At 42.3% G+C, this 71,680-nt stretch overlaps 2 protein-coding genes across 5 annotated transcripts; both read left to right on the plus strand.

Moving 5' to 3' along the window:
- The first annotated feature begins 10,649 nt into the window (after window positions 1–10,649).
- LOC138201818 (glycylpeptide N-tetradecanoyltransferase 1-like) lies at window positions 10,650–15,674 on the plus strand. The gene is made up of 11 exons (XM_069155322.1): window positions 10,650–10,848; window positions 11,106–11,250; window positions 11,613–11,731; window positions 11,898–11,989; window positions 12,563–12,679; window positions 12,799–12,969; window positions 14,025–14,133; window positions 14,339–14,509; window positions 14,641–14,808; window positions 15,148–15,285; window positions 15,475–15,674. The coding sequence occupies exons 1-11, from the start codon at window positions 10,729–10,731 to the stop codon at window positions 15,496–15,498; spliced, it is 1,374 nt and encodes a 457-aa protein (XP_069011423.1). The 5' UTR covers window positions 10,650–10,728; the 3' UTR covers window positions 15,499–15,674.
- A 3,500-nt stretch (window positions 15,675–19,174) lies between these two features.
- Window positions 19,175–60,161, plus strand: svild (supervillin d). 4 transcript variants are annotated; one of them, XM_069155580.1, is made up of 29 exons: window positions 19,175–19,248; window positions 31,211–31,721; window positions 35,760–35,794; window positions 39,042–39,103; window positions 41,326–41,423; window positions 42,700–42,799; window positions 44,061–44,635; window positions 45,145–45,280; window positions 50,442–50,589; window positions 50,924–51,007; window positions 51,229–51,315; window positions 51,726–51,909; window positions 52,118–52,290; window positions 52,856–53,011; window positions 53,244–53,380; window positions 53,563–53,710; window positions 53,809–53,954; window positions 54,140–54,315; window positions 54,563–54,698; window positions 54,845–55,145; window positions 55,475–55,629; window positions 55,848–55,950; window positions 56,085–56,292; window positions 56,384–56,523; window positions 56,692–56,847; window positions 57,660–57,803; window positions 58,087–58,199; window positions 58,464–58,619; window positions 58,943–60,161. In XM_069155580.1, exons 2-29 carry the CDS (start codon window positions 31,333–31,335, stop codon window positions 59,027–59,029), a joined length of 4,533 nt encoding a protein of 1,510 aa, XP_069011681.1. In that variant the 5' UTR covers window positions 19,175–19,248; window positions 31,211–31,332; the 3' UTR covers window positions 59,030–60,161. The 4 variants fall into 4 exon arrangements, with proteins under 4 accessions (XP_069011681.1, XP_069011682.1, XP_069011683.1 ...); XM_069155581.1 differs by lacking the exon at window positions 19,175–19,248 and adding an exon at window positions 19,530–19,560; XM_069155582.1 differs by lacking the exon at window positions 19,175–19,248 and adding an exon at window positions 26,077–26,577.
- Window positions 60,162–71,680: the final 11,519 nt, after the last annotated feature.

A 71,680-nucleotide genomic window follows, 5' to 3' on the forward strand; every position in this document is an offset into this window, starting at 1 on the left:
ACACACACACAAATACGGAGTTCACTTCAGGTCATAATAGCAGTGAAACATGTGGAGTGAAAAAAATTAGAACAGTACTAATGGAAATCTTTTCCTCTATTGGAAACATTATACATCTCTTTCACATAAAATCACAACCAGTTATTCAATTTAAAATAAAATGTGTGAAAACAGGTACAGTATGGGCACAAGATCATCCATGCATGACACAAAAAACAAAACCAAGACGATCGGGTGAATTGTTTTAATTACTTTCCAAGATCAGTGATCCGTGAGGCTCCCGGTATGAGTCACCCCCAATAACACAACTCCTGTTTTATTAATTCTCCCCTCTCTCTACCTTCCGTTCTTCTAATCACTGCTCCTTTTAGTAATCCAGCTCATCTGTCTAATCTGCTCTCTGTCACTATAATTTGTGGTGAAACTCGGATGGAAAACAATGCAATCTAAACTAAATCAAACCCAAATCGTCACCTAAAACCGACTTCTGAACTTGAGGTTTTCCAGAGGACTTTTTTTTTCATCATGCTTGGTTTTTTAAATTAACTTGAAAGTTGATGTAATAACAGATTTTGCTTCAGTAATGCATTGATATGATTACTGTAAACATCTGAAAGAAGAGGGTAAATTGTGGCGACATGGTGATCTTTTTTAAACCAAAAAGCAGAGAACATGGTAATAATAAGGCATAAGAGGTATGTTGCAAGACGTGTAGCAGCTTCTGTCAAGATGATTTGTGATGAAATGGGGATGAAATAGTGTCCCAAACTGAGCCAAACTGTTTCCTCAACTTATGTTAGAGGTATCTGTCTGACCTTAAAGCAGCTGTTTTTCCTTCAAGGCTTAACTTTGTAGCGTTGGCACGCCTCAAAAAAACGGTGCTGCATCCAAAGTTAGGTGACTAGCTGATTTAAATGGGTTACTAAATTATTCTGGAGATATTGGTGTCAGACAAGTGTATTTATAAAGTCCTTTTCATAAACAGGCTTGTCACAAAGTTCTTTGCAAAGAACAAAGGATTATAAATGCAGGTAAGAGGAGGAGACACAACAAGATAGAAGAACAAAACACACAAAAAGAGATAACAGGGTCTTGTTGGCAGGTTTTAGTTTACATAGTGATGCTGTGTCTGTTTTCATATTCGTTCTAGTTCTATTTCACATGAGGTGCATTGCAAACAATCAGTTTGGGAAAAGTAGGAGCCAACACTGAGTACATTTTGACTGCTGTTGTTAAACTGGGTGTACTTCGCCACTGTGGCAGGTATCCAAACCAGCATATGGAGGTTCACCAAATTAGTTTGGCTGCTAGAATAATAGAAGTGACTGATGAATTCTGGAATGAACGAACCACTGTGGCCAAAAGCCAAAAGAAGATTTGTTTTCTGCTCCGAATATAATCGAGTAGGATATGAAGTTTATATAGTTGCTTGAGTAGACAAAGCACAAACATACTGGGAGATGAGTCCCCATTGTTACACATGACCAGTGTGTTCACAGTGAAAGAGGAAGAAAGTTGTTCCTCTGGGGGGAAAAGGTCAACTAGAGTTTGTCACCATGAAAGCAGAATAATAAAGTGCAAAAGTTATTCACTTCTCATATACATCAATGAACAAACGAAAGGAACAATGTTGACTATCTCCAGGTCGAGGATATATATGAGAGATTAAGTGAATAGTCAGTTCTTGTAGTAAGCGTGTTGGATACAGGAGAAATAGACAGGTATCAAAACCTGAGTGACTTTGACAAATCCTGACATCTCTGAGATGGCGATGACAGCTGATGACTCAAACCTGCCGAGAATCACAGGATTCAACCCCGGTATCACAGTACAGGGTGTAATACATATCAGTGACATGTGCTTTTGAAAACAAACCTCGGTTTAGGTTAGGGAAATCCACATGCTGATGCATTGGGAAAAACAAAAACTCCCAAAGAAAACTTTTGTCATGTCCCGGGTGTAAGTTTGAGATTTACGGCACCAAGGCCCCCTTCCTGCCTCCTTGCACGGACTTCCTTTGCTTTTCATCTAATTACCTCCGGGGCAGGACGTTTGTCATGTGACCTTCTTCTCAGTGGGAGACGATTTATTTAGTGAGGTACCAGCACATAGTGCGATAGATTAGATTAGTTTGCTAACTTTGAGGTATTTATGACTTTGGCTCGTTCGTCTTGCTTTGGTCTTTTTTTTACTTCAGCCAAAATATTGTTATACTATAAATCCTTGCTAATTATATTGTACTATTAGCTAGCTAGCAAGCAAAACTCTTGTTGCATAGATTTTGTAAACTTTATTCCAAACGGAGGGTGCCCCAACCCTCTCGCTTGTTAGCAAGCAGCAATCAACCATGACCAATTTATTTATTTATGTTTTATATCATGTCAAATTGTTTAATCTGGGATTTACTTGATGCACAAGAGATTTCCTATGTTGTATATCATGTCAGACTACAAATATTGAAACTGCTGCTTTGAATACAAGCCAAATACACGTATACTTACATAATTCCCTGGAGACTTAAAGTACTACTTAAAGTACAACCTAAAGTGCATCGGAGTACTTACACCTTTTGTCCGAGGGACATTGTGCATCAAAAAAAAAAAAGTATTTAAACTCCCAGATGTTGGGCATGAATGAAATCCACCCTGCAAACACACTATAGGTTCTACAGATGCTGTGGTGCAAAAACAAGGCAGAAGTCTGCACATAAACACACAACCTCAAGGAGAAAAAACTGCTATATGTTCATCCCTGTCTGTTACTGAGTCTCCAAATTCCTGCAAACATTTAAAGAGCAGTAAAGGATTCTTTCTAGTCTAGAAAGAAAGGAAAATTTTTACCGACCCAGAGAGGTGACATATATCTCTATCCCATCTTTTTTCTCATTCCTTTGCAGGAGTTGCCATTGGTTGCAGATGTAACAGTCATTACTGTGAAGTCATTGTTTTGAACTCCCACAAGAACCATTTTCTTTCAGTGTTAACCACCAACTGGTCACTTTTATTCACTTTTAACCACAATGGCAGCTACATGCCTTAAATATAAGATGGGCAACAGTGTACAGAAATGATAAGTTGCCAATAGCTCTGCCTGCCAGTTTTTATACTGAAAGCTGAGCCTCTTCAACAAAAAAGGAAGCCAGCAGTATTCAGCTCAGAGCACAAGGTGAATGCAAATACTGTTGTCCAGTCCACTCATCAAGGCCGGCAACGTGGACAAATAATATTAACAAACAAGGCGCTGTGATTGCATGACTTACAAGGGAGGATCAGAACCAATCAGAACATAACCGAGCTTTGTGTTGGTGGCAACATCAAAGCAGTGTCCTGGACCTTTTGATGAAAAGATGTTGATTGGGACCCAAAAGCCAGGCATGCATTGACTCCATTGACAGAGAGGTGACAGGTGCTGCCTGCTCCAGTTCAAGAGAATATGACCAAGAGGTGGGTAATTTTGGAAAAGTTTCCACTTTTCAGGATTTGATCATTAGCCCACAGGTCGAGTTTTTCTGTTGTCAAAACAACAAAAAGCACACAGGATATGTTATTTATCCATTTAAATCCGTGTGTTTATGTAAAAATGCCCTGTTTTTTGTTTGTTTCATCATCATCCTCGTGGGGAAGCAGTTAGCTCAGCCTTAGGCTAAACACCATTACAAGCAAGACAGTGCATCAAGATGAGTGATGCATGTGTGGGAGGAAGTGTGGAATAAAAAGTACACTTCCTGCCATAAGGCAATATTGTTTTCCTGCTTCTGCAACCCACTTAACAAACATGAGTGTTGATATTGGACAAATCTGCAGAACTATGAATTGTATTATGTGAAGATATTTTTTGAAAGTTTTAAAAAGCTGGGAAACTTGCGTAATTTGGTTAAAGCCACTTTGACAAGAATTTGAAAAAATGGTGTTTGTATGAAAGTAGTCAAGCAGTCAACAGCAAAACACAAAAGTTTTATTGGGTGGTATGTGTAAAATAATGATACCTGTAAAGCTACATCAAATGACGTTTTCGTAAAATTTTAAAAGTGGAAATTGAACATTGTTACTATTACAAAAACAACATGTAATTTACAGGCAACAAAGTCCCCATTTACTCTGTTCAGTGCACTTATTGCTCTTCTTGTCTAACTTGGTCCGGCGTGACCATTAGCTTAAGATTACTAATGTTAGCAAACGTTGGGTAAACAAAGCTGTATAACAGACATAAACTAAAATGCGCATTTCCTGAATAAAATGCAGTGTGAATTCTGCAAGAACTTTCTGGAATCTGCCCCAGCTCGCCTGAGGTTGCCGAATGTGCTGCTGCCACTGCTTTACAGAACTTGCGTCTTGCTTGAGAAAGAAAAGAGGGGTATAGCATCCAACTGGGATCTGACTGGCCCAGGATCAATATTGGAATATACAGCTAAGGGGCTGATGAAACATGCGGCATGCACCCTAACCACTTGACTGTCAGGTCACACCAGGACTGAAAGAGACAGGGAACGACATAGATAATTCCTGCATGTTTAATACAGAAGCAACGTTTATTATCACATATCACTTTCAGCAACATTGTTGATTTGGGGATTTTAACTCTGGTAGAAAGGAGACTTATTGACTATGCCACGGGGTAGATATATTATCTAATAAGGGAAATTGGCAGGTTGCAGTTGTTGATTTATCTGCACCATTTTAAAGAATGCTTGAAGATAATGTGAGGGCATCTGTCCGAGCGTTGAAGTTCAATCAGGACTGGACCTTTCAACAGGATAGTGATCCAAAGCACACTGGCAAATATGCCAAAGATTGCTCAGAAAGAAGAAGTAGTGGGTTATGGAAGGGCCTGGTGTCACAAATCGCATGAATTAAGATCCAAATCCATGACGTAAAACACAAGGGTGGAGCAAACTAAACAACTTCACAAAACTGGGAAAAAGCACAAAGTCAAGGCAGTAGGGAAACACACAAGGGGAATGCAGAGTTCAAAACACGAGGAACCAGGCACAGGTACAAGTGCAGGTTGCCATGGAGGTTCTTAACTTAACAATCCAGCAATACGTTATTTCTTGGAGGGAGTAGGTACACTGGCTTGGTGACTGACTGCAGCTCGGGCTGATTAGGAAACTGAAAGCAGGTGACGTGGGCGTGGCAGGAAAGAGACCGAACATTCAAACTTCAACAAGCCGATGTCAGAAATTGGTGCAAAATGCCTACAAGAAGTTATTTCTGGTAATACTAGCTTCTGAAACCAAGGGTGTACTTACTTTTCCAAAGAAAAATATAACATCTATTGATTTTTTTTTTTTTTTTTAATATCTTATTGAAAAATCTAATTTTCCTTGGGGTGTTGTTCAAGTATACCACCTTTGTCTGTTGGCTGGGGATCAAATGTTTGACCGTCAAAATATACCAAGGAAAAGCAAACAGTTTCCATTGGATGTACTTATGTTTTTACATGACTATCTTTATGTTGTTACAGTGAAATGAAGGAAATAAATACAGGAGCCTGTTTCACAAAAGCAGAATGAAGATATCCAGGATAACGGAGAAATGCCAGGCTCGACCTAGCCCAATCAGTTCATCCTGGCTTCATCTGTTTCATGATTGCCAAACCTGGCTGATCATGTGCGGCTAGTTCAAGCCAGGCGTAATTAATCCGGATAAATGCACATTCCAGGCTGTCTTCAAAAGATCACGAGGTAGGTCACAGATTCACTGATGTGAAATGGAAATGAGACGGGCCACATGCTTAAATCCCAGTGAAAAACAGCTCTTAATAGAAGCGTGTGGGGAGGAAAAGGACAAAATGTGAAAAAGAACACCGCTGCTTTAATTAAGGAGCTCAATAGGTGTGGCAGACAGTAGTAGACTGACTGAATGTGTTGTTTCCTTAAAATAAACATTAACTGACCAGAGATCTAAACTAAAACTGTCATAACTATAAATAAGGAGTTAATGGCTCAAATTATCAGTTGTACACATTAATGGCTTAAAAGTGAGCAGAGGAAGTTAATGTTACTCATATTATTCACCATGAAGATTACCCCCCGCCACCCACCTCTCTCTATCTGTCTCTTTTTCTTTCTGTGCGCACACACATAATCTGTAATTCATTGTACCTGCGATTTGGTAGAATTCCTCCTTAATGTAGCGCATACTTCTGAGGGAAGATAATAAAGATGAGAGTATTTTTTTCGAAGCCAAATACACCTAACGGAGAGACAAAAATTTTCAACATCTCCTGCTGCATAAATAGAAACATGTCACTTGAAAAAAAAAAATTTGGCCCAGTACAGATCATCTATAGGCTGTTCGGGGCTCTGTGCTCTGCGGGGCTGAATCTTGGGAACGCTCATGCAGGCAGTCATGAAGAGAAGCCGAGGGGTCCGACTTGTCCCGAAACACTTTTTTTCCATCAGAAAGCCCATATGTGTTTTTATCATCGATGACGTCATCAAAGACACGTGATTGTAAAGAGAGAAACATTAAGTATTAATGAAGTTTTAATACTTTATTGCCTTCATGAATTAATTAAAAACACCTGTGCAACTGTCCGTTTCTAATCATCTCAGTAACTGCAATAAAATATTGATCAAACCTCAAGTAATAATATAAACATTAGTCTTCATTAAGGTAAACTTTTTTTTATTATTTATTTTATTGCAATACTTCCCTTCGACAGGGAATAACTGTAAGAAACTGGTTTGTGATCAGAATAAACACTGACTGAAAGCCTGTCTGTTGGCCTGGTCTGGACCAGGCTAGTTTCACAGAATAAATCTCCATGGTAACTTATGTGCTCCTGCTTTTGTGAAACCGAACCAAGGCATAATTAAACCAGGATATCAGGAAAATCCTGGCTTAATCCCTTATCTAGGTTTTTTTTTAAACAGGCCCCAGGAAGAAAGCAACAAACAGAAACAAAAAAAGCAAAGAAACAGCCCACAGCTCTTTGCATTCATCACCCAGTCTAGTGATTATTTACGATGAACACAACACAATAGACCAATGTTAAATGGCATAATCAGTCCTGTGCACATTTTTGAAATATATTGCAATGTTTGGAGATCATGATGACTTATTTGACAGTTGCAGCTGCCAAGACGAATTGAGTTGAGATAAATACATGCGTAAGTAAGAGAGAGAATGAGACAAGGGCAGAACAACATGCTGAAAAAGAAATCTGAGACAGTGAGTCAGAGAAACTGAAAGATAAGAGTCAGCAGAGAGAAAGAGAGATGCAGAGATTGTTGCTCATTCATCCGGTGTCGCAAACAACAGAGTTACAGACACTGAGACAGACAAGGGAGATGGGGAAGACGAAGAGAAAACGAGGCAAAGCGAGGAGGATCTTGTTCGGCAGAAAGATCACAGCAATACAGATCTATTTACAGATTAGTAATGGTTCTGACTGTGTTTGTATGTGTGTGTGTGTGTGTGTGTGTGTGTGTGTGTGTGTGTGTGTAGGCATGAGTGCGCAAGCATGTGTGCGTACATGTACTTGTTTGTGTCTGTGTGCAATATTGTTAGTACCTGCAGTACATACACGCACACGCACACACACACACACACACACACACACACACACACACACAAACACACACACACACACACACACAGCAAACAGCAAACACCTTGGCCTGGTTATCCTCAGGTCCCCTGAGCAGCAGGACACTGCAGTTGGTTGCTAATTGACTGAAGAGGTGTAGGTGTTTTTGCACCATCTAGAGGTTTAGATCTGAACATATGTCAATCATTTTTTTTATTTTTTATTTTTTTTGTCTTATTTTATTTTATTTTATTTTATTTTAGGCATTAAGATACATATCTTAATTAATAGAAACCTCAGGTACTTTTGAAAAATATTATGCATGCATACGTTGTTGTACTGAAAACAAATAATAAAATGTTATTTCTACCTCAACTCCAGCTCACGTTGCAGAATATAACAGCCATGCTGATTCTGTCTTCTCAGCCAAGGCTTCATCCAAAGTTTTCTTCTCCTTTTGTTTTTTGGTCAAAATCGTAGCACATGCAAGTTAAGTGCAAACAATGGACAAGGCCGGTATGCCTCCATGTTTGTTTTTAAATCTCCAAACCCTGGAATCAGACATTATCAGTTTCTCTGATGTAATTTGGGAGTAGGTTTGATGACAGTTTGTGGATTATGACAGTAATTACCAGAGGTAGACTCAAATCCCACCTCTTTTTCACAGGATGATGAACCCCTTCAGACTCCTTCAGTAATCGGTCAGAATGAGATTACATTTTAACGATTTTGGGGGGAAACAAACTTTTTCAGATTTGAAACAGCAATGGGACACAAACGGACCAAAACAAAATGAACTAATAGACTCCAGATATAGAGATAAGCATTGACATAAAATGCATTAAAAGCTGTGAGCTCACCAGAGATGTGTTGTTCAGTTGTCTATAGAGTGCACAGCTGAGCCGGCTGTGTCACCAGTTCAGTCATCCTGTCTGCACACCAAGACTTGGTGCTTCCTCTCTAACAAAAAAAGTGGCAAGAAAAGTGCAGTGGCCCCCACTAATTGGTGGAGTATTGCATTATGTTGAACCTCCTGAACCTCAAGAGGAGCACGCTCCTCTGCCCTCTGCCTCTTTGTTGTCAAATCCGGAGTTCTGAGCTTTGCAAGGACTCCTCTACCTCAGCCTGAATGATGACAGGTGTTAGTAGCATCCTTCTGCTACTGTCATTTAGCTTTGAGTGGCAGGATAATAAAGCAGTAAAAGCATGAAGTATGGACAAAAATAGCTCCAGGCTGTACTTAAAAAAAAAGAAAAAAAAAAGATGCAGGCTGCATCTATTTTACATGTATACTTCAGTTAAAAACTCTCAGATCAAAGCAGAGTGGACCATTTATAGCGTGGATGGTTATACAGATGAACTGAGCTCAGTACTCATGAGGACGCGCCGCAAATGAATCCAAGCAGCACGCAACAGACTCCACAGGGACTGCATTCAACCTCCCTTGGGGTATACAGACGGGAGCGTTCATCGTGCACAACACAAGAGCAAAAATAGCATGAATGATCAGGACCTGCTAAGTGTGAACTGTTGGATTGTTGGTCCATCTAACTGAATTGTGTATGACTTGTGTTTCTGACTGCCTGGTGTGACGTTACTAAACGAAAGCACTGACACCAGGAGTGCACAAACAATCATGAAAAGCGTCAGACTTTGATGGTAAATGTGTGGGAGCTTTACAGTTGTTAACGCACCATCGTTCCCCTTAAGGGAATTTGCACTGTGGTGTTTCATTTATTTTATTTAATAAAAGAAGCATGGCCCTCCCAACATTACTATTATTTTCTGAACCCTCCCAATGGCTTCAACTCTTTTCAGTATATATTAATATACGTATCGCAGACATAACAAATGTTATTTCAACGTTTCTTTAGCTGCAGCTGCTGACAGATTTGAGCGCTGTTACACACAAATATCTACAAATATTAAATATAATAACAAAACATTGATCAAGATTCAAAGACGACCTTCCTCTGCGCTCTTAAAAACAGTTTGACCCTACTCTTCAACAACAACAACAACAACAACAAAAACACAACCCTCCTTCTTCCCGGAGTGACTCTGAGGTCAACGCCCAACACTGTGCTTGATCTCTGGGCTTAGATCCACAGGGTGCGTGGCTGATCGTAGGAAAGCTTATTCACACATCTTTGAAAGTCTTGAAATGTTGGTATTTGTGTTTTATTCTGTCTGAACTACCCCTTACCAATTAGGCCTGCTTTTATTTTTGGTAAAAACCTTTATTTTGATAAAGAACTCTTACTATTAAGTTCAAAGCAGCTTCCCATAACCATGAGTTCATATGCTCTCCTGATTTTATAATTTTATAGAAATCTTCTTATCTTACAAGGTTGTGGTGTTTATTAATGGCTGCTTAGGCTAAATTATATTTTTAGAGAGAGATCAATTCAGAGTACATTTTTATAAATATATTTTTTTATATTGTGTAAATTGGAACCCTTTTAAGGCCATGTTGCTCTGCTGTATTTTGTTTCAGATAATGTAAAGCAGCTTGTTGAGACGTTTTCAGTGAAAATGTATTTTAAAAAAGTGACCTATCGCATGTATTTTACTTTATATTTTTGTTTTTCTCAGTCATCACAATGTGCATAATCATAAACATAACATTAAATTGAAAAGTTACCATCCATTGCCATTCTCAACAGTTAGGAAATAAGATTATGTGGTCTAATTGCTGTGGCAGCGCTGACTTGCATTGCACTGAACACAATGATCATCAAGGAGAGATAAAGTTTTGGGGGAAAGTGCAGAGTTTTAAATTGAGGACTGTTCAGGAACTCTGTAATGAGACAACCTCAACCAATTAAATCCGATACCTGGATCAAGCCGCTATAAGCTTTAATCTTCCAGAATGCTCAGTTCAGCGGCTGTCTTGACACATGAAGACCGTGAGAAGTTACATTGAATTGTTAGTATTGTTCTTCGTTATCTACTGGCTGGGTGGGAGCTGGGTTGGGTAGTTGAGGCGGTCACTCCCCTCCCCTCACTGCTCAGCGTGATAAGAGCTGAAAAAAACCGCAGATGTGTCCGAAAACACCCCAGTTCACCCTCGGCTTGAAGGAGTCTGCTTATTCACAATAACTGTTTCAAAGTTGTTGTAAGTTCACAGCAGCTGTGAAACTGACAGAATAACTGCATTTACAGTATTGTGTAGAGGAACGTCAGTGCACAAAAATGTCTTTTAGTGATAAGAAGCTGACAGACGATGACAGCAGCAGTCTTAAAAAGAGCAAAAAGAAGCAAAAGAAGGAATATGCCTGGAGACCAGAGGGACCCAGAGACCCTTTTGCCATGGTTTGTATCTTTGTGTGAGTGCAGTGATATTGTGCAGTTTTGGAAATGTGTGATTTCAAACTTTTATATTTTAGATATATTACTTAGACATTTTGTTTGTGGACCACAAACAAAACGGGAGGTTTGCCCATTGAAATGATATGGTTTACATTGTAGGCTTTCGTACTCAAGCTAAATTTACTATGCTGCCGTAGGACCGTCAAACATCAGGTTTCCAAGGGGGGATTAGCACGGTAACCTGTCCTGTTCTGTCCTAGCTGGACTCTCTGCCAGAGAAGAAGCAGCTGGAGATCCAGAGATCCCTTCACCTCTTCTCCTTGGGCTCCAGTCTGCCCAAGACCCTGCAGCAAGCCAAGAACCACACCTACCGCTTCTGGGACACACAGCCAGTCCCCAGACTGGGTAAAGAAGTAGTTTCAGCAATATTTTAAATACTCTAACCAACACAGAGTTACACTTAATTCCACTGTTGACAACATCTGTAAGATACTGTATAAACATTTTTAGGCATTTAAAAAATAGACATAATTGTCTTCACACTTGTTTAGGGTTTTATGTTCAGTTCACTTTAAAGTTATGCTTTTACACAAAATGAGAAGAAGAACTGAAACGCTTAGTCAGTGTTGTCATTATCAAAATATAGCGTTTTAAAAAGTCATTTGGTGAGATGAATGCATCATTCACTATCATTTAAATATTTAGAATCATGTAATGTGTACCTCTTTTAACCTGTACAGGAAACGTTGTCTCTATTGTGTCCTCAGGTGACCGTATATCAACTCATGGACCAATAGCAGAGGGTGAAGGCAGTGTGCGAAAGGAGCCCTTTTCACTACCTCAGGGTTTCTCCTGGGACACTCTGGACCTGAGCAGCCCTCCAGTGGTAAGCAACACTTATTTACTCTATGTGTTTAAAAGGAAAATCATCACTCGCCTCAGTTAAATTCTATTGTTTCATAAGGGAGGAACACCTTTCTTAGAGTAACGCTCAGGAAATATACATGGTATTTGAAGTCCATGATTCTAATTTACTGCTTCTTTTATTTCAGTTGAGAGAACTATGCAATCTACTAAATGAGAACTACATGGAAGACGATGACAACACGCTCAAATTTGACTTTTCTCTGGATTATCTGCAATGGTGAGCTCCAAGCAGATGCATTTATTTCCAAATTTGAATTTATTGATTTTTTGATTTTCAGTATTAATATCTTTTTTTTTAATCTTGCATTCATCTAGCAGAATAGCAGACGCTCTGCTGTAACCCCCTCCTGGTTCAAGTTGATACCGTTTCACAGATTTAGGGCTGGAAGCTGCTCAGTGTAATCGCAGTGCATTGCTTTTAGCCTGTGCATTACACTGAACTAAAGCACTAAGTGTCTTAAAAGGACAGCATCATTTTCCCCATTCAACTTTCCAACCTTCTCCAACAAATCGTATCTCTTTACTGCTACATTTATTCTCAGTGATATCCACAAATAGTAGCAGCACCCTCAGGGATGCCACTTCAAAATATAAAAACCTTTACTTTGAAATAAATAATTAACATTAGCTTTCCAGGAACTGGCACAGGCCTTTGGCCCAGAGGTTAGGCAAACTGCTGTATTCATTCAGTTTAGTCATGTCAGTTCTTTTTTTGCAAATGTGAATAAATCAACAGTATTGAACTGTCCTATAGTCATACTGCAGATAATGTAATCTATTTGCTCTTCAGGGCTTTACAACCTCCTAACTGGCTGGCCCAGTGGCACTGCGGTGTGAGAGTGGACACCAATAGGAAGTTAGTCGGCTTCATTGCTGCAGTTCCTGCGGATGTTTGCATATATGAGATGTGAGTAGCTCATAAATACATGCAAAGGGCTGTGTTTGTTTGAGTGGCATTAGTATTCAGAGCACAAAACCGTTGCAATTTTCTAGCGAATGTCTCAAGGCTCAAAATGGCTTGTGCAGGGAGAAGCGGGCGGTGCAGGTCAACTTCCTGTGTGTTCATAAGAAGCTGCGCCTCAAGCGGATGACTCCAGTTCTGATTCGAGAGCTGACAAGACGGGTCAACCAGCAGGGCCTCTGCCAGGCTGTCTACACAGCTGGCATAGTATTGCCCAATCCACTCAGCTCCTGCAGGTAGTAGCTGCTACGTATAGTGTCACATTAAATTTAAGGCAAAACAAGCCACAGTTCTCAGTTTTTGCATAACGCAAAAGTGAATACAACCCCATTTCCCAAAAAGTTGGGACACTTTGTAAAATGTAAATAAAAACAGAATGCGCTCGTATTTATTAGAAAATAGAACAAATACATCATATCAAATATTGAAACTGAGAAATCTTCATGTTTATATATGGCTTCTTCTTTGTGTGATATTAACCTGCATTGGTGGATACAGCAACAAGCTATGTTCATAGACAAATGTTTTTCAGAAGTGTTGCTGAGCCCATGCATTGATTTCTGCTACAGAATTGTGTCTGTTTTTAATACAGGGTCACCTGAGGGCCTGAAGATCACGGCCATCCAATATTGATTTACGGCCTTGTCCCTTGCATGCATAGATTTCTCCGGTATCTCTGAATCTTTTACGGATTTATTAGTGTAGCATCGATAATGAAATCCCCTAATTCTATGCAATTTTACATTGAGGAACATTAATCTTAGGTTGTTGCACTATTTTCCCACACAGTCTTTCACAGAGTGGTGAACACCTCCTCACCTTGACTGACGAGAGACTGTGCCTCTCTGGGATTTTTTTTTTTTTAGCATTACACAAATTTTCCAGTCTTTTGTTGCCCCATTCCCAACTCTTTTTTTTTTAAACGTGTTTTTGGCATTAAAGCGTGTTGCTGGCATCAAATTCAAGCATATCTTTTTCAGAAAACAATAACATTTCTCAGTTTCAGCATTTCACATGTTGTAGTTGTTCTATTTTCAATTAAATATGGGTTTACATGATTTGCAAATCATCACATTCAGTTTTTATTTACATTTTACAACTTTCTTAGAAACTGGCTATGAATGTTACTCTCTATTCCTTTAAATACCGTACATAAGACTTTTTTATACTCTTACATTACAGTGAGGTCTGTAAATAAGCCTCAGTTAACTACCCTGTTTCTCACATCTTTGGTATTTTCTTTATGTCTGCCTTCACTGCCCCTGCCTAATAAACAAACTAATCCTTTTAGACTCTGGCATCGCCCTCTGAATCCCCGTAAGCTGATGGAGGTCAACCACCCCGGTCTGAGACAGGACATGAACCTGCAGAGGGCTCTCAAACTCAACCGGTTGCCTGAGGTTAGTCCGTGCTGCCATCTAGAGACGAAAGCTAAAACTGCCTCTGCAATGTTACCTTATTTCACAGACATTTCAACTTTCTTACAAAGATGTTGCACCGTAAAAAAAAAAAAGACATCTACAGTGTTTAAAGATATCGATTTCTGCATCAGGAATTTGTAGCACTTTCTGTCCTGCTATGTTTTTCCTTATTTATTTCCCCAAGGTGACAAAGACTCGAGGTCTGCGCCCTATGACCAAAGAAGATGCTCTGGGGATACACTCTTTGCTGCAGGCAAACCTCTCCAAGTTTCACCTCAGCCCACTCATGTCTCTGCAGGAAGTAGAGCATTGGTTGTTGCCACGGGAGAATGTGATTGACACCTATGTGGTGGAGGTCTGACCTTACTGTACCTTGACTTTGATATCCTTCAGAAAAGGATTTTATTTTATTTTATTTTTTTAAATGTAAACCTATACGATGCGGCAGTGGTTAAAAATTGATTTACCTCCTCTCATCACACACAGGGTGATGATGGTACACTGACAGATGTGGTGAGCTTCTACAGCATCTCCTCCACGGTGCTGAATCATCCGCTCCACACTGGCCTTAAAGCAGCTCATCTCTATTACGTCGCCTCCACTGCCACAGAGCTGGTCGACCTCATGGAGGACACACTGGTGCTGGCTAAATCTGTGAGTGTGCCAGAATGAAAATATAAGAAGTTTGACAGAACAGACATAGTAAATACGTCTTTTCATCATGTATAAAGGTGCTGAGATAAGTTAAGTGTCAGACAAGCTAGTTATCGACTGCATTTTAGTAATATGTAATTTAATCCACAAAAATGTACAATAGTTACATAAAATGACCTGAAAACCTGAGATTAATCTTGTATTCATTTCAAATTAAATACATGATGCAGTTTACTAAACGACATAACAGAAACCTTGAATAGAATTATGAACATAAACGTGTAAATGGGATTTTGTGTATATGACGTCAACACAAATGTTCTCTCTCCTCACTAACAGAAAGGTTTTGACGTGTTCTCTGCTCTCGACTTGATGGATAACGCAAGTTTCCTGGACAAGCTCAAGTTCAGCATCAGTGAGAAGACCGTTCATTACTACTTGTACAACTGGATGTGTCCCGTCATAAGACCAGAGAAGGTACTCAACATAGAAATATCTCCACCTATGATTGTGTGTATTCAAAGGTCCTCCACCCCCTGCTGACAGCTGCTAAGGACGACTGACCAATTTCAGTTTGGGGCAGAGTTTGGCTTCACTGGAGATGATTGTTGGCTTTGATAGATGCTAGTCACCAGTAATTCATATTGATGGGTGTATTTTTTACAGATGGGCTTGGTGTTACCCAACTAACCTGCTACCAAAAGAAGACAGAGTGGTGAAAATGAAAGCACCCCAGTGACCGGCAGGACAGCAGCAATAATAAACGTGAATTTGGATTTTCTTTTTAAATAAACTGACAAACTGCAAAACACACACATTCACAAATTAAGGAAATAAATAAAGATAAAATTGTATTTTTAAATACATACGTCATCTGAATGTCAGTTATTGTCTGGGTTCAGTGTTGTGGAGAATTGAGTAAACCAAGAGAATAGTTCAGAAGAGTGTGTGTGTGTGTGTGTGTGTGTGTGTGTGTGTGTGTGTGTGTGTGTGTGTGTGTGCGCACATACGCCAGGGTGTATTAGTCTCTGGGTATTTCAACAAGCAATTCCCAAAACCAATGGTGACGTGACACTTAATATTAGTGTAACCCTAAAATCTGATTGGAGGACAAGATCATTAATCATTCTCGTTCACACGTACAATCACACATTCTGTAACGTCAATGCCCATACAATCCAATTTCAGTACAGCAGATACGTGATGTCAGGCATAAATGCAATCAAGCTGAATCTTATCCAGACATGATATTGTTTCGAGACATGTGGTTATAAAAAAATCAGAAAGCCTGTTTCACAAACAAACCTCAAGTAAAGACCAAAGAAAAAGGCTAAAACATAATTTACATTCTCGCATGTCATGTCATTCATGATTCTTTTATTGTATTTTTCCTGAAAAAAAAAAAAAAAAAAGCTGCTAATAGGCAAATAACTGCAGGGTAACGTTCTTATTATTGAGTCCTCTGCGGTTTTGACCATTCAAAAACCACTGATTACTACAACAACGCTTACAAAGAACACTAAAACCAGGAGGTACGACGTCGTTTGAATATGACCAGCAGGGTGCGCTGCAACATAATATGATGCAAACCTTCCTACTATGAACAACTACAGAGGCACTGAGGCACATACAGACATCAACTGCTTAGCATTTTATGGTTGGATGTGTAAGAAAATAACGTGTGTACATGTATTTGCATGTGTATCGGACAGTGACATACAAAGACAAAGAAGAGGGACCGATAACAGGACAATGAGCCTGATTTTATGATGACTGCAGACCAGAGGTTCCAGGAAAAAAAAAAAGATAGAGGATAACAGTCCGTCCTACACAATTGTAGTAAATGAAAGAAAGATATGAAGAAAGTATCAGCAATGTCCTCTTTCAGCCTGTTAAAGCAACTAGAGAACAAACAATCTGGTACCAAATCTAACTCCTGTTCTTGACTATAAAAGGGCCCTTTCAAAGTCTAAGGGAATCGGAAGATCTTTGATAAAGAGGGAAAAGTTTATCTTTCTGCTATACAAATTTAATTCCTTTGTTATTATGGGTCCAAGCAGCATAGCTTTGTGGAACCCTCTTGACTTGGTTGCCGTTATTAGGGCCCGAGCACCGAGTGGTGCAAAGGTTAAAACCACACAGGTTAAAATCTGGACGCAGGATTCCCCTCCTCCGATGTTGCAGATGATGCACGACTTCAAATCTGCATACCACCTCACCCTTCAGATGTCAGATGGGATTTAGTTCTGGATTGAAACTGGGCAATCCATTTCTTTATTGTGCACAGAGACGTTGGCACATTGAAACAGGGAATATACAAGCGCAACTCGGTTCTCAACTCCGCTCATGTGTTCAAGTAGTCCAAAGGGTTCTCAATCAGTGGACCATACTCGCCTGCTGAAGTTAAAAAAAAATGAAAGCCACTCGTTAAAAACAGTGTGCCTGAAAGGATAAAAGCCTGCTAACTAAATAGCTTCAACGCTTCTCATTCAGTCCAACTCACCCGGTTTGGTACTTTGGATAAAGTGTCTCGATGTACTCCGGCCTGTAAACATAGGCAAGCCTTCGTTTACTGTAGCTGTCATCGTCACTGTCTCCTCTGCAGCTCATTTACGTCGGAGAAAATACAAATAATGTGGAAGGGGACTAGAACTAAATACAAAATTCACAGCGAAGAGATAAGGATAAGGACAAGGATAAGGATGTTGATTGCGAGTGCCGTCTCCTTCTCAAGTCTGGTGTCACACCGTCAACATTGCCCATCGGTACAGTCGGTTCACAGCCTGTTTTAATCACGCAATTAAGTGCAAGAGCACTTACGAGCATCACTCCTTCCCCACTTCCTACATCTATCAGGGCGCACACCCAAAATACTAATTTAAAATAATATAATAAACCAACAAATTATCAAAATGAAAATTTAAAAACATCTCAAACAAAAAAAATAAGATATAAAAACATACAAATAATAAAAATAAAAATAATAAAACAAAAACGTTTGCAGCTTTCAGAGCGGTGAGGACAGAACCCGCCACTCTCCGGCACTGACTGGCCGTGGAGGCAGGCTGCAGAAACCCAGGAAATAAAAACAGTCTGTTTCTAGCCCGCCTCCGAAGGTCCGCTAGACGTCATTTGGCGGCCTTTTACCGGCGGTCGCGCAAGGAGCTCTCTCGCAACTAGCTACATTGTGTGGAAATTACATATGTATCGTAGAGCATTACAAGTGGCTTCGTATTGATACAATTTGGGTTGAAAATTTGCAAAGTATTCCTTTAACATTTACCAATTTCTTGGATTTCTGTCTGAACTACCGCAAACTTTATCCCCCAAAATCCCATTAATAAGCTACATTTCAAGCCAATTCTCATTCCAAACTTCAAAAAAGTATAATAATAATAATAATAATAATAATGGCCTACATAGCTGAATATATTTCAGGACATCTTCTGCATTGTCCTGCTTAGGCAGGACTTAGTAGTAGTTGTACTTTGGTACAACTAGTCAACAATGTTGCCATGTGTGCATGTGATTTACTTTAATGTGCTTCTTGTCTTCTACTGCTTGCAATTTGCTTGGACCCCGATCATTTTTTTGAAACTTATCTTTGGATATGATTACCGCTGTGGACTCCTCGGTGATGAAATAATCTGAAGTTTAGATCGTAACTCTTTCACTTTTACAGAGTAAGCAGGTCCTCTTCCAAGGAGTCCACCATGTTTCTACAGTAGCCCACAACAGACAAACTAAACACTGTGGCATTAGAGAGGGCCTTTCGTGTCCTTTGAGGGTTTTCCAGGCAACAGCCTTCTCGGCACTTGGAAAGGGGAGGGGTGTACAGATGGTTGAAATCTTCAACTTCACCACAAGATGTCACTAAATCTTACAAACTGCTCATTTAAAAATCGAATTCATATTTTGGATGGAAATCCACACAGCACAACATATGAAAGAAAATATAAGGAAGCACAAACAAAAAGTTGTTTTTTAGTAACCACGAGTACAATAAAATGAACTTAAATTGAGTATCTGTTTCTTGACTAAATATGGAACTTTCCAGTTCTTTCATTTTTTTTTTTTTTTTTTTTTTTTTTTTTACTGTATATATGAAAAAAAACAAAAAACTTATTTAACCTAATTTATTTTTCTACTGTTTCTTTTGCAAAACAGCAATAAGTCATCATTCGCACTCAAACGTCAGAAAAGAGGGCGTTTACAAGGAGCACATGAACGCTGCACCGCGCTGAGTTTCGACCAATCAGAAGCGAGAAGGCATTTTAAGTTTGAAGAGACCGGACCTGCCTGCAGCAGCCGCAGCCGCCGCAACAGCAGCAGCAGCAGCAGCCCTCACTGCCGCCTTTACACTCCGCACGGGAAGGACTTTGAGAGTCAGTTTCAGTGGAGGATGCGTATCACATTAAGCCAGACTTTCTTCTGAAGAAGGCAAGTGGTGATTCTTTTCGGGTTTTTTTTTTTTTCCCCCCTTCACTCCCGTCGAGGACTTGGCTCTCGTCGCCAGTGAAAGCGTGCGACGTGCTCAGATTCACGTCAGCGCTGCCACTAACTTTCCAAAACATACTCGTGTTGCTGGTGAAACTCCACTGTGGTGTCGTTGCGTTTTTATTTGAACAGCTGCCTGACAGGGGAAGAGGGGGTGGGGGGGGTGGTGGTGGTGGTGGTGGTGGTGGGGGGGGGTGTCACATTTATAATATGTGGGTGTATGCTGACGCTTGAGAAGATCCCAGAGAATGGCAGGTACGTACTAGTTCATGTATTTGTAATGAGTATGTTTGCTGCACCGTAACTTGCCCTCTGTGCTGTTTTGGAGGCATTAGCGCACAACGTGTGCGCTTCCTGTGAACGATCTTAAACTATTCGACTGTTGTTGAAGGAAATGACTGCAAAGATGCGACGCGTTGTTTTGTGTTGAATCGCTGTCACGCACTCTTCTGAACAGCTGACATTGCGTTACTCGGTACTGTTTCTTTCCTTAATCATTAGCCTCGTCCTCACTCTTCTTCATCTCGCACTCCAAAAACTCCTACTTGTAACTTGTTAAAATCTTTTACCTTTTACATACCAATACCGATCTCTAAGTACTAGTGCCACACTGACAATACAACATAGTAAGTCCTGCATACTTTTTTTTTTTAAATAAATAAAAAAAAAATTATACTTAAAATCAGTCAAATTTACTTAAAGTATCAAAAGTAAAAGTTCACAGTCTTCATAAAACACTCCCGTCAGTGATTACAAATGATGGTTTTGGATTCAGATTTCTGCTGGTTTAATGTGTATGTTGCATTTTAATACTGTAGTTATATAGCGTAGAGCTAAATTTAACTACTTTACTATACGGGTGTTGGTTTAATCTACAGTAATGTATCATATCCTATAAAACCATCACGATTGTTAGCTGGCTGTCTTGTGAGAACCATGCAACAGTCCTGTTTTCAGCTTCGTGACGATCCACCTAATCCACAGGTTTTTTTTTTAAACAGTTTATTTAATTTAAGACATAGGAGTTTGTTTGTTTTTCAGCTAAAGGAAGACTAAATCCTCCAGCTCATCACAAAAAAATCTGATTTGAAATCACCAAATTTGGAGATATCAAGGTTTCCACTGACCAGGAGGAAGAATTGGAGTAAAACGTACAATATTTACCTCCTGAGATGTGGTGCAGTAGAAGAATAATACAATAGAAGTACTCGAGTAGAGTACAAGTACCTTGAATTTTTTTTTTTTTTTACCAAAGTACAGTACTTGAGTAAATGGACCTAATTATGTTCCACCACTGAAGAGAACAACACTCCATTCGACTGAGGCTTTTTTTGTGTGTGTTCCTGTGTGACATATCAAGTGACGGCACGTCCGAGCCTGCTGATTTTTTTATCCTTTTCACCCACTGTCTTACTTTGGACTTGGCAAATTGGTCAACAGAGACTTTGCTGAGAGGTTTTCTCCGGCCTTCTCTCCACAACCCCGAGCAGTCCTTTAGCAAACAGTGACAGAAACGGGTGAGCCTTTGGTGCTGTGTTCTGCAAAACCACCTGTGAAAACAAAGTGATATAAAAAAAGAAAAAAGTGTGAGAGAGCTGAAATGGCTTCAAGTACCACTGTCAACTTTTTACATTATTTTTCCTTTCGGTTACAGTATTGTCATTGCAGACTAGATTATGTAAATTTGCAGAATGTAGTTTGGAATCAGTCATGTTTATCTGCGTAAAGCTGCCATGGTTATGCAAATACCTGTAGACTGCTTGTGAGGGATAGTCTGTCTACCCAGTCTGCATTGGTTCTCATTTTCTGATTTTCTGATGGCCTGGCTTTTAACACTGTCACCAGGCTGCAAAATGCAAATGATTATGTTTGAAATAACGCAATGTTCAGGAGGAAAGACGTGACGTATCCTGAAGTTCATTGCACAGTGCCTTAAAAATTCAGTGTAAAAAAAAAAAAGTGCCCCCCAGATTTTTACTATCTTCCAGAAAGGCTATGATTTCCTTTGGTTTTGTGCTATCTATCATTTCAAGAGACGCTTGTATGATGAATAGAATGAAAGACATTGAAGCCCCATATCCAACGGCTAGGATGTTTGAGGCTTGCAAGACTGTAATTTTCCCCACTCTTGAGGCATCACTGTGGCCTGTGTCACAACAGGCTTCCCAAGACCTTCCTGATCCAGCTGGTGTTGAGCAAGAAGAAGAAAACTGATGCACGCCTTGATAAGAGATACTCGGTGTTTCTGTTTGTCAAGCACCGAGCAGGACTGCACATGTTGCCATTAGTCTTCATCTCCGTAAGAACCGAAGCATTCTGCTTCGTGTTGCCGTCGGTGTGTTCGGGAGACAACAGAGAGTTGGTGGACGGTCGACGCCGAGTGCCCACGCAGGAAGCGTCTCTTTCAGTCCCACTTTCATAATCCTGCTTCTATTTACCTTCCTCTTATATTGAGCACTCAAAGACCCCAAACAAAGCATCAGAAAGCAGAAGTAAGCATTATGTGGTCATTATCATTCACCTGAACGCCTCGGGTCAGTCTGAGGGTGGTGTTGCGTGACCCAGGCAGGGATCTTGTTACTCTGGTTTCTTCGGAGTGTGTCGAGGATGAGGGCCCCTGCTGCAGAGACTTGTCTTGTTTTGTACTGGAACATTAACTTTTTTTTTTTTCATGTTGCGTGCTATTGAGAATTGAGTTTGAAACTCCTGCCTCACTAACATCACAAGAAAACAATTTTAAAGTGGGCCAGGCCCTGAATCAGGCCAAAGCATCGCCTTGTTACTTGGTGGCTGTCGTCGGAAGACTTTCCCGTCTCTGTTAAGGGACAGACGGATTGAAGAGCTCTCATTAGGCCTTTCTTCTCCACATCGAGCTGCTGTTTTGCCAGCGTAGTGTCAAAATGCTGAACGGTTTTCTTATGCAGACTGACTGTACCTCCCACAGAGTGTCGCTTAGCTCAAAAGTAATTGAAGGGATGTTGATAACCCTTCTTGTTCAATTAGGATTGTAAGTTCGACTTATGTGGGCAATTAAGGCGTTTAACAAGGCGCTAAAAGGGAAAAGCCCAAAATGAGTATTCTGGCCTCGTTTTAGATTGAAATTAGCAACTAACTGCATTTATGTCTCTTTTGGACCACTGAAATGATGCAAAGAAGGGGAATGCTGTCTTCATCGAGTTGTTGTTGTAATGCATTTCTACCTGCAACGATTGTTTGAAAGGGAAACGGAGGCCTCTAAGGGTTCTCTTTTCCTTTCTGTAATTATATTTGCGTCCTCGGTGTCTTTTTATAACCATATTAAGTGTATTTCTTTTGCTCTACTGTAAAAGTTTCACGCGCTTGTGTACAAATTAGCTTCCAGTAGATATTGTTTCACCTCGGGTCCGAGACGTAAGCATCATGAGGGTTTCTCAGTCTCGAGCTGCAGAGTACTCGCCCGTGTTACTGAACAGTTTCGTAACGTGCAGCTGATGAACTGCAAAAGTTGGCAGCAGAAAGTTGAGCACAAGATACCCCACCACCACCCCCACTCGACCCCACCTCTCCCCTCCTCCCGGGTCTGACCGCTCCTCTCTCCTTCTCGGCTCTCGAGTCGGGTTTGATGTCGGCTGCGCAGCCAAGAAGTTCTGCAAGCGCAAATATTTACAGAAAGCCGAAGGGATGTGACAGCGTGAGCAGTCGGGACTCCGCAGGGAAGTGTACTCGGGGGTTACCCTCAGCCTAATCTCTGCTAAGACATATTTACAAACCCTAGCGAGCAGTTAGAGAGGACCGCTTCCAGCTACACCGAGATGCTAACTGTATTTGGTCAGCAGCTGCACCGCCGAGGCCCACTTCAATTACTTCTTTTTAAGCAGTTTAATATTTGCATGGCACATAAACATATGGTTGTACTTCAGGCTTTCATTTGATTTGCACACGCATAATAGTTTCCATGCGTAGGGGGCGGCACAAGGCATTTCTCCGCACTGCGTTTCACTTCGTTTTAGCTTGGTGCCGGAGCCGAATTTCATCTGACGCCGTCGTCGACCCAAAACAAAAGCCTTCGAATGCAATGTCTTTGAATCTGCTTTCAGGGCGAGTTAGTTTATGGGCAACACTCTCGGTGCCTGTCAACTAAGGTTTTATTGCCTCTATGCACATGTGAGTGACAGATGTTGCCGCGATACAACAATGGATAAAACGTGCAAACTTTGTGCAGAAAGATGGCAACATTTTCTGTTCATGCGAACTGGAAAATGGGTTTAATGTGTGTCTTTTATGTATCTTAATGGGACAGAGCAAAGCCATATAATGCTGCTTTTTCATCTTATTATTACCGTGTCATTGCCATTACTTTGTTCAGACTTTCTTCGTTTTGCGCAATAGCGTCTGCAGCATTTGAACTTTCTGCTATAAAGCGGCTCAGGGTCGCAAGAAATGGAGAAACTATTTAAATTTTTAGGTTGCGTCCACGTGAATATACAAGAAGAGAGCAGTAAGTTTATTTCTCACATTAAAGAGGAAGCGTCATCTGGCACCTGCGAAATCAACCACAAATAGTGAACATTCTAACAAACTGTAAAGCAGCATTTTTAAAAAAAAAATTTTTTTTAAATGCTCTTATTTTTTTTTTCTTACTAAGAGTGGGATCATCTGGCATTAAATGGTTAATACCACTACTGTTAATACTCCATCGCTCAGCCATAACCCATCCCCCTGCAAGACAGGAGAGCCCTTAACCCCTCCACCCCCTGCTCGGTAGCATTCCAGCTGGCCAGATGGTGTCTGCTCTGCACAGTGGACACCAGGGAGCCGAGAGGGAGAAACTCCACCAGCAGGATTCTCCGGATGAGACCCCCCCACCCCCACCCTCCCCACCCCTTCATGTTGCCCTCTCTCCGCTCAGCCTCGCCTGTCTGTAGCTTACAGGCCGGCCTTTCTTGGGGATGAAGTCCGTGTTGATAAGTTGTTGGCAAGCGGAAAAATCTCATTACGGTTTCCAGGCGGACGAAAAGCTCTGTAGTTGCTCTCTGCAGTAAACTGTGAGGAGGAGCGACAGTGGGAATCACAAATTTCAGCGTTTGGCACGGAGCATTTGTAGAAATGCCCATTTTACATGCAGATGCAATGCAGCCATCTCACAATATCTGTAAATGTGGTTACTATGATAGGTACAATAATTATTGTCCACCTGTAACAAATTTCCTTTGTGTGGGAAAAATAAGCTGAGGTCATGCCTTTTCTAGCCACTAAAGTTGTTATTGTAACATGTCCGAGCTCATTTGTTCATCAAATTCTCTTCCTCGCGGTCAGTTTTTGAATTTACATTCGTTGCGCAACAATTTACGTCTGTGCGTATTTGATAGACAGTGGCGTCAGGGACTGGCTAAATAAATAAAGTAAATGCTGGAAGTGCACACGGAAGAGAGAAGATAAACCAAACATGAGCTCTCCTCGGAGAAACTGGCCTAGTTCGGTTTTGAAATGGTTGGCACGGCTCTGAATCAGTCTGCCGAGGAACGCCTCGGTCAATTTGCACATTTTCCATCAAAACTTGGCAAAATAGTGTCGCTGGAGCAGCTTTCTGTACGCAGTGAGGGTCGAGGTTGGTGTGTGGGAAGGTGCTTTAAACTGTAGCTACTACAACACATGTGTTTGCTTCTGGCCGGACATGAAGTCTTTGAAAGGAATCCAACTCGGCACGCTGTGTGTTTGTGTGTTTGTGTGTGTGTGTGTGTGTGTGTGTGTGTGTGCGCGTACACATGCACATGATCCCCAGGCCAGATAAAGCACCATAAACCCCACCCGTTTCACGCACAGCTTCCATGATTGCAGCCTTGTTGGAGAGCCAGCGTGTGCATGTTTCCCTTGGCCTGTTTTTTTTTGTTGCATGTGTGTGTGTGTGTGTATTTGCTTGTTTGCTTTCCCGTATGTCACATTTAATGGCTTCCACTGAATGCAGCAACTGGAAAGCCGGAAGACTGGGACAAAGAGGCAGCCTGTAAATAGAGAAACACACACACACACACACACTCTCCTGTGTTTAACTTTGAAGCTTTATTGAGTTTGAATGCCTCTTTGAAAAACATTTCAAGGAAGGGAAGAAGCACACTTTCTTTTGTCTTTGTGGAGACAAAGGTAGCTCCGCCTCACGCAGGTCCTTACATTTTTACAGTGTCAGTTACTCGGGCAAAGCAGAGTGCAGCCACTAGTACCCAGGGGGTTGTTATGTCAACTGGCTTTCGGGTGACTGGCTGCAGTCAGCAGGACTTCTGGTAAAAGGGATTTCAGTGTCTTTGTGAGATAGAGACAGAGATGGGGGAGAGGGAGGGAGAGGGAGAGATGGATTAGTCTCAGGCCCCAGTTTTTGCCCTATCCTCCTCCGCCTCCTCCTCCTCCTCCTCCTCCCCCCCCCCCCTGGTATAGCCAGACTAGGGCCCCATGGAAAGGCATGCCCCACAAAGCCATCACATTCACCCCCACAAAAGCCCATTCTGTCCAGCTTTCTTTCCCATCTCCTTTCCTCTTTCCCCGCTACTCTGACCTCTGCAATTCTCTCCATCCTACTTCTCTGCGCTCTCCTCCAATAGTCTTCCTCGTTCAGCAGCTTTTCCTTCCTCTGTCACTTAAACCCCCCCCTTTTTTCCCCCTCCTTTTCCTTAGAGCTCAAAGCCGGGGGAGAGTTGAGTCATGTGGCTGAAGAGCCTTTGCCATGTTCGACAAATGCACCCTCCCGTCAGTATCCGCCTCTAATGCTCTCTATTAGCAGAGGTCCGTTTCAACCTGATGGAGTATTGCAAGCCTCTACAATCAAAACTTCCTTCTGCCAGTTGTTGCAGAGAGAGTACTTACACCAGCTTAAGTGCTGAAAGATTGCTTTTTAATGAGAAACAATTTGGCCACTCGGTGTGCGCGGGTTGGTTGGTTGTTGTTGTATATGAAGGTGCTTGAAAAAGTGTGACACGCCCTCCCCGGTCATTTTCTGATGCATCTGTTTGATTAGAAGCCCGTGCTTAGTATACAGTATGCGGAAGATGGGAGTTATTAGATTAGGGGACTGGTGACCCGTACTCGGGCCTATCTGCTTTCAATGGTTGGTCACATGACCTGGTTGCACTTATACATACAGGCCCACTGAGGCAAACATGCAACTAACTGTATACTGAACAACTCGAAGGACACACGCCCTTTTGTGCTTCCTGCCAAATATTCTAAATTTAGATTCGGTTCAATATGTCAGTGGAAGTATCGAATGTCACTTTTTCTGAATGCGCATTGAACAAAATAAAGGTAAGATTTGATATCACTTTAACACAGAATAAGTACGTTTTATTGTGGCTTTCTTTACAGTGCAATATTGAGACCAAAACTCCGGATAGTTAGGGATACGCTTTACCAAACCTAACAGCAAGGAAACAATGCTTTTCATAAGTCACTTGGATATCCTGTGTCGCCTCTGCACCGAAGACTGTACATGTTACTTCCATGTTTTCTTTTGTTCCTTTGGTTCCTGAAGCTGGCTGAAAATTCTCCAGAACCGCACCAGCTGAAAATCCTTTTTTTTTTTTTTTTTTTTTAAATGGCCAATTTGTTTTTTGCACTGGCACCTGGCTTTCTCAGCAGTGCAAAGTTTCCACTCTCCACCCACTTCCAACAGGAAGAAAGTGTGTCAGCAGCTGGCTGAACTGCCTAATCTCTTTTTGTGCAATGAAGGAAAGTGATGTCTTAATGTCTCTCTCATGCTTGTGGTGATTTAATGTAGATTACTTACAGTTTACGGTTGCAAAATGTTGTCATAATACAAAGCGACATGTATCCACTGCTGTCCTTTTTTAAAGTGTGAGCACAACTGTGCAGAAGGGAACATTTTAAACCTAGTAACTGTTGAAATGTTTGCCGTTTCAGGTGTAAATCTCTGTGGTGAGGGTTTCAATGTAAGATAAGAAAAGCTGGAGACGGAAGACCTGCGGGGAGTCCAGTGACGCTGTACTGGAAAAAAGGCTGGGAAATTGAATAGCAGTCAATTTTGCTAGCACAATATGTTCCACTTGTGCTTTGACTGCTGTCATTAACTTGGTGACTTGCAGTCACTGTGTGCTCTGTGGTTGAAGGCTGACTGTCTGACACAATACCTGAAATGTTTGCTTAACAGTGCTTGCATGCACATTGCTTGATTCTGGGCCAATGAAGTGATCAGGTTGGGTGTTGTTCACTTCATATGAAGGCCCTTGACTGTTTTTTTTAATTTATTTATTTATTTATAAATACAGTCAAAATCCCATACCTTTCCCATACAAATCCACTGTTTTATAAGCTGGGTGTCGGCTGCATTCCTGTGCTGTCCTCTTGCATGGACATGTGGGATCTGAAAAAGTTCACAGTCTGGTGGGCTCGAGGTCAGCCTTTTGCCTTTGAGGCAGCTTTCTGTCTGGCCCTTATCTTGGAATGAATGAGAGGTCATGTATATGTGCTTCCTTATGAATCTGTATGACCGGTATTCATTTCCCCCCTGCGTCTCATTGCCTCACCCCTGTGGCTGATGACGTCAGCGGGCCGTGAGTGACAAAGCTCATCAAAATGCCAAACATCAGAGCACAGCAGATTTTTCCGGCAGGATTAGTGGACATCCTGTAGGTTAAAAAGGGCAACGACTCTCCTCACACATTTCAAATCGTCTTCGAGCCGTAACTTCTGCATTTGTGGTATATTGCAGCTTTTAGGCCTCAGACGGGTATTATGTAATCCAACGTAACCACTTACTACGGCTTTGCACAGGGAAGTAAACATTTAAAAGTGTAACAATGACAGTGTACTTCAGAGGAAAATACTGACCCTAAATCCAAAACTGTTTTGGACGGAAAGGAGATGTCTGACAGTTCAAACAATTCCGAGTTTTCTCACTGCCTTTCGCCATCCCATCTCTCAAGAGTGTTGTATATTTGCCAGACTCGAGTTGCATTTCCAGATTAATCAAGTTTTTATGAAGAAGGATGTGGGGCACGGTCAGGAAGTGACATACTTGGCCTTTGTTGAGACGGATCTTCCTCTTGCAGCCAGTAACAACTCCCAACAGGCAACAAAAGGTCAAGAGAACACTCCAGTGATTGGAAACTGACGATTCAGTTTGTTTACATGCCCTAGAGGAGCAGAAATAATATCGCCCATATTAGTTACAAGGTAGGACCGGTATAGCGACATTCTGAGCAAGACAGATGCACTGTCACGGGTGGCACGTAGGCCAATCACGGATGTTTTTCTCTTTGCTATCAACAAACCTCTCGGTTGTGATCAATGTGAGGCCTTCAGGACAGCTGGACCGAATATCCAACTTTATCTAGTGCAGATGGACGCAGATGTGGTTTTCCCCCTCCAAAACCACCGATCATCTTACGTTGTTGTTACTGTTGGTACTTATTCAGAGCCGTCTTCGTGTTTTTCTGGTTGCCCCGCTCGTCTGTATCTGAAGAAATAACCATAAATAGGTAAAGACACCATGCAGTGTTTTGGCTGTGTTAATCACCTAACAAAACAAATGTTCTGGGCGAGTCCAAGTTCTGCTGATCTAGGGGTGATGATTTTTAACGTATGACTCAACTGTGTGTTCAGTCCCCCTTGTTGCTTAAAATAACAGAGTCTGCTTCCAAACAAAGCAGCCTCGATGTTCTGGGTCTCCACGGACGAGCTTTAGCGTACTGTGTAGCACTCCTTTTATAGGTAGTGACCTAGGTGAATTATGTAAGCGTGTGCACGGCCCTGAAATCAACAACCAAACTCGGGATCCTTTTGCCTCCATAAGGAAATTCACAGGCTAACATTCAGCTTATACCCAGAAGACAAGTTAAAGATAACTGCATCACTTTTTGATGACTACGACATGTCGGAGAGTATCATAATTTACTGCTGCTCTCATTTGACACGTGTTTACGCAGTTTTGACACGTTACTTCATGCACTGTACAACCAAAACAAACCTTTTTAAGCCTTCGAGCAGAAGCGTAATACAACTCCCCATAACATCCGTTTCTTATTGAGCTGTGGAGCTCTACAAGGCTTCAGGCTTGGTAGTAGTGCATTTAGTGGATCTGCTGCTGCCAGTTGATTAGGCCTGCATATTTAATAGGTCCTTTGGTTTTCATATTCTAAAGTAAACTCCGTCTTAAAAGCGTTTGCATCATCTGATCCTGGGAACATACCTAGAATGCGTTCTAGTTTCTGTTCTGGCTGAGTGTAATCGGCTGTGGATGCTCGTCACTTGTCTGACCGGGATGGAAGGGAACTGTGCTGATTTGCTAATTTAACAGATGGTGTGTGTCTTTCTGCATAACGTTGAGCTTACACTTGCCAGAGCGTAGGTGTCTTGGACGTCTCCGGGCTTTTAAGAATGAGCAGACAACATGTAATTGTCCATCAGAGTCGCAGCGTATGGTTTAACTCCATTTTATATGTACACAGAGGAGGCAGCATGGTCCTTCAGCGTTTAGACAAGCGCTGTTATGTTGGGTGGAGAAAGGACAGGAAAAGTCTAGGTGAAGACTGACACATACATACTCACTTACACACACACGCACGCACACACACACCTATTCCTTGACCTATGTACTGATTTCCTGTGTTATATTTCAAAGCTGTATTTTTAAAGGGGACCAAGAGACCTGACTCTGGGTCGGTATTTACAGACCAGCAGGTGGTCGGGGGTCATGAGGGGCTCACTCGATATTTGCTCAAGCTTGTCGTCATTACAGAAAAGGCTCTCGGTGTCAGCTCATTTATTCCACCTTTACGACCAGACTCACCTTTCTTCTCCCTCTTGCCTTGACCCATTCCTCACTTCCCCTCTTTTTTGCCTCTCTCATTACAAACACTGTCCAGACACGGCACTCTCGTTTATACATTCCCACATCCTATAAATGTGAGGACTCGTGATAAATTAAACTCACGCCCTGTAATTAGAGGGAGACCAAGGGACTGCGTTAAACACATGCCCCTCTCGAGCCTAAATATACCTTCGTTTATTCATCTCCCTCTTTCTTTTTAACTGGCCCAAAGCATCCCGAGCATACTTGTGCTGTGAGAAATGTCTGTGGAAAAGCCCCTGTGCACACACATAATGATTATTGCTGTTGTCAGCTGGCGATGCATTTAAGTGAGTGCAGTATTCAAACCTCTGCATCCAAACCATCTGTGGTTTTCTGCTCTGTGAATACTTAATGGAACAAAATGAGTTTAACTCAACCCTCTAATTTTTTTTTTTTTTTTACCTCCAAACCATAACTCACTGGGTATTGAAAATATCTAAAGATTTCATCATGCAAATCTTACTGTGCAAAAAGGAGACGCTTTTTGCAGACCCAGATTGCTGAAGCCTGTCCCAGCGTGCACTCTGTGAGAGGCTGTCACCCTGGATAGGTTGCAAGTCCATGACGGGAATAACGCGTGTAGACAGAAGAGCACGTTCACGTTTACGGGCGGTCTCCTGTTTCTCTCGCTTTGTTTCTGTAGTGCGGAGTCATTATGAGGTGGGATGATTCTCCAAGAGGTGATTTAGCGCAGGGACAAATCTTCAACTAAGTGAGGAATAAAAATGGGATGACGATTGTGTTGGATGTGCGTTTATCTCTCTCTCCCTCCCCCCACCCCCCCGCCTCCTCCCTCGTCCTCAAAGGGAGTCGATGGAGTAGAGGTTAATGAGAGTCTCACTGCGGTGGTCGGTCGTCTCCGAGATGGCTGACATCATTTCCATGGGGGTGGGGGTGGGGTGGATAAAGCAGGGCAGGGCTTGGCTGAGACAGTTTCCTATTAAAGCTGGAGAAGTGTACATGGCTCGGTACATCCAGTTTCACATGGCTCAGTTTGTAGAGCCAGTCATCTGAAGTTGAACCCTGCAGTCACGATGTACTAACGGTGTCTTCCTTCCTTGTTTGCAGCATGGCGATGATTTGGACAGAGTGAGACATCGCCGTCGAGGGAGCTCTACGAAAGAAGTCAGACATAATCATCTGAAAGAACAACTTTGAATCGTATCACTCAAAGTGCCCCGAGCTGCGTAATGGACGGAGTAGACACCTTGCAGAGCTCTGCCCCAGAGACCAAGGCCGAGCGAATCGCCCGCTACAAGGCAGAGAGAAGAAGGGAGCTGGCAGAGCGCTACGGCAACACGGACGAATTCACCTCCAAATATGTCCGTAGAGACAAGAAAACTGCTGACACATCCGAAACGGTGTCTTCAGAAACCAAGGAGAAGGAGAAAGCGGAGGATAATGGATCAGAGCAAACGGACACCAGGAGGGGCCTCAGGAATAAAGTAGCAGAACCTGTGGAGCGTGCCGACGATGAGCCCGCCCACGAAAAAGAGCCCACCGGTCACCTCGAGACAGACACGGTTTCACCCTCAAAATCGGAGGCCGTCTCCTCCATAAAGACATCCTCTTATTTCAGGTGAGTTTATTCACGTTGTCACAAGTGTGAAACAAACCCACCATTTTTTTCTGCCCATTAAACGACGGCCATTAAACAGTGCAGTCAGAGACGTAAACCTGGCCAGAGGCATGAAACGCAAAACTGCCCAGGCGGAGAGACTCGCAGCGTGCCAGTTCATCCAGTCAGGAACAGATTGCAATCCATTTATTGTTTACATATTTTTGCGCGTATCTCGGCTAACTTGCACGCAAATCTGTCTAAACTGTTCGGAACCGAATCGTGAACCGCCGCTCCTTCGGGAACGTCCGCAGTTCAGCCGGTGAAGACGGCTGTTGGGTTACTGTGAAAGGGCTTCGCAATCTCCCAGTGAGTAAAGAGGAGGCAACCCGTCGGCACATTCGCAGAACACTTGGCGCTTTCTTCTGTTGGAAGTAAACACGGCCGCTGACGTCTCCAAAGTTGGCCGCGTGTGCACAGCAGAGTACTGCCACATTTCTTTCGCATGCGTTTCGCTGTGATGGCATACACGCTGGTCGTCTTGGTTCACTTTGCAGTGATGTGGGGGACGTTGAGCAAGTCCGCGAGTGACCAACCGGTATTGTCATGGAAGGAGTTTTGGAGGTTCCCCCCCACCCCCCATTTGTTGTCAGGAATGCTCTTCTGAGAATTGTGCTCGGAGGGAGTAAAACGTGTCTCGTCGTGGGTCTGAGCTGTAATCGAGCTGGTGATTCTGCCGCGTGCACATAGCCGGACTTGTCTGTTCCTGGAAGAGCTGCCTGAGGGAGTGACGATAAAGAGAGAAGAACTGAAATGGACAGAGTGTTGAGATCATGTCAGAGTTTAGAGCTCGCGGCTGTCGAGTTGCCGAGCGCTGCCAAGTTTCCGTGCCTTGTGCTTGATGAAGCACGATAGCGAGATGGCTGCGATTGACTCGATGATAAGTTTTTCTGGGATATTAGTTTTAGAAGATTGTGAAAGGCATTTTCTCATGTTGAATTCAAATGGAAGCCTCGCACGTGCACTTGCGGCGTGTTTCAGCAGAGCTCAAGTCTCGGTGTTCTGCTTGATCATCTCCCCTGTCAAGATTTGATTGACTACGAATCATTTTCTGCTTAATTGCAGATTTGGATCAAATTTTGCTTTACGGGTTATGAAACGTGAAAGGAACTTTTCTTCGCGTTGTCTTACCACAACAGAACGGATATTTAGCAAAATGCGGAGGAAAGTCACGCGCAAAATTATGGACTATACTTTTAATTACAGAGCACAAAGACGGGTTGATGTGTTTGTCTCGCATGCCTGTCACCCAAGCTACTAATCTTGTCGGTTTTGTCATGACGTTCACTGGGTGTCACACTCCCAACTGTGCAGGCAAACTCATGCAACACACAAGAGTTCAAAAAGAAGGCAGCTATTGTTGTCAAACCAAAAAACTCATCAGTAGATTCCCAGATACTATTCGAGTATGCCTATGTTTGTCTGTCTTTGTTGATGGTATCCGTACAGATGGATCTAACGTGTATTAATAAAACGTATCTGAGATTCTCGACTCGTTCGAGCTTTAATGATTGGAGCTTCACACATTCACCGAACCTTCATAAGCTGCATGTTTGTGTGTCTGCTCCAGAAATAGCATAAAGGAAGCTGGTGCTCAGCTGTGTCAATGATAATGAAAACTGTCTGTCGACGGGTTTATCTGCCACAGGCAGGAATCCTTCACTCGTTACAGTTGAAGGGCGACATTTCAAAACGCTGCATTTTGACATTTACAATAAACTCTTCATTAAATTTCCCCCCTTACAAATGCAGATTCTCTACTGTTCCCGCACGCCACCAGAGACTTCAAGTTCGTGGGTTTCATAGTGAATCTTAGCAGCTGAACCATAGTAGATGCACAAGTGCACCGTTGCTGCAAAAATGGGACTCTTAATCTGAAGACACTGTAAACACCTCACTTCTTCTTTTTTTTTTTTTTCAGAAATCAAACCCACTAATCGGTGAAGAACCTTGCGGTGTCTGTATAACATCACACAAAAACGTGATTTCCAAAAGATAATGGGAGTTGGGAAGGTTTACAGTCAACTGTACACACCATTCAAGGCCCTTCCTGCATGTAATGCTATATCGTATTGTTTTGGGTTGGATGTTCTGTGTGTTATTAAGCTTGTGTAGTAAATGGCAGTAATGGTGCTACACTGGCTCAACAGTGTTAGCCAATTAGATTAGGGACAAGACAGAACGGGATTGGGGCTAATTCTTGTCGACATGTCTGAACCGTGGCTGAGGAGAAGTCCCTGCAGAATGACTAATTTAGCTTTTCCAAAGTTAAGCAAACAAATTTGATGCAATAACAGTACATCTTTTAAATCTGCCACAGTCCTGATTGTGTCCTTTTTATGCTGCTATTTCATTTCACTTAATGCTTTGTGTGTTTGATGTGACTTATCGTAGCACGAGTGAGAAATTTTACTGCAAGTGTTTGATTAATGAAGAGCCCGCCTTCATTTGAAGGTGTTTAACATTTTTCTGTCTTCGACTTCCCCCATTACTCTGTCTGAATTGCTGTTTCTCCTCTCGTTCCCTTCCCTCTCCGCACCACGCTCCATTCTTCTTCTGTGGTTAGTTTTGGCAGAGGTAGGGCTGATTCATGCCGCCCCTCCCCTTCAGCTGACTGTCAAGGTGTGGGTGGGGGAGGTTGACAGAGTCTGCGAACTAGGTGGCGATATTACATCACTTTAATTATCATTGCGCCGACTTTAATTTGGCAGCGTCAATCACGTTTTTAACCATCTCCAACTACACCATCTTTACGTGCCATACATACCTTGGCCTGACATATTCTGACTCCCACTACATCACAAAGCTGTATGGTGGCGTGCAAGCCCGACACTGCCAAAGCTTTCCATAGAAACCAAACCCAAGCCCAGAATTACTCATAATAATATACTGCAGTAAGAATTAGTTTTTTTTGGGACTTAAACCCGTCACCAGTCCAAGGGAAAGTCAGACAAAACTGAATCAGATCCAACGTTTAAATATATTTGAGCTTTTTCTGTTATAACACGGCTGCACAGTCCAGCTAAATGGACCAGATTTCGTCCAGCTTTGGAATTGGAGGCAGGGCTACGTCGGACAATGCTGTATGTCCATGTGAAATGATCTCTGTTTTGATCTGTTTTCATGTGAACAAAATGTGTGCGACGCTGTCAATGTCGTTCAGGAACGACTGTTTGAAAATGTGCGCCATGATTCCCACATTTAGATCTCATTACGTCTCCAGCCGCTACGGTGACCGGCTGTCTACTCCAGTGAGGGCACAACATTTATTTTTACATTCAGTTTTAAAATATCGTCTTTACTCCAGAGGTTTGGTTCAACTATAAAAAGTAGACGCTAACCTTCCCAAAGCGACTCTGCTTTCACTCATCAGAAGCATGCTGTCACACGGTTTACTGTACTGTGTGTTGTAATGGAGCACTTGAGGATGCAAACTAAGCATTTTAAAACGCTAATACCAGCCACTTCAATATGTACGCTTAGATTGACCCCCGATTTCGATCGGGCAGCTTGGGTCCGTCTCCCCTTCTTAAAACCTTTGACCCCTCCCAGATGTCCACCACCAATTCTCCATTGTGTTAAAAGCCGTCCCCCCCGCCCCCTCCTGTTACATCAGAGCTGCTACCCCACCGGCAGCTGCTGTCCCCATCCATTTTTAAACGCCCATTACTTAGAGATGAATGGCCACCTTCAGATGCTGCACGGGTTTAGCTGTTACATCACTGCCAACATGGGACTGGAAGAGCAGCATGAGTAAATGTTGCGGGATGCAGACCACGCAAGGCTTGCTGCAGTTCTCGTGTTACTACTTTATGTTGGAGCATGTGTTCTTCCGCTTGATTTGAGCGTACGCTTGTGGATTATAACCGTGTAAGCGAGGCTTATGTTTCTTCCGACTTTGCAAGCATCAGTTGTTACAGACATGTAGATTCTGTCACTTTATTATGTTAGAGAGTGACCTCATTTGTATCTCTCTCTCTTTCTCTCCCTCCCTCCCAGGCTGCAGGACGCTGGTGACACAGAGGAACCAGACGGTAAGATGAACATGCTCCCCCCTTCCCTGCACTCGGCTCCTCTATTGTTCCCCTTAAACTCCATTCAAGTTTTGTGAGAGGAATACTGAGCTCACTGCTGATGTCAGATTATCTGCCTGGTTTATAGATATTGGCTCGTTAATGCTCTTCCACTGAGGAGGAGTGACAGAAAATAAATGTGCTTGGCTGATGCGCTTGGATCGGTTTTGTTGTCGGTGTGTAATTTAAAGTGAGTGTTTTACCTCAGGTGATGGTTTTCAAAAAATAAAGGAGATCGTGTTTGGCACGTGTTTGTAGACCTTTTATGAAAAAATGTGCAAAACATGTCTGTGCGTGTGTGTGTTTAGTTGTAAAAATGCAGCGACACTGGAAGCTTGTTTCAGCCTGCCAGCGTGCCAACTACATTTGGAGTATTGTGCTATAAAAGGAAGACAATACTAAGTTTATATACGTGGACCTCGGGCTGCTTTTTTGACTCTCATTCAGCCACCTGAGCCCACAGCCTGAGAGCCTGTCTGTGTCAGTGGCTTTCTGCCTATTTACCCACCAGTTGGGCTACCCGGATATTTCTCTGTTTACATATTTGTCCGCCTTATTTGTGTTTGTGTGCGAGACTGCACAAGAAAAAGAAAGGACAGAGAGATGTTGTAAGATGGTACGTTGAGCAAAAAAAACAGTTATTTCACTGTTGTAGGGCCTGTCAAGTCATGTTGCGTAATGTTGTATTTGCTCAACACGGATTTTTATTATTTTTTTTTTTTACCCTTTTGAGAACCTGATTATATTCCCTAGAAGACCTGTACACAGACAGCTGCAGAAACCACAGACATGCAGTATTTATTTTCTGTTCCACACATGCTCGGTAGATTGCCGTCTGCAAGAAGTAGTACCCCCGAACTCTGGGCAATTTTCCTTCACGAATTGTTGCGCATTTGTTTAGGTCACCTGATACTGTGTACTGGTTCTTTAACCTGACACCTTTTTTTTTTCCCAGACTTTTTCCCTGTAAAAGTTCACAGCAAGCATACATGGTAAAAGACAGAGCTGGTGTATCTCTGTGTACATAAATCACAGGCTCTATCCAAACACTGGCTAGTGTATTTGACTGAGGTGCTCACTCACCAGCTGCCATTGGTTTGGCTTTTTTCATTGCAACGGCGTCGTCTTCTCAGTAAACTTTAAAACACCTCACGAACACATATTCTGCAGACTGTCACACGTTGGCACATACAGGTTCACATTCAGTCGCTTTCCTCTTCTGTCAATACAGACAGAATATTCAGTTTCTCTATTTGTCCCTTAAGCTGAACGTGTCCCAGATGTAAATGGTCTCTTACTGTAAAAGCCTGTATGTAATCAAATATTTAGGATCAGATGCCATTGTTTGTGTCGGGTCAGATTTCTGCCTGTTAAACTGTTTTTTTTTGTTGTTTTTTTAAATCAGACAAATAATGTGAATCACAATATATTAATGAGAATTTTGTGAGGCCTCGTTTAATTAGGGAACAGAATACTCACAAAATAATTACTAAACTACAGACTCGAGGGGAAAACCACCAGATGAGACAAGATAGGTGCGAGTGTGGGAGTGGGAGAGCATTGACAGTGCGTTCATGTGACTGATGGAGCTTCCCGTCTGAGCTGGCAGACAAGTCCAAGCTCGGCGCCAGAACGCCTCTCATGGTCACATCAAGGGTTTCCCCCGACCCTTCGGCTGCACAGTAATACATGTATACAAACATACAACTACTGAGCAACTCACCAAGTCCCAGTGGTGCTGGTGGCCACATAATCATTATGCTGTGTATCGTGCCGCATCTAGATTGCAGAGGGTTTACAGAAAATAAGCTCTACTTGACTGTTGTCGGTGGGAGAACGTCACGTTCTGGTGCTCTGTGCTATTGTTCAGAACTCACTGGCGAACACTTATATTATGTTCTGCTGGCTATTCCTAGGTCAAAGTCCCATTCAACAAGCTCTCAACAGTTATAAGTGAGTGGTCTTGTAAGATGGATGGAAATACTTATGGAAGAGTCTGTAAACTCAAGTGGGGCTTTTTCCATCTCTTGAGTTTTTTTTTTTTTTTTCTGTTTTTTTCCCCCCCTTTCCTCTCTCTCTTTGTCTCAAGTTTGGATGGATGGTGATGTAAAAAGATTGGACTACAGGCAAAACTATAAGAGTACAGTCTGAGTGGAGTCACCAGTCTACAATGCTTATTGTTTCATTATCTGAGCTAAACTAAGTTCTGGACAGCAGGGGAGCTTAGAAATATAAATCAAAACTGGAGCTTTTGTTTTGTTTAGTTTTTTTCTTGCATTGGAAACGGCGAGTTTGTCAGAGACGTGCTTTTACTTTGGTTAAAATGTCACATTGTCAGGGCAATAAAAGCAGATTTAAAGTGGGAGAATGGTTTTGACTTTGCTGACTTAAGAAATTTGTGTTCTTCTGGAATACCATTAAATTTAATGGTTTCCTTTTGTACAGATTTCAAGATTATATTCTCAGGGCTGGTTTTGATTAGACAGCCCACTTGAGACCTAATTCTCTTTTTGGCTGTCGAGTGTATATATGCATAAACACAAAGTAAATATATCTATGCCTGGGAAAAAAAAAGCCAGATATCTCACTATTGATCTCTTCCACTGGTGCCCAGTGACTTCTCGGACTCAACCTGACGCCAGTGGACGCTTCACTGTTTTCATTTTACTTTTCAGGTCCAGAGACATCTTTAGAAACCGTTACTGCCAGTGAGAAGAGATTCCACTTGCAGCATATATTGACAGAGAGAGATCAGTGTGTTTGTGGAGGAGTTTGCCGGAATACGTTTGTGCATTAAAGTACCTGTTGAGTCTCCCTTTGTGTAAGTGTCAGTGCTCAGTGTTTATGCAGCAACAACGCATTATGCTGCGGATACCAAACAGAGTCTGGTATTAACAGACCTAAATTCACTGTGGGAATATACGGTTCTGGCCACGCTTTGAAACTCATAGTTAGGGCTCGCTTGGATGACCCTGAACCAGGCTGTAGTCATGCAGCTATAGGCCCAGGTTACTACTTTTATTTTTATTTTTATTTTTGGAATTGATGTTTTAAATGTGGTTGTCGGTACTTTGTTTGGTACTAAGTTGACATCTTGACTGATCACGCGTCATTAAACTGGCAGGAAGTAATCACACTATTTGAGTAAATTAATTCCTCGCTGTTGCGTTCGTGGTCAACATTACAGTATGTGTTTGTGTGTTTTCAGCTGATGAGAAGCCTGTGGACTCAGCCAAGAGGAGTGTAACTTCCAAGATGTCTCTCATTAAGGTACGGTATTTTGGTTTGCCATCTGTCTTCCTTTATACAAGAAGTTTGTGGTGTGTGTGTGTGTGTGTGTGTGTGTGTGTGTGTGTGTGTATTACTCATGTTGTGGGGACATAAATCTGTTTACACAGCAACATATCACGGATACACCTCCTCCTTGGAGACAAAAAGCAAGTCCTCTTAATGTAAATCAATATATTTTGTCATGAAGACTCGGCTTATGGTTTGGGTAAAGTTATATTTGGGGGCAGGCGCACAGTGGTTCGGGTCTCCGTGAATGCAAGTCAGTGTATTGTCCTCTCAAGTAATGGAAACATGTACTGCATGACACATAATCTGTTGTTTAACATTTGATTGTGTCACAAACATTTTCTTGCACATGTTTGAGGCCCAATTTGCCCAGTCGATCTGGAAGAAGCACATTTCCACTCCAGCTCTGTCCAAGTCATTTCTTTTCTTCCCATATATTTAAAAATTTAAACACGGCACACGAGGTTCAAAACAACAATTTATAAAGGTGATGTCACAGTTGCTGTAGCAAAATTTTTCTACAGTCTCTGGTTAATTCTTTTCACTTCCCTCACAGATTTACTCGCAGCCTTTTCTAGTGCAGCTGGTGTACACTTCAACTCCCCTCTGCAAGTTTGCTCCATTAATAACAAATTGAGCCGTTCCATACAGCACTGAGCTGTCCTGCACCTGGATGCACGCTTGGCCAAAGTCATGACTTCAGCTCACACACTCTGTGGAGGTCTTAAAAAAGTGGTGGGAAGAAAAGTCCGCAGGGCTAAAAGATGCACTCCGGAACAAAAACTTCAAAATGTACCCAATCCTACGGGAGATCTTCAGATGTGTGCTTGAAACTGAACGGAGTATCGGTCTTTCCCAGGCTGCTCAGGATTCAGAAGTGGTTAGGTTTCATGATATTTGATGTAAATAGCTGCTCTAACTTGGCCTTTACAGACCAGGAACCGTGCCAATGTTGGCCAAGTGAACCCAGATGGCAGCAAAGTTACTCCAACTAAAAGACTTGCTGGGAAAACGGTCTCCTACAAAGAGGAAAATCACACTGCCCCCCTCCCCCCCTCCTCTATCCTTTGTTCTGACCTAGATCTCTGTTATTTTAAAGTGTCTCTCACTTGACCGTCATCAGCAGTGACAGATGCCCCTTTTCTGTCTTCACTTTTCCTTTATCACTCATCTCTCCTCCAACAGTCCCTGTTGAAAACCGGTGAGTCAGTGTCTCCATCAGAAGAGACAGAGTAGGAGTGAGGTTACATTATGTCTGCTTTCCAGCATGGATGGAGGCAATAAAACGTGTACATAGAGACTTGTGGAGAGAGACACAGCTCATTTATATTTTGAATTTCCTGACAGAATGTCCTGAGTGTATAAAAGTGTGTTTTGCAGAAGGTAGTAAATCCTTCTTGGTGGAAAATGAGTTCCTTCTTTATCATCAGTGAGTATCACTTAGTTTGTAAGTTGCATCTAATTGTCTAATTTAAGGGAATTTAATTTCCGGTATTTTGCTCACAGCAGGCGATCCACTTATCTGCAGCAGGTCACTCCAGGGCCTCAGTAAAGTGTTTACTAACAAAGGTTTCACAGCTGCATGGTTCACACCATACGTAGGTCTGAAAAAGTCGGGCCAGTAAAAGACAGACCGAGATAAAGTGAGACGCATAAATCTCGTCACTTTTTTTTTTTTTTTTTTAGTTATTTTCCATGGATCTTTTAACCACAACCCTCTGTCGTCAACAGTGTCTTTACCCCTCAGGTCTTTAAAATGGACATTGAGTGAGATAGACTGTGCATCCACTGAAGCAACATTCATGGAGATGGCAACAAGTAATGAAAACAAACCACAAAGATTCCCTTGAGGAGAATTTGCTTTAATGTGGAAATTACCAGCACTGCTCATCTTTTTCTATTTAAATTCTAGCTGTATGTCCTCAGGGTAGGGAGCAGTCTCATACTTGCTCCTTCACACAGCAACACCCTACTTCACAATCACTCCTCCATTACAACACTGACCTCTGAGCAACTCATGGAGCATCTTGAGGGTTAACTGCTTTTCTCCAGCAAGGGGGTGGAGCTTTATTCATTCATTCACTTCCCTTATCAAGATATTCTTTACAGCGGGTGAAGGACTTCAGCAGTATTTGTTTTCCAAACTGAAGTCTAACTTTTAGGCTGCGTCCCCCCTTTCTCTGTCTTACCTGTAGGAAGTGGAGGGGACGGAGGATGGAAGCAGCGGTCGGCACGGCAATGACCGAGTGAAGCATGAGCTAACGAGCGGTGACGAAGAGGAAGCCTCCAACAGGTGAGTAATTCAGATTATTTTTATGTCGGCGAGGTTAGACCATTTTATCAGACTAACTACATTAGAACTTTGAATATTGTCTTTTTTCAACTCTTGGCTACTATGATGAATTAGACTGTACAATACCAGTAGTTTGTAAGAAACACCTTGAAAGGAGCTGACACACTCACACTGGGCGAGCAGACTTAATGGAGTACTGAGGTAATTACAGGGCAATTGAAAGGCTTGTCTAATGTTGTAAACAGCTGCAGAGATAAACCAGATAAACCTGCAGAGCTTGCCTTTAATACCACACATGGCCTCTTGCGCACACACACACACACACACACAGAGACACACGCGCACGCATAAACACACAAACACTCAGTGGTTTGTGGTAGCCATGGTGATGCAATCCAGATTAAAGTTTATAGCTGCAGCAGTGAGAGCCATACTGTACTTAGAACTGTAACCACTGGACTGTGTGTGTGTGTGTGTGTGTGTGTGTGTGTGTGTGTGTGTGTGTGTGTGTGTGTGTGTGTGTGTGTGTGCGCATGCCCGCTGAATTCATTGTGCAGAGAACAAAGTGACATGAGTTTAAACTGACCCACAAACCTTTCCCGGTTTCTTCCCAAGTCAGGAATCATGTCAATATGCGTGACCCTTTACAGCTGAACATTCTCACTGGCCTTCTCAGCACAGCTGCATTGCATCACATACAATATGAATAGTGAATCCTTTTGAAGAACTAACTACCAAAACAAAACTGTTAAATTAAAAAAAAAAACAATAAAAAAAAACAACAACATTGCTCCGAAGATTAAAAAAAAAAAAAAAGCGTGCCGAAAGGAAAAGCGAAAGTTTCTGAGCAGTTTCTGACCTTTCGAAGGTCAAAAATGAGATCATAATGTTGTTGTGTTGCTTAGTCTGCTGTGGTATGGAAGCAAATTCTTCACTGAGTGTATATATAATTATGTTGGACCAGTGCCTACATTGATTAGAAAGTACCAATTCAGTGACTATTGATTTTGAAAACGGCAAGTTTGTTTACAAAATCTGCTGAAGTGATGTAGGATACAAGTCAGATATTGCTCAAATATAGACTGTAATTATACTGTAACTAGTAATTATATCCCTAACTAGGAGTACAATATTCATAGCAGACTGAAGATACCATCAATTACGCTCTTTCTGGCAATTCCATTGTACAATGGCTGAATTGTTTTTGCATCACATTTTTTTTAGTTATTTTGTTTACACTTTCTGTCTCTTTCTACCTTTTTTGTCCATTTTTCAGCCTCACTAAAACACGTATATCTAAAGCCATGGAGGAGAGAGAGTCCCTGGATGAACCTTCATGGAAGCAGCAGCGTGAACATGCTGCCGAGGAACAGAAGGTTTGTTTTATTTTTATTGGATAAGTGATGTATTTTAAAGATGTTACTTAAAAAAAAAAAAAAAACTTGGTAAAGGTATCTTTAAAATAAGAAATGGTTTTCATAAATCAGTAGGCTCAAATATAAAAAGCCTCTCCGTGTTCAGAAAGATCATATTTTCTGCCATATGGAGGCCAATTCCAAAACTCTTACTCACTTCACTTTTTTTTTTTTTCTCTCAGGTCTGGTTTAGTTTATTTTCTTCCTTTTGAAGTTAACGTGCAGAATATAATTCATGTCACTGATGTACAGTTGCAACACACGCACACACACACACACACACACACACACACACACACACACACACACTCTCACTTAAACACATACATTCATACATTCTTTAATTTTTCTGGACAAAATGTTATCATACACTACGATCTTAAACTGATCCTCACGAGTAATTCTATTATGTACACATATATCCACACACGTCATACACTCTGGTGTTCATTAGAGCAGACCACCAGATCAGTGTTGCACTTTCACACCCAGCTGGCCTCCCAATCTGCTTCTCACTTCGTCTCCTCCTAAATCAGCGCTCGCTCCCAACCTTTGGCCCGTTAGTAGGACGTCTGCTGTTGTTCCAGCTGTTGTGTCTTCTAAGTGGTAACATATTGAGAACACACGATGCAAAAAGTATTGCTATATTTAACTTCTGATCTCAAAAATGTCTTATTTGTGTCATATTTTTGGATGCCTCGACCTTGCTACAATATTTCGCACATCAAATGTTCTCAATTAACAAAAAAAGACAAATTTGACGAAGGACAAATCCTTCTCAATCATTCTTGACACCGTTTATTTTTATATATTCAACCATGAATATTGCGTGGAATCAAATCAAAATGCTGCATTGAAATAAGCATGAGACCAATATATTGACTTGGACTAGCTGCAGTCAGGCAGGAGGCTGCATCCTACAGGAGGTGTTTGACTTTGGCTGCCTTAGTTAGAGGTTTTTAATGAAGTATCACATTGCCTCATTACTCTGGTTTAAAACTTGGATACACTGTCATCTCTGGACTGAAACCACTGACTTGATGAAAAGTTATGATTCTACTTAAGCATTCTGCAAAATAGCATAGGCAATCGTGTGTGTGTTCAATGAAACCTTTCCTTTCTTGCTATACAAGTTTAAAAGAGACTTCATAGTTATGTAGTAGCTGGTAGTAAAAAAACAAAAACAAAAAAACCTTTCTCTGTTTCCTCCTCTCTACATCAGTCTTCCAGTCTCCTCTCTGATAGAGTGTCCCCCCTCGGTCAGAGCAAGGACGCCTCCCCCCCTCCCAGTCCTCCTCCCTCCCAGTCTGCCTCCCTGCTGCAGCGCCAAGACTCAGGGCCTCACGGCATCAAGGGAATCCTAAAGAAAAGCCGCTCCACCAGCGTGGAGTCCGACCACAGCGAGGGCTCGACGCCTGAGCGCCTTCCAGCCCGGCAAAGCAGTGTCACCCTGAGTCATCCTGAGAGTGAGGAGGAGGAGGAGGAGGAGGAAAAGATTGAGGAGGAGGAGGAGAAAGAGATTGAGGAGGAAGAAGAGGATGAAGAGATGGAGGAAGAGTTCAATGGGGAAAGTGACAAAGAGGATGAGTCATTAAATGATGACATCACAGACGGGGGGAGCATCAGTGTCCACAGACAACAGAGAGAGGGCAGCAGCAGCAGCAGCAGGGGGAGCTTTGAGGAGATGCGGAGCACCTCGCCGGACGAGAGCTTCGACAAGACCTCCACAGTGTCCGAGGACGTTGAGGACCTGGACAGCAGCTTGGATGGAAGCCTGGGCTCGTCACTCAAACAGAGGTCAGGATGTACACAAACACACACGGAATAAGGAGAGAATAAGTATAAGGCATCATTCAAAGAAGAAAAAAAAAAAAAAATCCCCAAATACCTCATTATCTCGTAGAAACACTGAAGAATTAGCAATAGCTGACGAAGACAAACAGTTTGCTGTACTCGTATAATCAATATTGAAGCCTGAGAAATGTTCTGCAAACTTAATAAAAACATTACTTTACGACATCTTAATAGATTTAAATAGAGTTTGGGTTTATTTTTAATGGAACCATGTGACTTAAGCTCCTTTAATCCTTTACTGTTGCAAATTCCTCCTTATACAGTATTACAGTAAATTTACGATCAAATATACCAAAAGACCAGCCAGCAAATACAACTTTTAAATATCTGTAATATCCAGATTTATGACTCGGATTAAGCTTTTTTTTTAACTGAATGTACGAGACTACATTTTCTTGCTCCCTTAAATAAATCAAGGGCAAAACTAATGTGTCCTAATGTGGCTTTTTCAGACTGGCAGAGGTAGCTGATGGAGAAGGTGAGAAGAGGGACAGACAGGAGAAGTCGAAGCCATCCGATCAGATGCAGTCATCACTGGCTGATCGCTTCAACAAGCTCCAAGATGCTGAAAATGCCTGGATGAAAAAGGTGAGTTCTTGCCTACCGAACAAGTGGATCAGTTGTTATACAAGAAAACCTCTGCAAGAGTTCTTAAAAAAAAAAAGAGAAAAGAGTAAATTCTTTTTTGGGCCTGTGAAAACTGAACCATAAGTACAACCGGCCATATGTGGCAGCTTGCCCCTCAGCTTTGTGTGCAGGCGAAGACAAACTTGGCTGTGGACACACCTCTCCCTCTGCTGAATCAGCTTATTTCCCAGAGTTGCTGCCAAGAGGGTGTGAGGTTAGGAGGGCTTTGGGGGTGCAGCGGATTTGGGAGTGGTGATGCCAGAGCCAGAGATCTAGGGCTCAGCTAGCATCCCAAACAGCACGGAGGATACGCCTCCTTCCCCTTGTAAAAATAAAATCCTACACCTGCAAGCCTTCCAAGCTAATGCTTCCTTCCTTTTGTTGGATTTTTTTTTTTTTTTTGCACTCTCGTCTCTTCTCCCCCTCTCAAAAAGTTAGAAAAATTATTTCCTCCACAGGCAAGCTTTTGTGTTTTTCACAGACTCGCAGTTATATAAACATCCAGATCATACAGTTATGCACAGGTCAGCGTGGAGGATCAAGCAAGACACATGCTAAAGCAACTGACATACTTGGCGGTGAAGGAAGGTTATGCAGGTTTCTACATGCTCTTCTCTTCTATATAAACAAGACCACCTGTGTAAGTGAGTATTCAAGTGGAAAAACAACACGACACTTTATGAGAACTATTACATGGATGGTGAGAGCATAGGATGGTACCACCACACCAGTGGAAAAAAACAAACCTGTGTGTTCCACATGGACATCCCCAAAACAGTCTTTCAGATCGGGGTGATGTCATGCTTATTTATACAGAGCATCCTTTGGTTGGATGTCTGTCAAGATCCTCATGGAGAATTTCTGGTTTGGGTTCATCCAAAGATGAGCTAACCTTTTGAATAAATCCACTCCATGTCTGGAAAGAGAAACTTTATTAGTAGGTACAGGCAGCCAAAATTTGAGCAAATCTCCAGTCAGATACTGAAAAATGATGTCATTTTATATTTTGTGGTTTGTTTTCATTATGATAAGTCAACACCAAGTCGATTTAAAAAAAAGCTAGTGTGCTTCCATAAATGGCATAAAACCTCACACGCATGAACGAGTGCAAAGCTTGTGTGTGTGTGTTTCTTTCTGTAATTCTATCTGGGGTTACTGCCTGTGAATTGGAAGCCGCTGTTTACTGCGGACGCTACTGTACAGATCAAGGAAACAAACATATGCCACAGACGCAGATACATTAGTGGCGTTGATGCCATGTTTGCTTCAGCTGCGGGGCATTGAGTTGTTACATTTCTGTTTCTCTCCTCAGGAAAGACTTTTAGATTTTATGTTTAGGCATGTTTTTTTTTTTTTTTTTTTATCTCACACTGCCAAGTTAGATCAGATGTTTTTGCTCTTCAGTTGATACGTGGAAGACCAGAGACTGTAACATGCGTGGTATGGACCATAGTCAGCTCCAGATGTTTCCTGTTAAGCTGCTCTGGACACTGTGGTGTTGTAAAGTGATGCCTCGGTGTAAATGCAATTTAGAGAGGGTCTCTCGTGTTGAAGAGTGACTGTTAGTCATAAATTGAATTGACTGGAGACAGCATGTTCCCAGTTAAGGATTAATAGTAACCAACAAAAAAAAGCTGCTGTTTTGTGGCTCTGAATGGAGCTTTGGCAGAACAGTAAGTTTGAGATCCGTACAGGCATTAAAAGAATATTTCAGTTTGCTTTCAAATCCTTCAGGATTTGCTAAATGCCCGGGTTTCGTATTCCAGTGATGACTCAACAAAGACGGGTCTGACCGAAAGCCGAAACCCTGACGCTTGCAGCTCCCACACACGGACTGAAGTGCGTTAAGACTAATTATTAGAAGGGATTTTTGTTTCTTGGTGCGTTCATTCCCAGAAAGTGTATTATAGAGATAATCAACTGAAGCTAAGTTCATAATCTCCAACACATTGAGTGTGTTGGATCTAAATAAGTAGAATTACAGCATCATCCACGAAAACACTAAAAGGAATCGGTTTACTGACATTGAAACCATGTGGGAATACATTTTGAGATATTTCCAGCCAAATCTGGAAGCTAGTTTCATGCCCTCACAAATAGAAACGACTTGCATGTGCACGTTGTATTCTCTAATATTTGCTTTCTCCTAATGCATTGTTATAAAGAACACCCTACCCACTTTATGCCAGGTGAACGCCCCATGCCTCTCCTTTAGTCTTCCATGCTAAATCTTTTCTAACTCCAGCTGCTGCAGTCTAACGTTGCCCTGTTTCTTCTCCATTCTCGTTATAATTTTCCTTTCTCCTTCTCCTCTTCCTGTTTCCCCTCGTCCTTTTATCTTCCTTTCCAGTTTCCTCTGTCCTCTGTGTCCCTTTGGCCTCTGTCCTCACCTGCAGACTCTACCCTCTTTCTTTGACTTTGCCACCTGCCTGTCAACCTTTTCCCATCCCTCCAGGTGAGTGTGTGTGTGTGTGTGTGTGTGTGTGTGCGCGCGCGCGCACATATATATTGTATGTGCCTTGTTTGCATGGACTTAATTTCTTAATATTTTGCTCCTATTTCTAAACCTGTGTCCTGGACAACCCCTCCGGTTCCCGTCGAGAAGTCGGAGCTGTCGGCACTCTCTGTTGCTACATGAATGTCCGCAGGTGGTCGATATCTGTGTTAGTGGTTTGGCTGAAGAGCAGCCAGCCCCGTACAGTAAGGCAGGGCTGAGAAAAATGGTTTCCTGTGGGTGTTTGAGGCCCCTGCCCCTCCATACCTCTGTTTCTCTCTGGGGTCCTGTCAGGCCAAGGTATTTCCCCTCGCTGATTGACTCCAGAGATGGGCTGCTAGCTGGAGGGGCTATGTCTGTGTGTGTGTGTGTGTGTGTGTGTGTGTGTGTGTGTGTGTGTGAGACTGTGTAATTAGACAGATACTGTAGTTTGTACTGTAGCATTTCTGTAGGTGTATCAGTATTTTGGAGGATTTAAAAGTGCATGAAACAGAGTCCTGTAGTGCAAAAGTTTGTACTAATAACAATTCTGTACACTGATAAAGCAAAGATTATTTCACTGTGATGTGAAAACTCGTGCATCAGCATCTCTATCTGTCTCGTGAAATGGAAAAAAAAAGAAAAAAAACTCTTATGAAATCAGTTCACGTTGATGTCCAGCTCCAGTGTGTCGGTGACTGTGGCTCAGGAGATGGAATGGATTGATCTCTGGTTCCTCCTGTCCGAAGCGTCCCGCTAAAGTGATCTTTGATGTTGAATAAGAAGGCCAGAGGCTTGCATGGCAGCTCTGTTCCTATTGGTGTGTGTGTGTGTGTGTGTGTGTGTGTGTGTGTGTGAGAGAAAGAGAGCCAACGATGTAAAGTGTTTTGTCTGTGAAAGTTTAAAAAAAAAAAGTGCATTATATAAGTGTAGTTCATAAATCTTTTTTAACTAAAGTTCAAAGAAATACGTTTCTTTGAACTTTTGTCTCATGTCTAATATTTGACCACATGATGCAACGTGTTTGACATTAAAGTACAAAAAACAAAAGTTTGTGTAGACTGAGAAAGGCAAAAAAGGGTGTGTGCTTCCTTTTGAATAGACAGTTGTTTTAAGATGTCAACATGTACGTGAAGAACTGGCGTCTTTCCATTTTGTTGCCAACTAGCCGTTTTCCGTTTGCATTGACCAAAATAACACGTTGGATTTGATTTAGGAGAGGCTTTCAGGGTTTGTTATGATAAAGGGGTGGAGACAATGTCAGCCTCTTGATATTGCTGAAACAGGCAAGAATATCTTATCGCTAGTTAAATACCGTTGGGTTTTAGACTGTTGGCTCAAATAACCCAGCAATTTGAAGACGTCGCCTACATATCTGGGATTATAATCAGCAATTTCTCACTGCTTTCTGGCATTTTACCCCAAAAACAATGAATTGATAAATCGACAAGTCAGTCAAAGATGATTTACTTTTAAATGGAAATCTCTTGAGGAAGGAATATCATTTTCTCCGTAGAGTTTTGATTGTGCTTGGTACAATTTATCTTGCTTGGTACTTTACAGACAACAAATACAGACCTGGGGTAAATGTAGAGAAAAGTTCCATTACTATATTGGTAAAAAAAAAAAAAAAAAACTTTATTTTGCTACTTAACTTCCTGTTCTAACGCCGAATGCCAAACTGCAGCTCACCTCTGTTTCAGCGCTGCATCTTTTTCTCCTTAAGGCTGCTGACATCTGTGAGTGTTTAAGTCGACTCCTCGGGGCTTACAGTAAAGATGATGCTATGAGTTACAGAAGGATAGTCAGCAGATCACACAGATCATCTTTCATCCGCAGAGAAAATTCCTCTCTTGACTGTAACAAGCTGTTTGGTTTTGGGAATCCCAATCATCTGTTTGTCCTCTCCTTCAATTTCATGCCGTGCAAAATGACCCACCGTTGAACCCCGTGTGAAGACGGGCAGTTTTCTCTCTTGGACTTTATTTTCTGTGTGTATCTCTCCTGTGCAGTCACAGTGTGGAAAGCTGCGTGTAACCTACTGCAGAAAGGCAGTCACCACTCATGCTACATTACACGCAGTGAATTGCTCATTATTAGCTGAGGAAGAATGGGTGGCAGCAGCAGCAGCAGCAGCAACCCACGGAAGACTATAAAACGCTTCAAATATTTAGGGGTGGAATATCATTCATGACTGGAACACGGCTCCAGCGGGTCAACCAGAGGGAGGGACAGCGGGAGGCCTGTGCTAATTCATTTTTAATGGTCGACTTCAGGTGCAGAAATGGCAGCGTGAGTAAATCACACGGCGAAGGCTCTGCTGAATAATGGCTGATGGATGGCCTCTACGCTCCTCCATGTTTTACGTTATAAAAATAAAGTTTGAGTAACTCAGTCAAAACTGCAGGAAGAAGATGTTTTTATGAAACGATTAAAAAGTTATCCGATTTTTCCGCAACTCCCATGTTTCAGCATCCTTCATCCGCCATCACCGTGTAGCTTATCCTCGGCTATATCGCTCACTCGTGGTCACTTCAATGTGTCCTCATAACCGTCCGTACTCGTGTGAAACAAAGTATCTGACCTTCTGCACTCGTTTACGTTTAAAATCGTAAGTTTAATTTCTATATGAATCAATTGTTCCAACAGAAGTCCAATGTGGACCTGGAGCCAAAGATGTCTCTGATGGAGAGGATGAAGATCCTCAAGGACAAGGAGGAGCAGTGGAAGAGCAAAGGCAAAGGAGCAGCCAACGACTCTGTGCAGTTCACTGTGGCTGGACGCATGGCCAAGAGAGGTGGGGTTTTTTTTTTTCTGTGTACTCCAGCCACCATTGTTCTGCTGTGATAGGTCTGAATACTTTGTTTTCTAATAAAAAGAAAAAAAAAAAATGTAAAAAGAAAAACCCAAATGAAAATCTGACATAAAGTTTTCTAAAAGAATGAACAGCAAGCTAAATATTAGTTTGTAGAAATGGACAAACAATAAATGCGGCCTCCAGCCACAACACTCTATTCAGTCAGCAGTAGTTTACACAATGCTCATTATGTAGGTGTTTGAAGTTTTTGCTAATTCTTGAAAAGAATAATCGACAGACTAATCAATGCTGAAACTTTATTGTGTTCTACCAGGTCTTGTTTCAGATGCGGGAAAGGAAGAGTCACCTATTATCTCTCTTAAGAAGTCTAACTCCACACCTGTGAAACCGCATGAAGGTCTGTGGGTCTTTTTAAGAAAATAATTAACATTATGTGTCTGTAAGTACAGCAGAGCGGTGGGGTCTCTGCCTCAAACTGCCTTTTGATAACGATAAAGATTGAATTTGAATCCTTAAGTGTCATTTAATAGCGATTTGATATGTTAAATTAATGCCAAAACTGTTTTTTTCCCCCTGAAACACAAGAGCCACCATGAAATAAATCTCTCCGTTGAACAGAAATCTCCAGTAGAACTGACGTCAAGGTGGAAGGAGATAAACGGCTCGACAAGCTGGAGTCCTTCTTAGACAAGCTCCACAATAAAGGTACATCCCCCTATTTCTTGTTGTTCTCCACATTAGATGATATTTAATTATTATTAAGGGCATACTGTACATGTATCTGTACAAGTGTGTTATTCCACATTTATTTCCTTTAAATTATAAGTCACTTTTACTGCAACATAACATAGAGTGAGAATGTCACATTATGGAGCACTTCATATATGAACCTACACAGACATTCATCAAGCTGGCAGGATAGCCAACATGTGTAGTGTACTGTACATGTGAATCACCCCACCACGACCTTTTCTTTGTCCTGTTCACTGAAAGCACAACTCTGCAAAAAAAAAGAAGAAGAAGAAGAAAAAAGCATCCTTAGTAAGAGAAAAGTTGTGTGTGACACTCCCTGTTCTATCCTTCCTGTTTCCTGATGTTGTGTTCGGGATCATCAGGCGTGAGCAAAAACCGGACATCCACCATCGAGGTGACAGCAGAGACGGAGAAGGAAGTGATGACGCTGGATGATGAGGAGACGTTCGGCAACTTCTACAGATCCGTCTCGCCCTCGACTCTCCAGGACTCCAGTGTAGTTTTGACTGAGGAGGACCTCAGCCAGATCCAGGCCGACACACCCAAGTTAGTTTAAAATCATCGTGAACTGAAAAATGCCATTTCTATCCCTTAAGAACACCGTATGCACTTACTGACCGACGTCGTGCAGGTCGCGAGCAGTTTACGGTGAAATATGTTTCGCATGGAATATGATCAAATTTGTCACCATGAGCTCTTGCTGTGTGTGGCTGAATTTGTTCCCCAACGCGGTTTTGTGTAATCGTGTCTTCAGGCTCACCTCAGCCGTAGCAGAACACAAGCGAGCAGTGCGACCACCCAGAAGGAATCAAGGATCCAGGAACCCTCTGCGGGCTCTGGCTGCCCGCAACGACATCCGCCAGGTCTACACCGAGCAGAGGCTCAATGTGGCCACAGTGGAGACCAGGAGGATCCAAGTGGAGAGAAGTAAGGCTGCTCAGACTCGCATACCGTAGCACCACTAAGACTCATAGCCAAGTCACATCTGAGAGTCTGAGACGGCTTTAAAAAACAAAACTCAACCAAATTCTTAAATAACTGGCAACAATTGAGATCACTGTAAATGAATTATAGTGCCTTTTCAATATTTCAATGGATTCTCATGATGGCCAAATTCAGTTTCCTGTTTGTTTGTGCAGGAAATATGTCGGTGACTTGATAACCAAATGTTATGTTTTAGAAGATAGCTCTATGTGTTGGCTTGTTGCATATTTTCTATATGCAGTTCCTCTATAAATACTCTTCAGGCGAGACTGGCCTCGGGGGCCTTTTTACGAGGAAGTGAGCACTGAGGCTACATAATGTGCTCGAAACAAGTAATTCAAAAACACGCCAAGCTTCTCACACTCTCTACTGGAGGTTTGTAAATTGACTTTGGTAGCACCTCGGATCAAGAGACAAAGATCAGTCAAAACACTGTGTTAGTTCAACATTTAGAGGGTTATGTTTTGATAATTGTGTCTCTGGTCTTCTCGTTTTCTCTCAAATCTAGTGGCGAAGCATTCCAACCTGGCCGACGTGGCTTTGGCGGGTCTCGCCAGCAAAGAGAACTTTCGCAAAGTCAACCTGCGCAGTGTGAAGTCCACCGATGTTGTGACCAACAACAGCACGCTGCCTTTCAATAAGCTCATGCTTATTCGCATCAAAGGTCAGAAAACTAAGGAGAACTTGCTGCGCGTTTGTTTTCCATAAATTATTTGCTGATTGATCCTAACCGTTCTACCATAATAACAAAAGAAAATGACATAAATCTCACGTATTTCTTGTGTCATTTCATCAAAATATCAAGTTGATAAACCACAAAAAAGAATATTTAGTTCCAGAATCTATTTCAGAAATGAATACTGCAAAGAATAAATAGCTTTTGTTGTTGTCTGTAGGTCGGAGGCACATCCAGGTGCGCCTGATGGAGCCCACGGCTCGCTCTCTCAACAGCGGCGACTGCTTCCTTCTTATAACACCGAAGCACTGCTTCATGTGGAGCGGAGAGTTTGCCAACGTCATCGAGAAAGCAAAGGTAGTGAACCTCACACAGAATAAAATTTAAAAAATTAAAAAAAAAAACACCATACTTTTAGACTAGTGCTTCATTTACACAGTTGTTGTTGTCGCCTGGTCCAAAGGCTCCTTTTTAGAGTGCCGTTTTTTTCCTTGGGTAACTCTCCGTCTCTATATGGGTGCAACTTGTTTTGTGTCCAGGCATCAGAGATGGCATCGTTCGTTCAGGCCAAGAGGGACCTCGGCTGCAAGGCCCCGCAGGTGACGGTGCTGGAGGAGGGCATCAACACTGACAGCAGATGGGCCAAAGAGTTCTGGAGCCTGCTGGGTGGGAAGACCAAATACAGAGGTACAGGCACACGTTTTATTATGTGGAGTCCGTCTAACCTCTCCGTCACCATCAATTGCTTACCCTGATTTGAATACTCCTGTGTGTATTTGTTATAGGGGCGGGGGAGCCAGAGGAGGACGAGCTGTACGAGAGTGGGGTGGTGGACTCTAATGGAGTGTACAGACTCCAGGGAGACAAACTGGTGCCTCATGAAGATGCCTGGGCCTCCATCCCGAGTGTGTCCTTGCTCAACTCTAAAGAGGTATCACCACTCAAACAAATACATGTTAAAAACAAAAAAAAACAAAAAACGAATAGGAGCCGTGTCACACCAGGGAAGTCTGGGAGCTGCAAACAAAGTCTGAAAGTCTGAGGTGTTTATCAAGAGTTCTTAATATGCTCGTTTACACTCTAAACTTTCTCTATCCTCTCGCTGCCTCCCACCAGGTCCTGGTGTTTGACTTTGGCGGGGAAGTGTACGTGTGGCACGGGAAAGACGTGCCCTTAGGTGACAGAAAAGTAGCTGTCAAACTGGGAAAGCAGCTCTACAGCGGCAGCTACGACTACAGCACCTGCAGAGTCAACCCTTTAGATGCCTCCTGCACCAATGAGGATGTGCCTCAGTGAGTATAGTATATACAGCACTTGACACATTTGTAAAAGAAATGCTGCGGAGCAGTTTTTTTTAGGATGTGTTAGTTTGTACTTCACATTTTAAAACGGACTGAATGAATGGTTAGTGACGTTTGTCCGATCATTTGTTGTGTCATTGTAGCCCCTAGAGGTTTTACTCTGCCAGTGCAGCTGCATAGATTTTTTTTTTTTTTAAATGATAACTTTTGTGTGTTTGAATATGTGCGTCACATCCAGGCAGGGGGAGGGTCGTCCAAGCTGGGCTCTGTTTGGCCGTCTATCCGAGCACAACGAGACGTCCCTGTTCAGAGAGAAGTTCCTGGACTGGGCCGAGAAGAAGAAAGAGGAGGCAGCTCAAGCTGAGGAAGTCAAGGTAAATGAAATAAGACTGACTTCAATTTCAGATCATTTGTTTTGGAGAACTTTGGTAGCCAAGAAGCCCTTCGATTTAAGAAGTATACCGAGGGAATAAAGCAATTAAAAGCTCACTAAAAGTGTTCCTTTTTTTTTTTCGCTCAGAGCCCAGTCCACTCCTTTGTACGCTCCCCTCTTGACTTGGAGCTGCAGCCGTGCGACGCCAAAGCCCTGCTGGACAACGAGCCAGAGCCGGTGAAGTCGGCTCTGGAGGGGGTTGACGTGCGGCGGGGCCACGGCCTGGTGAGGACAGAGGACGGACGACAGGCACAGTTGGCCACGGTAGCTGTGGAAGCCTGGCACATCAAAGAGCACGGTGAGGAGGAGCTGCCCGAAGAGAGTCTCGGCCAGCTGCACGAGGGCGACGCCTACATCATCCGCTGGAAGTACTCCATCACCACACTGGGTGAGTTGGGATTTTGGCGCAGAGGTCGCCTGGAGAATAAACAGCGTAGTAGTTCAAATGCAATTAAAAAAAAAAAAAAATTGAGGATTAATGGCGGGAGGAATTTATATCGGCCTGACTTTTTACGTGCGAACGGTGTATCCTGTTTTATTTGAATACAGCTGCACTCCATCAATGTTGAAAAACTTGCATTAATGGGAAAAGCGCGTGTATAACGGGAGACCGTTATGTCACTGAAATTGTGAGGAAAGAGATGTGAAAGACGGCGAGCAAGCAATTCCTGCTTTCATCCCCCTGGGGTTCACTTTGGTTCTGTTCTGTTCTGTCAGTGGGGAAGCGGCAGAAACCCGGAGAGCTGAGCGCTGGAGCTCCTGGGAGAGAGAGGACCGCCTGTTTTTTCTGGCAGGGCAGTCACTCCAGCGTCAGCGAGAAAGGAACCTCGGCTCTAATGACAGTGGAGCTGGGCAGCCACAGGGGGTCGCAAGTGAGTATCAGTTCATGACTGACGCGCACGCACACACACGGTCAACAAAACGTAACTGGAAATAATAAGGCACTTTAGCATGAAGGTGAAGAATTCAAAGGCTTCAACCACATCACCCCATCATTTATTCTATTTCCATAAGAGCATTCATGGCCGTGTTTTCAGGCTTATATGTAGTGTGGTTTTCTTCATCTGTTGGTTTCTGGTCGCCTGTTCAGGTGTTGGTGAGTCAAGGAAAAGAGCCCCCGTGTTTCCTGCAGCTCTTCCAGGGAGGTTTGATCATCCACAAGGGCAGCAGAGAAAACGGCGCCAACGACACGGGTAGGAATCTCTGCATTACTGCTGACACTTGTGCCAATAATCCGATTCGGACGATTATTTTGAAACGCCGATAGAATCAGAATGTTTGCTGCCCTTTAACATTTTTATGCCACGTGTCTGCCTCGCATCTCCAGGCGGCTGGAGGTTGTTTTGTGTCCGTGGCGAGGCGGAGGTGGAGGCCTCGCTGGTGGAGGTGGACTGCCAGCGTGCCAGCCTGCGCTCTCGAGCCAGCCTGTTGCTGCTCAGTGCTCAGAAAGGCCACGTGTACTTGTGGCACGGATGTAAAGCCCACGTGAGCGACAAGCAGGTGGCCAAAAGAGCTGCGGACAAAATAACCCAGAGGTAAGGCGGCCGGGTGAACGGAGGGGTGATGGATGGACGGACGTGTGGCTGCTGCGGTGGGTGACCCGACAGTTTTCTTGTGTCCTGGAAGGTGTCCCGCGGAGTTGGGTCTGAGCAGCAGCAGCAGCAGCAACGTGAGAGTGGAGGAGGTGGAGGAAGGATCTGAACCGGCGGAGTTTGTGAAGGCGTTGGGCGAGCAGGACAAGAAGGCTTACGACTGTATGCTGCAAGGTACCGACCATTTAAAAGCCACTTAAAACCACGTGGCAACTTCCCAGATATTTAGCCGGGAGAGAGCTCATCCGTGTGTGTGTGTGTGTGTGTGTGTGTGCGTGTGTGCGTGTGTGTGTGTGTGTGTGTGTGTGTGTGCGTGCGTGTGTGTGTGTGTGTTTTCTATAGATCCGGGGAAGTACAACTACACACCCCGGCTCTTCCGGCTCAGCGCCAGCTCCGGGGTATTTGAAGGAGAGGAGCAGCTGTATCCTGCCAGGGTGACGGAGGGAGTCATGGCGATGCCTTTCCTGCAGGAGAACCTCTACTCGGCACAACAGCCAGGTAACGCGCGCTTGTATCACTTTTGCATTTCAGTGATTTGAGTTGTTTTTGTTTTTATTTCGGGCCCACGGGACACCATAAATTCATATAAGCTTTAATCAGGGCTTTGTGTACGAGGGCCAACTAAAGAAGAGTTCAGAGACTGTTCCTGTTGCATGTGAGCAACTCTTTCATTGACCCTCGTATGTCATTTTTTGTTTTTTTTAAACAATAGAAACAATCCTAAAAATAGAGAAACAACTGACAAAAACTGAAATCTTCAAAATCTTCAAACCGTATCTTCAGCAAAATTCATAAGTTTCACAGAAACCCTCACAAATAAGACTTTGAAAGACACGTAGCACCCAGAGTAAATATCTTTTCAGAAAAAAAAAAAAAAAAAAAGATGTCGCCAGCATTTCTCTAATCATTTTTCTTACATCAACCAACCTTCAACATCCAAAGGAAAAACACTAGTTCTGAACTGTGCAGCGCTGTGACCTTACTCCCTCGAGTTGTGTCTCATCTGAATCAAAGAGATTTTCGAAAGTAAAGAGTTTGTCTTAACACTTGTCTCATCAAGGCCACACACAAGCACGATGCAAACGATACAAGGCAGTTCAGTTCCACGTGGTTCCGTGTTTGAACCTCCGACAGTCAGAGGAGCCGGAGGTTCAATCAGGCCTCTCTGTCGACGCGCGTTTTGCTGTTAACGCGCGACCTTCTTGGCCTTTACAATCACTCCGGTAGACCAGATTAACTGGGCTGCGTCTACTTCTTGCTCCTGCCGCCCGATACAATCTTATCCAAGTCCCCGGCTGTTACTTCCTCAGCCCTCTTTGTGCTGGACAACCGTATGGAGGTGTATCTGTGGCAGGGCTGGCAGCCCGAGGACACGCAGAGCACCGGATCGGCAAAGATGCGCTGGGACAACGAGAGGAAGTGTGCCATGGAGACGGTGCTGCAGTACTGCAAAGGTTGGAGCTAACAGACTAAATAACACTACGATGAATGTAATGAATGAATAAAACAACAACAGCATTTTCCAAATGATCCTAAAAACGAAATAATAAATTTGTCCACTAATGTTTTTTTTTGTTGTTGTTTTTTTTTATAATATATATTCATCTTATATTTAGCAACCTGAAGTCACTGATACCAGATACTTAATTAGCCAGCCCTCAAAAAAATGTATCATGTTATATTGTGTTTTTTTGCTGAAATGTTTTTGTCAACACGTGGCTGTGCTTTGATTTACAGAGAAGAATCCTCGGCGCCCCCCTCTGGCCTATCTGGTCCTCGCAGGCTGTGAACCTCTGACCTTCACCAACATCTTCCCATACTGGGAGAAGGACACCAGTATCACTTCGAAGGTGGGTGACTTTCAATGCAACATCTCTGGGATTTTTTTTTTTTTTTTTTGTATGAAAATATATAATTGTATTAAGAGCCGTCTCGGTGTCGCCGGCTGTCACTCAACAGGGTTTCAACTAGACCGTGGTATTTTGTCCTGTTCCGTTATACGTTAATGTTTGATTAAATCTGTTCTGTGAGATTTATAACTCTAGCTTTAACATGCAGAGGAATGCAAACTACGCTATTTCAGTTTACCTACTGCGAGTTGCGCGCGTTCGCAGGCCGAGAGCTCCAAGAACAAAGTGATCTTGGTGAAGGAGGCGCTCTCCAAACTCAGTAAGGAGCAGTACTCCATCGAGGAGCTGACCAGCAAGCCGCTGCCGGAGGGAGTGGACCCTCTTCGTCTGGAGGATTACCTGTCTGACCAGGACTTCAAGGTAGGATGCGAGCAGCGACTAATGAAGACAAGCTTATTGTTAAGTCCTTCAAATGATTTCCCTGCAATCAGTCGAGGGACAGTTTCAGTGCAATTTTCAAAGAAAAAGATGAGAACTTCTACTCCGCAGACAATAGAACATGCATGACGGTATAGTTAAGCAGATGTACTCGTACACGGATTTATATATGGGCCAAATGTTCCATATGTACAGAGAGTCTCTAAGTGACGACCTTTGTGTAAAACGATATTACAGTACTTGATCAACGCTTCTAATCACTTTGTACTGACAGTTGTTTGTCCTCTCACTTGGATGTTTTGCAGACACTTCTGGAGATGAGTCGAGTCGAGTTCAACGCCCTGCCAAACTGGAAGCAAAAGAATCTGAAGAAAAACAAAGGCCTGTTTTAAAAACGCATCACTTTATACACAGATCTGTTGTTTTCTTTTCATGTTCTCAGCAGCTTTTCTTCTTTCTTTTTTTCTAAAGATGAACAAAAGCAAATGTACAATTTTGTCTAAATGTTTATTTTTTAATTTTTTTTTTTTTAATTTTTTTTTTTTTTTATAACAGTGCCATTTTTTTTTTATGTTTCCATGTGTCTCTGAAATATTTTAGCCAACAATTATGTGCAATTGTTAATCATCTTGATGGAAAGATGTCTTCCTTGTATGGTTAAAAAAAATAATTACCCTCACATTATAAATATGTAATATACCATAAATGAATGTGTTTTTATGTTTTATGTAATGTCTGAGAATATGTTTGTATACAAGCTGACGGTGGTTTTCAAACTGAGGAAAACTGAAGTTTTCAAAGGAAAGAAGACGAGCAAAACTAATCAAGGCGGAAAGTACAATCCCTGTCATTTGTGATTTGTTTGATGTTCTCAAACCAAAATATTGCGACAGACCTATTACTCTTATTTTTATGTCACACAAACATATTCATGAAATATTTTGTTTCAATTTTAATTGTACGAGAACGTGTGCAGAGGTGTGACAAAGTAACCTCCAAAAACCAAGCGATATCTGCATTTAATTAGTGTTATGGGTTACATCATATTTTAATTGTGGTGCTGTCTACTTCCTGGTTCTCATGAGAAAAAAAAAAGAATTGTGTGCCAGTGATGGTAGCCGTCTGATTTGATAGGGGACCAAATCTAGCCTTCGTTGTCTTGTTGTGTGTGTGTGTGTGTGTGCGTGTGCGTGTGCGTGTGAGTAAAAGTGCAACTTAAAAAGTATTAAGTGTGTGTGTAAGAGAAACTGTGACAGAGAAGCTGTGCAGTACAAACTGCCTTTGTAGTGAAATCTGTGCTCCTTATAACGGCGTGTCACATATAAAACATGCTTGTTGATACGACTGCCTGTGATGTCTGAAATAAGCAATTTTACTCTGCATGGTGTTCACAACAGTGTTAGAGACTGATACCAGGCCAGCTTTTATATCTCGGCACATAGAAATGGAAAACCTCGGTTGTTTGGGAATGAGGAATTAATGCTCAGTATTCCCTTTTAAATAAAACATGTAAAAAAAAAACAATATGTATGGATTGTTTCTTTTTAACGGCACAAAAAAAACAAAAAACAAGATGTGTATTTTTCCACTGAAGGCATTAAGGTTTAAATAATCAAGCTGATTACATGACTAGAAGGGAGCATCGTTAAAGTTATTAGCAGCGCCTGCTCTTTTCCCGCCGTAAGATGTCTGAACGCGTCGACTGTGAAAAGGCTTGAGGGTGGCGCTCGTGATGCAAGTGGTGTTGTAGTTCTTTTGAGACATTTTTATTCTTTTGGCTTCAAGTGTACGAGCTGCGATTATACCACATTTATCGTTCATGAACGATATCGGCATAATTTGTGATGTGATTAAAAAAAAAAAAATGCATATTGTAATATTGACAATATTCTGACTTGTTCAATTCAATTTTATTTACATAGCGCCAAATCACAACAGCGGTTGTTTCATGGCACTTAACACATTGAAGTCCTTTACAGTGGAACTACAACATTATACAGAGAAATTCAACAATTCCCACATAAACTAGGAGGGGGGAGAAAAAAAACCCCTCCTCTTTAAGGGAGAAAAAAACCTCCAACAGAGGGAAGGAAAAACTCCCTCTTAACGGGAGGAAACCTCCGACGGAACCAGGCTCAGAGGTGGGCGGAGCCATCTGCCCCCCCGACCGGTTGGGGTGAGAGGAGAGCAGAGAGAGAAAAGGACAGCATGGAGATAGACGAGAAGAACTGTTGGCGGAGACGGCAAGCGCGGAGCAGAGACATGCAGCTCCGCGGCGGGACATCTGCAAAAGAAAGACCAGAAACCACGCGAGCGAGGGAACTGAATGGAGAGACGACGGACGATAAGCAAAAACGACGGGAGAGAAAAAGACGGTGAGGTGCGAGTCTATGGAGAGTTAAAGAGTAGGAGGAAAGAAAAGTTACATGCAGAACTTTTTTTTTTTTTATTAGTTCAGTAGTACAGCCTTTGTAAAGGTACGTTACCCACTGACGAGCAAAAATATCTTTCATGAAAAACATCTCTTGCACGGCATCATATAGTGTTTAAACTCCCACGCAGAAACAGCACTTTTTTTTTTTTCTTTTTCTTTTTTTTTTGCCTTCACGGCAAAAGAAGCGCAGGTGGAGCGAATAACATTGACGAGGGCGCTTCAGGGCTCCGAGAACAGCCAGAGGAGCCAGCAGGCACGATCCCACAGCTGGAACGGGTCCAAACTGACCGCAGCCGGTGTTCATGTTATTGATCACATCTGCGTTTAACAAGTCATCGTTAGATCGGACGCTTTAAAATTGATCTCCCAAGTTAGAAACCCATTTTATTCAAATGTCTCACGGCACCATTTGTAACGAGTTAGTTTTGATATGTATAACATCGTGAAATTCTTGTCATCGGTAGATGACTTCTTTCACATCACTTTTTTTTTTTTTTTTTTTTCTGTTAAGAGCCTTTTAAATTTTCCATTTTGAAAAAAAGAAAATCTTTTTTTTTCATGAAGATATTTTAAACATGCAAATAAATGTTTTTTTGGTTGTTTTTTTTGGCAAGTCAGTCAGTGCTGTTCAGGTTTGGAGCATCGTTCTGAATGAGAGCAGTAAATCAGCAGATTTTCAAGTTGTTGATGCTGAGGGGAACTGTGGAATTGAGTTCCAATACCATCCATAGGATGGGAAATATTAGATTATGTAGACACTAAACATTACATTTTTTTTGGTCAAATTTTACCCCCCCCCCCCCCCCCCCCCCAACGTTAAGTTAGTGTTTCTTTAAATCAAAAATCACAAGTTAATAATAGAATCTACACTTCCTCTATTTGCTAAAACCTCAAATTCATAAAAAAAAATAAAAAAAATGCAACCCACAAGAGGAATCGACATCACCGTCGAGCTGCAGTCCTGACTGTGCAGCTGTGTGAGGAGGAATGAATCTTTTTTTTTTTTTTTTTCTTATTCTGCTCTGTGTTTTCCTGAAACCTACTTATTCTAATGCTCCTTTTCAATCTGCTGCAGTCGTGTTTTATATGTAACCACCAGAGGATGCTGTCTGTCCAGCCTCGGCTTCCCGTGGAGCTTTTCGCCTCTAAATCGGAGCAGCCTTTTTGGACCCGAAACGATCAATCGGTGATGAGCAGAAAAGTGAAACCTTTAAAACAAAACAAATGAAATAGTTTTGCTCGTGGGCGGAGGTTCAGGACATTTCTCCCAACAAAATGTCAACAACAGACTCAAGTATTTTATTTTGCTCTGCCTGACTCATACCTTGTAATAAGCCGTTTTAAACGACACCTGCTTATTTAGGATGCTGTGCATCTGTGCGTCACGCAGCCCGGGTCACTGGCATAGCCTACTGTATAATCCACCCCCGCAACACACACACACACACACACACACACACAGGTGTGTATAATGTGGAATCATACAGTTCTGCATCCTCTCTATATGCTCATGTCATATCGAGGCCAAAAAACCTATTTCCACAACAGATGGCAGGAGGCCGTCGTTGCTTCCCCGAACGGCAACTGGGCGGTCGCTTTGTTTATTTATCATCAACTCTGTCCTGCCAGCGTTAATCACCTGCATCTCTCTGCCTTCTGGCTCAGGTGCCAGCGCAGCCCACTAACATGCAGGTAAACAATGGAGCTGCTAATACAAGGCAGATTAGTTTGAGTAATAACAAAGCTGGATATGAGACGATGGGAGCATTTTCAGAGGGGAGTGGGGGGAGAGGGGGAGAGGGGGGGGATATAGTCTTTGATCAGGCCCCCAAATTCTGAAAGAACATCCGCCTGAAGAAAATAAACTCTGTCTGAAGCTAAGCAATATTTTATGAAGTAAACTTGAAAACAACATTTTTATATTTTGAGGGAAAAAAAAAAAAAAAGACCATAGCCTATATTATGATGAGTATTCAGTGCAACCCCACGCGCTGCCTTGTTTGCGGTAGTGACTCAACGGAAGAAGTCAGAAGACGCAATTTCTCCGATTTTATATTTGAACACACCGATTAAAGGAGCAGTTTGACACTTTTAAGGAAACGATCTGCCACTCTAAAACGAAGCCGTAGCCAGCACGAGGTTCGCTCGGCTCGGCGCAAATGCCGGAAAGGAGGGGGAAACGTTCGGCCTCTCTGCACTCGAAGGCAACAAAATCTGCCCGCCGGCACGTCTAAGCTGACCAACCAATGTTTGATATGTTCAACGTTTTTTTTTTAACGGAAGTGCAGGAATGTACAACAATGTGGCGTTGCGGGGTTTTAGCCCACGTGCCGGACCGTCGGTTGAGCGGGAAAATCCTTTGGGTCTCAGCCGGCTGCCTTCAGGGTGTCAAAGCTCCCGGCCATTAAACAGTATATGAAAATGACAACTCGTCATTTTGAACTTTGGTGTTTGTAAGATTTCGGCAAATTTACTGTTCACAGCTAAAGCTAGAATGAACGGCTGCTGGCTGTATACGAGAGTGGCATCAATGAGGAAGTGGATTAGAATGTTTCCCAAAATGTCACACTGAGTTCTTTGTAAAAAAAAAAAAAAGTAAAAAAAAAAAAAAAAAAACTGAGAGAGATTTGTGTGAATATAGTTCATTTATTGTTCTTCCACTTTCTCCTCGGCAGTTCTTTCACTTTGCCAAAACTGTCCTTGCCAACTTCATCCTTTGTGAACAGGAGCTCTTCAGATGCTGATTTAAAAACTTTGAAAAGAGACAAAAAAAAACCACATTATTTTTCTTTTATGCGTTTTTACTTTTTATGCCGAAAGATGTGATGAAGTTCTTATTGGTCGGCGGAGGCTGAAAACATCAACAAAACGGCATGATAAAAGAAAAAGATTTTGAGAAACCCCACATCCAAATGTCCCGAGGAGATATTTCAGAGAGACAATCGATTCTCATCTGCAGTTTAATGTGTACGCCCTGCTTTTCGCAGCCTTCTTACAACCTTCTTACAAGTTTGGTTTTTTTTTATTTTATTTTATTTTTTTTTAGCTGGAGCTGCAGAGATGAACTCAGTTTGGATGAGAACAAGTGAGTCCTTCAGATTTTCACCGCTCTCGAAGCGATGCTGCCCGGAAAGTAAAATAAAATAACAAAACCCTTGATTTTATGTGAGAAATCCAAAGCCTTGAAATGTTCATTGTTCGCTCAGAGTGAAGCAGCCGATATTGAACTGAAGGAAGCCTGCAATAACTTTTTGGACACCTGTGTGTTTGTGTGTTTGTGTGTGTGTGTGTGTGTGTGTGTGTGTGTGTGTGTGTGTGTGTGTGTGTGTTATGTTTGCGCTCTGAGGACAAATCGGTAGGAATAAAAGCAATATTGTTGCTAATCAATGTTGTGCTCCCTGGCTCCCCTCCCAGCAGCGCTCTCGCTTTGGATTTCTGCTACCGAGATGAAACGTTGCAGGTTCTCCCAGACTGTTTAAGAGCTGCAGTGGGATTAACTCTCCGAGCTGCACAGTATCTGTAGAGCGTGTGCTCTTCAGAGTCTGCATTCATCCAGGAGCTATGATTCACAGCAGAAATACCTTGAACCGTAAGTTTACTCTGTGAAAGTTGGCCGCGAGTTGAATTTTATTTTCTGACGTTTTAAATGGACCTTTCTCGCCTTTAAGGAAATATCCATGCGCCGAGGCTTACGCGCGCCACACTCGGGACTATTTATAGCAGCCATCTGCTTTTTAAAGGCGTTGATTAGACATTGCTGCAGGGATGTTTCTGGTCATTCTCCCATAAATCTGCGGTCTTAAATAGCGCCAGTAGTTTCCGGATCAGAAGTGTCCAAATTCTCTTCCTATAAGGGCCAAAAGTGAATCTGGATGGAGGGCCTGGGGCCAAAAATAAACGTGACGTGAAATTCAATTTCATTCAAATGTAATACATTTTACATAAAATGACCATTCTAAATATAAATGAAATGTATTTTCATCAGTGTGCCACGACCTCGATCTCTCATCTTGATTAGCAGCCCGAAGTCGGTGACGTAGGACGCACTCACAGCACATCATGAGCATCAGCAGGAGAGAAAGAAAACCACCGTTTTTCTAGATAAGACGGAGGTTAATGGCTAATGTCCTGTGGCTAATGTCATTTAAGAAGGGAGCTTGTGTTGTACAGTGCTGTAAAACTCTTATGACGTACTTTTCAGCCGCAGGAAATTTGAGAGTTTTGTATTCATTACAGTTAGGATTATACCGCACTTAAGAATAAGAAGACGAAGCACAAGCTTGCCAATTGCCACGGCGGCCCAAAACAAAGAGTACGTTGAGCCCGAAGTCGAGAGCCGCTGCAGTCAAAACTCCCCGCGTGTGAAAACATACTCGGCCCGCGACTCTGAGCTTACTCTTTTTCTTTTTTTTTTTTTTTTTTGCCCATCAGTCGTTAGCTCATATTCATGCGAGGTGACTTAAGTGTGCAACATTAGTCACGTGACACTAAATGACTTAAATCACTAACAAAGAGTGTGAAAAGCAGTTTAAAGCTGAGATAAAGTCAGATACTGTCTCCAGTAAACTGTTGAGAGCAGATTTACAGGTTTTAAGTACACCGAAATCTCCCTGAGCTCAAAGAGGTCTCACAACTGACTTTCTAGGTAACTTTAGCCGCCACAGCTCAGTGACTGAGGGAGGATTTACTCAAGTGTAATGATGCATTACATGTGCTTCTCAATATCCTTGAGTTTGATGTCGATAAATACATTTTTTTACTCATTACTAAATCACTAAAGTGTATACCCACTGAGTGAAAGATGACTCTTAAATGCACCTGGTAAAGCCTTGAAAATGTCAGCTGAGAAAACGATCTCTCCACCGGATCCATTTTTGTAGAAGGTTCGGAGCTTTCGATCATATCACACGACCTACATGAGCAGAAATAGTTTGTTTTTGCTTTTTTTTTTTTTTAAGGAAGTGCAGATATATTTAGAAAGAAACTCAGTAACTCTCTGATAAGTGAAAACGGGATGTTCAGCTGGCGCTCAGTTGCCTTCTCGAGTTCTTGTCCGTGTCACGTGGGCAGACTCCACCTGCCGATGGAGATAGGCGATAAGATCGAGGCTCCACGTATCTATCTGCCTCATGTGAAGAGATTATTTTCTCGACTGCCATTTTCAAAAGGTCAAGATTAAACTTTGAAACTCGCCTTAAAAAAATATATATATATTGTTGCACTCTGGTAAGAGTTTTATCTGATAAAGGCCTCGTCACTGAAACATTGTCGCTACAAGTCGTGACCGAAGGAAGATTAAAGCGCGGTAGTTCTTAAAAGCCTTTAAGGAGTCCAACTTCTTGTTTGGAAAATGAAATGAAGAATAAAAAAAAAAAAAAAAAAGCAAACTCGTGCGCAAACACACGTGTTTTGGATTATAGGAGAGCTGCTCCCGGAGAGCCAAGTGCTGACGTGAGCATTTATATCGTCTGATGTGTAATGTCAGCGGGTATTTCCAGGCAGCAGATGGTGACAGTTTGCCTTCTTAACTGCAGCACAACACGTTCAAGCGCACGCACACAACCACACACCTATACACTACAAACCTCCACCCCACGGCCCCTTTCTTATTCCTGCACCACCCACTGACAGTAGCAGGTACTGTGCGCCACACACACGCACACACACACACCTACCTACCAGTGACAGAAACCCACCGGTATCGAGCGTGACATCACTCCCGTTTCCCGCAGATGAGACGGGAACTGCGCCTGACAGATTGATTGAAAGATCTCCCTCCTGCTCTCGTCCGTCATTTTATTCTGTTCATCACCGTCATGCTGCTCAATCCATCTGCTGGGGGGAGCGAGGAAACCATTTAGGCCGGCCCTGACCATCCATTCAGCCAAAGGGGCTTTCAGACAACACACAGCTGGGGCTCCCACGGGAAGGAACGGGACCTTGATTTGTTAGGCTTGAATTAATTACCTGGCCTTGTCTTTCTGAATATAAAGGTACCAGCCCTGCTTCTGATCATGATAACGACTGAATGTTATTAGCCCTGTGGCTCTGGAGCCGCTTGATAATCTAATGCCAAAAGTTCTGTACCTCCGTGAATTTGGGAGAAGCCCAACATTTTTTTTTATCTGAAGACAGGGGAGGGATTTGCCTAAGCTCCTCTGAAATATGTCTCAGCCGATGGTGCCGCGAGTTTGGATTTTCAGATCTATTCATCTTGATGTGTGTTGCTATTACAGGCATAAGATAAATGGAGATGGAGGTTAAACTGCAAAGAAGGTACAATGCACTGTATGTGTGTGAGGCTAAGCTGTTACTTGTTCAAATTGTATTCCCCGCTGTAAAACTACCTCACCTATTTTACATTAATATACAGATCACCATAATGAACATCTGCACAGATCAACCTAGACTGATTTTATGAGATTATAGAAATGAAACGCCTACACACACCTGTGTCACTTTGTGTATGTTTGCCTTCAAGGCAAACAAACACTGGCTTTTGTTTTGTTGGTAATAAACATAACATAACATCCCAGAGTGTTCTGTCGGTAGCCAACAAGTGGATATGCAGAAAAAACACTGCAACTATTTAGAACCAAAAAAAAAAAAAAAAAATGAATAATGCTTTTTGCTTTATGTAAATTGAATGCCACCTCCATGCTAATTGCACAGCACTCATCTCAAAACAACCAAGTCTTTGGTAAGTAGAGGCAATCATGGTGCTGCAGCACTCCCTGGCGGATGGGAAAGGACCTGCATGTCGATAACTATAAATGAAAAAAAGAAATCTAATTTAAAAAAAAACAACATAAAAATGGCATTATTTCATTTTTGCTGGGTATGTTCACGCTCTCGTGGTATTTTGATTGCGGTTAATAGTGAAAATTGGCTTCAAAATTTGGAGTCCGGTTCGAAATGACGTTTAAGGTCAGGCAAGACAGGTTGAAGGTTGAAGCTGACGCGGGAGGAAGAAAATGGCGTCGCTAAAAAGGCCTTTTGGGTCTCGCTATCACACCATTGAAAGAAGCGAAACACGTGACGATAAAAAAAAAAAAATGCACCTCGGCGAAATGTTTGTCAGCGAGAGAGCTGGGAGCTAACGTTTCAAGCTGCAGGAGGGGACGAAGCTCGTGGCTAAGGCGAGTTTATTCATGCAGCACATTTACATTTACCAGTACCCAACTGCTGTTAAGTGTGTGTGTGTGTGTGTGTGTGTGTGTGTGTGTGTGTGTGTGTGTGTGTGTGCGCGCGTGCGTGTGCGTGTGTGTGTGGGCTATATTTTGCGTATTCTGTCTTACACTATTATCATCCCTTTCAGTTGAAATGATTCGCGGGAATCTGGCCTAAGATTAAAAGAAAAACAGTATAAATTGCTAAAAGGGACAGCTCGATATTGGGGAAAAAGTTGGCTAAATGTGATTGACAAACTGTTGAAATAATTAGCCCAAGCAGACGGATAAATATCTGATATTATGAGCTAAAAGTAATTCATAAATTCAAACGCTGAGTTTGAATTTACTTGACGAGCAAAGAAAACCATTTTCGTCCCCCCCCCCCCCTCCCCCCCCCCCCCCCCGGCTTACTATCTGTGTATATGTTGCTTTAAAATGATATTTTGAATTCAAAAATAAATTAAAAAAAATCTTCACACGGCGCATTCAGCTGTCGAAATAGCCGAGCGTTATTGTTCACGTTTTGAAGGCTGACTCCAGTCATGACCACGTATTGCCTCTGATTAGGTGCAGCGGATCGTTCGCTCAACAAAGATTTAAAGGCGCAGAACTGTGCAACCTCGGATGTCGGCTCATTTAGAAAAGCCTAATTATGAGACACTAACAACGAGCACGATAGCGCTGTAAAATACGACGCAGGGGTCACAGGGTGCTCATTAGACAGGTGCACCGGGGTCAATGCTGAAGACGAGAGGATGGTGGTGACGCGTTCAGCCTTCAGCCGTCGTAAAGAAAAAGCCATGATAATGGACCCCTCAACAAGAACCCGGAGAGTAGAAAATAAGCAGGGCTCTGACGCTCCGCTTTATACTGGTTGGTGAGGAAGGTGTATTAATTAATTAAGTTTGCGTGTAAAAGCGCATAATACGAACCTGAATGAAATATGAAGCTGCAACATTGCGCTTTCAGGTTTCAATTTCAGCTTTACAATAGAGTAAGCAGTAAAGGAGACAGAAGATTGACTCACAGAGTAGACAGTGACAAATACTTAACAGTGACAAATACTTAACAGATCAGGGTTTTTTTTTAATCTATTGCCTTTTTCTGGGTTTCTCTAGTCTATAAGTTTCTGGAGGGCTTAAGTGCTGTGGTAGCTTTTTTTTTTTTTTTGGACTATTATCACGACAATATATATATATTTTTTTTTTTAAATGCACAAAACCAAATATAGTAAATTAATTTGAACTTTGATTTTCTCACCCTCCGACTGTCAGTGTGTGTCCGGCAGGTACCAGATAAACCCTCTGTCCCTTTAGGCAGACGTTTTGACCCAGTATGAATAATGACTATGAACTAATTGTCCTTCTGCCTGTCATAGTCATCAGTGAACTACAGCTTTATACGTGTTTGAGCCTCTGAAGCCGGTCTGAAGAGGGAAATATCAGGTGCAGAGAGAGATGGTAGCCATGGCGATGTTTATCACTGAAAGTGGGAAAGTGGCTCCTCATCCGTCGAGTTTGTCTGTGGATTTTCAACCACCTGGAGTTCTTCGCTTTCTTAAAACTGCAAAATACAGTTTTATTCAAATTGGTATGAATTGAATTAGATAGTTATGAAATAAGCAATTAAATAAATACATTGCTGTAGAAAGATCAGGGCTGCCACTTTTGAGTTCAGCTCGGAGTGAGATTTTTCATCTATTTAAGTTATTTCTCAGTTGTCGTATTATTTTTCAAAGCCTGGGAAGCTAAAATCTCTGTTTTATTGCTGGTATTTTATATTTTTAATGACACTTTTGTATCCATTTTAATTGGTTTACTATGCAAGCAACCAACTTATTTTACTAAATGTAGGCCTATGAGCAGCTAATGATGTTCACTGACCACGTCTCATTTGCTTTGACTGACAGCTAACGGATTAATAAATCATTTATGGAATTATTATGACATTTATTTATTTTCTAATGTATTTTACTGCCATTTTTTTTTTCAATTTCAATAACACGGTATTCTATATACAAAAGTGAGCCACTGTAACCTGTTGATTATTCTCTTCTTCTGAAGCAGCTGTTCTGCTTCGAGAACACTAAATAAGATTCAGCATACAGCGGCCTAGTTTGATCAATTGATTCGCCCTGTGTATTTGTAATTATTTGTACTATAGACGATTCAGCATCACTCACAAAACTAATGGGAAATGCTGTGAGTATAGTCTACTATTGATATCGGTATCCGGGATACCAGCCTGATCAGAAAGGAAATAAAAGCTGCCACACATCATTCCCACCAATGAGTCAAAGTTTTCTTCGTTTACTCAACGAAATAGCACAACACTGACTTCATTAATTGGCACAATATTTTGCAAGAGACACTCGTGGCTGCCAGACTAATTACTCTTTTTCCCATCAGTTTGTCGTCAAGCAAATCACGCAAGTCTGACACAGCCACGAATGTCCCCATAGGGTGAATTTGAATAACCTCGATCCACTGATTAAACTCTTGTTTGTCCAATACTTTGATTCACAACCGAATGCCGGCGAAGCTAATCGCATCGCCACCAGACTCGGCTGTGACTTGTGCTTATTGGTAACGAGAAGTATGAGCACGGTAAACATTGGTAGACATGACACCTGCTAAACTTGGACCCGCTGGCATTGACATTGTCAGCATGCACCTTCATGCGCCGCTGTGTGAGAGTACAGCATCACAAAGCCGCTGGCACGGCTGCTGGCATGTTGTCATGACTTGTCTGGTTAACTAACCAAGACATTAGTCAGAATACAAATCGGATGCAAATGCAACGCGATGAAAATGTTGAAGCTTTTAAGCCCTCGGCGATGGTTTGACATTTTCACCTGAAAAAAAAAATAATCTACCTGGTTTTTTTTTTTCTTGAAAAATGAAATGGATTTCTTCGTCCCCTACACAAAGGCCCGATTGAGACTTGAAAAACGTTATCTCTGCCGAATCAAAACTGTAAAACGATGAGTCAGCGAACACTAGTGTTGTTAAACTTTGAAAAATTCTCAGCAGCAACTGCACCAAATGGTTTAGCAAAAGTAAACGAAACACAACAGATGCCGCACATAATTTTAGTCGTAGCAGCACGAGGCCGACTCTTCAGTGAATCTTTTAACAGCAGATCTGTTTCGGTAGCAGATACGGCCCGGTCCTGGCACAGGAACCTCCAGGGTGAAAGGGACTAATTAAGGTGTGCGTCATGTGACCGAAATATAAAAGACATTGGAGGATACAACCCAGTGACTGTAACTATGAGGCTCGGCCACAGCTATAGCCAGAGTTGTGGTTTAACTGAGCAAATCGTCACGATCAGAATCAGAAAGCTGAATGTGGTTGTCCACACGTTTCACATTGTGTGACCTTCTTTGTGTCAGAAGAAACTGAAGTACTTCAGGCGCGTTGCCTCTGTCCTGCCAT

Source organism: Embiotoca jacksoni, unplaced genomic scaffold (assembly GCF_022577435.1).
Source record: "Embiotoca jacksoni isolate LCO1_2020_lvr unplaced genomic scaffold, fEmbJac1.0.p SCAF_20, whole genome shotgun sequence".
NCBI lineage: Eukaryota > Metazoa > Chordata > Actinopteri > Embiotocidae > Embiotoca > Embiotoca jacksoni.

Bases quoted from the DNA above. Each gene is read 5' to 3' on its own strand.
- svild (XM_069155580.1), top strand. From the start codon at position 31,333: ATGGACGGAGTAGACACCTTGCAGAGCTCTGCCCCAGAGACCAAGGCC. The intron at 51,910-52,117 runs GTTAGTTTAAAA...TCGTGTCTTCAG, and splicing joins ATCCAGGCCGACACACCCAA to GCTCACCTCAGCCGTAGCAG. The intron at 52,291-52,855 runs GTAAGGCTGCTC...TCTCAAATCTAG, and splicing joins GAGGATCCAAGTGGAGAGAA to TGGCGAAGCATTCCAACCTG.
- LOC138201818 (XM_069155322.1), top strand. From the start codon at position 10,729: ATGTCTTTTAGTGATAAGAAGCTGACAGACGATGACAGCAGCAGTCTT. The intron at 10,849-11,105 runs GTTTGTATCTTT...GTTCTGTCCTAG, and splicing joins CCAGAGACCCTTTTGCCATG to CTGGACTCTCTGCCAGAGAA. The intron at 14,809-15,147 runs GTGAGTGTGCCA...CCTCACTAACAG, and splicing joins CACTGGTGCTGGCTAAATCT to AAAGGTTTTGACGTGTTCTC.